The 72,089-nt window shown below is 30.7% G+C and overlaps 4 protein-coding genes across 7 annotated transcripts; 2 read left to right on the forward strand and 2 right to left on the reverse strand.

Moving 5' to 3' along the window:
* Positions 1 to 5,147: 5,147 nt before the first annotated feature.
* LOC111641056 lies at positions 5,148 to 6,365 on the reverse strand. 2 transcript variants are annotated; one of them, XM_023387163.1, is made up of 4 exons: positions 5,763 to 6,365; positions 5,619 to 5,687; positions 5,455 to 5,524; positions 5,148 to 5,391 (listed from the first exon to the last, which is right to left on the reverse strand). In XM_023387163.1, exons 1-4 carry the CDS (start codon positions 6,336 to 6,338, stop codon positions 5,264 to 5,266), a joined length of 843 nt encoding a protein of 280 aa, XP_023242931.1. In that variant the 5' UTR covers positions 6,339 to 6,365; the 3' UTR covers positions 5,148 to 5,263. The 2 variants fall into 2 exon arrangements, with proteins under 2 accessions (XP_023242931.1, XP_023242933.1); XM_023387165.1 differs by having other exon boundaries at positions 5,455 to 5,544.
* Positions 6,366 to 13,169: 6,804 nt separating this feature from the next.
* On the forward strand, positions 13,170 to 17,601 carry LOC111641064 (WASH complex subunit 5-like). Of its 3 annotated transcripts, none has more exons than XM_023387177.1 (7): positions 13,170 to 13,284; positions 14,213 to 14,445; positions 14,528 to 14,634; positions 14,723 to 14,807; positions 16,591 to 16,691; positions 16,777 to 16,887; positions 17,490 to 17,601. In XM_023387177.1, the coding sequence occupies exons 2-7, from the start codon at positions 14,221 to 14,223 to the stop codon at positions 17,584 to 17,586; spliced, it is 726 nt and encodes a 241-aa protein (XP_023242945.1). In that variant the 5' UTR covers positions 13,170 to 13,284; positions 14,213 to 14,220; the 3' UTR covers positions 17,587 to 17,601. The 3 variants fall into 3 exon arrangements, with proteins under 3 accessions (XP_023242945.1, XP_023242946.1, XP_023242947.1); XM_023387178.1 differs by having other exon boundaries at positions 13,176 to 13,314; XM_023387179.1 differs by lacking the exon at positions 13,170 to 13,284 and adding an exon at positions 13,345 to 13,485.
* A 10,743-nt stretch (positions 17,602 to 28,344) lies between these two features.
* On the reverse strand, positions 28,345 to 29,528 carry LOC111641065 (zinc metalloproteinase nas-6-like). The gene is made up of 6 exons (XM_023387180.1): positions 29,441 to 29,528; positions 29,294 to 29,367; positions 29,143 to 29,218; positions 28,946 to 29,066; positions 28,703 to 28,878; positions 28,345 to 28,636 (listed from the first exon to the last, which is right to left on the reverse strand). Exons 1-6 carry the CDS (start codon positions 29,484 to 29,486, stop codon positions 28,413 to 28,415), a joined length of 717 nt encoding a protein of 238 aa, XP_023242948.1. The 5' UTR covers positions 29,487 to 29,528; the 3' UTR covers positions 28,345 to 28,412.
* Positions 29,529 to 36,896: 7,368 nt separating this feature from the next.
* Positions 36,897 to 38,136, forward strand: LOC111641067 (astacin-like metalloprotease toxin 5). Its single transcript, XM_023387181.1, has 6 exons — positions 36,897 to 37,014; positions 37,105 to 37,178; positions 37,240 to 37,315; positions 37,402 to 37,522; positions 37,598 to 37,773; positions 37,837 to 38,136. The coding sequence occupies exons 1-6, from the start codon at positions 36,969 to 36,971 to the stop codon at positions 38,058 to 38,060; spliced, it is 717 nt and encodes a 238-aa protein (XP_023242949.1). The 5' UTR covers positions 36,897 to 36,968; the 3' UTR covers positions 38,061 to 38,136.
* The last annotated feature ends 33,953 nt before the right edge of the window (positions 38,137 to 72,089 follow it).

Raw genomic sequence — 72,089 nt, forward strand, 5'->3', positions numbered from 1 at the left:
AGAAACAAGGATCGAAAAACGTATATCCGTAAACTCTTGCTATAGACGTAAACGAAGATAAAACGCATTTCAAACATATCTCTGTATGTGCGTTTATATTGTCTCTTTTTCTTCTATACTTTCTTTGGGCTTCAATTCTTGCCAATAAATTTTCCATTATTTCGTTACACTTAGCTAATTTCATAGAAAAGTAATTAGAAATTTTAATTCAACGTTCCTTAAATTGTTAAGATCTAACGTATGGTGTTACGTGTCTCTTTAAAAAAAATTATAAAGACACTCACAGCTGAAAATGCAATATTCTCGTGTTACGATCGATTGAACGATTGTATATTCAAAACCTAAATTTTGATTCGTTCGTCGTTACCGTTTATATAATAAAGCGACAATGCAATGAATATATTAATACATAGTATATTGTGTTTTCACACGGAATCTGAGCATCAAAAATTTTAAAATACTGAGGAAAATCTATTTATGTTTAACCACTACAAATGGTATTAAGTTATAATGAAATTTTAATTTAGTAATTGATGTCAATACTGTACAGTACTTGTTATTGATAATTATGTCTCATTTTCGAATTCGTTAGTTTTGTGTTTTAAATATATTTTAATAATAGTCAAGACGTTGAAGTCTTCAGTTTTTTACTGTATGGACCCAGAATAAAATCTGGACAAGTAAATTGTCAGGAAGATATAATACACTATATAGTTTGTTTGGATAATATAATAACGGAATATAATGAAAAAACTTTCTCAGAGAGGATTTTCAATGAAAAACAAGTTTCGGTATTAGACAAGTGAAAAAATACTGGAAAAGTAAATTTGTCAGCCCTTGGTCACACGTCAACATTTTACCAGCTATAGTCAGAGACGGATTTAAGTTGTTCGGGGCCTAAGGCTTATTGAAGTTTAACGGGGCCCTTAATTTTGTTAGATTAAAAATGTTTAAATTGGGGTTTAAAAGTCAATAACATCAATATCAGTATTTATGAAATTAATAGAATTAATAAAAATGTATTAAAATTTTATGATAATAAATCAAGTATCGTGGGCGCTTATATTTGGGGTGTCAGGGCTAAAGCCCTATTAGCCCCTATGTAATTTTGCCCCTGACTACAGTGATCTGTACTTCTACCCAATCAGTCACCGATATATTGGGTGTGGAAAAAGACCTTCTCAGTTTTTCTCATTATTATTAAACATAAGTATTTTAACGGCTTTTTTCTTTTCTTTGTATCGGCTAAATAAAGATGAGAAAATCTGCCAAGTGTCTTAATTTATAGCACTTTATTGTGTTAGAAGCATAAATTTCAAATATTATTAGATTTGTTTGCTTGAATTCGAATTCGGATCGTCGACAGTGTAGTTATATCGCAGTTTAGAATCTTCTTTCGTTATTGAACGTTATTGAAATATAATCGTTATTTCGGAACTTCTTTCGTTATTGAAGTTATATCCGAGAGAGTTCGTCTGTCAGAACGTTTATCTTTAATGTTGTGACCTTTGCTTATTAGATGAAGACAACGACGACCAGAATTCATTTCAATATAAGTATTAGGCTCAAACCTCTTGATTGAAAGATTTATTAAACTGGGCTATCGCATTGCTTATAAATGGATTGTGTCAATTGTGATTATGTTTATAATTAACAGACAATTATCGTTAATGAGATTAATCGGTCAGAGCTGGCATGAGATATAACGACATTATTTCAATAGTACATAATAGTCCGAATTTATCAAGAACAGAAATTTATTAAAATATGATAATCAGAAATCATATAAGTGTAATGTACAAGATTATGTAAAATCGTTAAATATTAAAGAGCAATACGATTAAATTTAAATCTAATTCTTTATTGACTTACGTCAATATATCATGTTTCATGCATTTATCATCTCTGACAAAACCGGTATTGTCATGGAAAACACCATAAGAAAATGTATCCAGTAGAAACATTCGATAAAGGATGAATAAAATGTTGTTACAATTGAGTGAACGTTAACATCATTTTTGTTGTGGCAGAAACAAGGATCGAAAAACGTATATCCGTAAACTCTTGCTATAGACGTAAACGAAGATAAAACGCATTTCAAACATATCTCTGTATGTGCGTTTATATTGTCTCTTTTTCTTCTATACTCTTTTTGGGCTTCAATTCTTGCCAAAAAATTTTCCATTATTTCGTTACACTTAGGTAATTTCATAGAAAAGTAATTAGAAATTTTAATTCAACGTTCCTTAGATTGTTAAGATCTAACGTATGGTGTTACGTGTGTCTTTAAAAAAATTATAAAGACACTCACAGCTGAAAATGCAATATTCTCGTGTTACGATCGATTGAACGATTGTATATTCCAAACTTAAATTTTGATTTGTTCGTCGTTACGTTTATATAATAAAGCGACAATGCAATGAATATATTAATACATAGTATATTGTGTTTTCACACGGAATCTGAGCATCAAAAATTTTAGAATACTGAGCAAAATTTATTTAGTTTTAACCACTACAACTGATATTAAATTATAATGAAATTTTAATTTTGTAGTTGATGTCATTACTGTATTTGTCATTGACGATAATTATGTCTCATTTTCGAATTCGTTAGTTTTGTGTTTTAAATATATTTTAATGATAGTCGAGTGAAGTTTTCAGCCTTTTACTCTATGGACCCAGAATAAGATCTCGACCAGTAATCGTCAGGAAGATATAATATATGGTTTGTTTGGATGATAGAGTAACGGAATATAATGAAATAACTTTTTCGGAGAGGATTTTTAATGAAAAACAAGTTTCGGTATTAGACAAGTGAAAAAATACTAGAAAAGTAAATTTGTTAGCCCTTGGTCAAACGTCAACATTTCACCAGCTATAGTCAGAGACGGATTTAAGTTGTTCGGGGCCTAAGGCTTATTGAAGTCCAACGGAGCCCTTAATTTTGTTAGATTAAAAATGTTTAAATTGGGGTTTAAAATTTAATAACATCAATATCAGTTGATTTGTTTTTTGAAACCGTGTTTTCGTATTTATTAACTATTGAACACAAGACTGTGTTATTATTAAAACACTTGGCAATCTGACTCAATATTGTGTATTGACCCAGTTATGATAAGCTAAGCGAAGTTTATCTGAGTCTGTTGTGTGAAAAAGAGNCATGAGATCATAAAACACAACAAATGCCATTACACAGACTACTTCCCGGAGGCAATCAGAATCACGCTGCCCATTCTGTTAAGCTTATCATGTGTTTTACAAGCAATTGGAGACTATACTTTGCAAAGGGTTACATGTAGACTAGGGGTGTTCAACCTTTTTGTTTCTCTGAGCCACATTGGAAGAAGTCATGGAGTTTTGGGCCACAAGTATATTTTGGCCCAATCCTTAAATATATAAGTATATTTAAGGATTAACACGTTTAGATTATAGTAATAAGTATTAAAAGTTTACCACAAAAAAAAAATATTTTAAAAAATTACTTCTACAGATACTTTCGATTTTTATTTAGAAATAGATAAATTTATTTATTATAAAAGAGACTAAAGAAAATTTATTTGAAAAACACAAATATTTGTTTTATTTGGGTCTGTAATTAATAGAAACGATGAAACACCATTTTAAAGTGCATTTTTATTCACTTTATATATTTATAAATAATATATAGCCTAAAAAGTAACCAATGCGCCAACTGATATTTTTTACATCAAACTAATAAAAGGTAGCCAAATTTGGCGCAAAATAGTAAAATCTTGCAACGCTGGAAGAAATACTAAATAAATCTGGAGTTGAGACTCAAAAGATTATAGATCCAAATGAGCAGAAAGGAGAGAAAGGACAAAAGATAAAGATGTGAAAAAGGTTGAAAAATTAAGGGTCCATATTTGCATAACAGAAGGTCTATTTAACATATCTCATTACTTTTTAATCTTTAGTTCTATCTTTTTTTTTCCTCATTTGGGTCTCCTTTGAGAGCCAACTTTAGCTGTATTTAGTATACCTTTCTAATTCACACATTTTTTTTTGAAAATATTTCTTTTCCACTAAAAAATAAAATATGTATAATGGTTTACAGCTTTGTAAAACTTCTTTTTTGAGTTTATACCGTTGAAATAAATAAATAAATAATAAATAATTGTCAGTTTTGTGTACACGTTTATTGGGCAGCATTCGAACTTGCCTTGGGCCGCGGGATGGACACCCCTGCTCTAGTGCCTACTTTATACGGTTTCAAAATATTCCTGTAATTGGTCAAATTTCAAAATTTCATTCCGGTCTACTAATAATATCTATAAAGTTATCCTGGTCATTCAGATTGTGATAGCCATGCAAGTGATCAAAGTTGCTAACTTTAACGTACGAAAGACTTCGTACGACTTGTTTAAATACAAAAAATCTTGTAATAATAAAAGAACAATTGCTTTTATGTAATAACAAAGTGTTTATGTTTTTGCAACAGATTGTATCAAATATATGGCAATATGTTCTCTCAAATATCGCGTGTATAAAAAATTTACAAATTCTCGCAATATAAAAAACTGTAGCTTATAAATTCCACTGTCTCTTGGCTTTCTATTCTTTTTTAATTTCGAGAAACGAGTTAGAACGATACACGTCGAAACCATGTATCAAAAGCTTATGCGCGTAAGGCCCGGGTTAACTATATATTTCAATTCAAATTTCTCAAAAAGGAATTACGTAGAGTACCTAACCGGCATGAATCTCTTGCTAACAGGAAAAGTACGATGTAGAGGGAAAACACGCAGCTGTAAGAATTGCGGCCATTGTGACGAAAAATTGCAGCCCTGCTTAGTGATGATGTCGGTAGCAATATCCTATAGCTTTTCGAAACGTTTCAGGTGTTGTTAGCAGTATCAAAGTATAAGAAACAGCCGTAATTTATGGACGACATCTCGATCGCTTATTTCGTATGCTTAATATTATCTTTCGGTTGTTATCGCAATAAGTAAATATCTTTACTTTTATAAATTACTACTACATACTTCAAAGAATTTAATATAAAATTTGTTACGTACTTCAATATGCAGTATTGAAATTTTATTTAAAATATTAAAATCGCTACTACATTTACATTTATTTAAGCAATTTATAAAAATTTAAATAAAATATTATTCTAAACATTCATTCTAATTTTAACAATGCAATCTATCACAATTTGACAATAATGTGTCAAGAAACGAAAACAGTGTATCTAAATAATCATATATAGATGAATTAATTTATATTTATTAATTGAAACGTTATGAGATGAAATTAAATTCAAAGAATAGATTCTTAAGTTCAAATCTCAGTAAGAGCAGTATTTCTTCGTGGAAACGGTCCTCAAATTTAACAGATTCGAAAACACAGAATAGAGAGTGCTGGACATCTGCAAATTTAAATTTATATATATAATGCAATAACATATTGAATGACTATATACCTTGCATACCTTGACTGGAAACTTCTTGGTAACATCGAAGAAACCGTTGATAGATAAACATAAAGATGCCTTCCCAAATCTTTTCATAAAATTCACAATCTGTACAAAATTTTTAAACTTATTTTATGCAAAATAAAAAGTAATGCTAACTTATTTTATAACAGAAGTTTTACTTTTAATTTCTGTTCCAATTTCAAATCGCATTCAGCGAATCTTCGAATGTCCTGAAACGATGTTTGCATCTGAAAGAAAGAAGAAAAACGTGTTACAAATGAATAAATCATATAATAACATATTTAATACAATATAGAAATTACAGTAGATGTAAAAGCGGATGGTAAAAATCCTACTGAAATACAAATAAATGATACTGTAAAAATAATTATGCAAATGAAAACTCTCAATGCAAATTCCATTTTCAAAAACATCATAACATAATAAAGTAAACTGGTTCCCGCTATTAGACAACTGTACAAAATTGTCAATACATAATTAAATGGACCATTAAATTGTTTCACATAGTCCCAAAGTGCATTGTGTTGTGTCATAATTACTTCTAATTCCGTTTCCAAATTAGGATGATACATTTTTAGTAGTTGCAGATCTTCCGATAGCTTCTGGAAAATGTTAATTAATATGATTACAAGCAAAAAAAGTAAAAACATTAGATACAATATTCCACCCGTAATTAAATTAAAGTAAATGCCAATTTCTACGCTGCAAAAAAGTGCTTCGTGCTCGTAAGTCTTTCGTTTTTCTACAGCAGGATAAATATAAAAAATGTTGTATGCTAGGCCACAAATAGTAAAATTTACAAGTTGAACAAAAACAAAAATTCTAGTGTAATTAATCACGTCGTACAATTCTTTTCGACCGAAATATTCTGGCTTCATTAATTTAATATTTGTGGTTAATTTTACTTTTTTCATAATACTGAAAGTGAGTGCGAAAGTTAAAGCTAAATTAAGAATAAGCATTTTCGAAAAAATAACGTCATTCTTGACTAGTAAAAACAACGATTGACATGGAATCATCTCTGACAAAACCGGTATTGTCATTAAAAACACAAAAACAAAATGTATCCAGTAGAAACATTCGATAAAGGATGAATAAAATTTTGTTACAATTGGGTGAACGTTAACATCATTTCGGTTGTGGCAGGAACAAGGTATGAAAAAAGTAATTCCGTAAACCTTTGATGTAGACGTAAACGGAGTTAAAACGCATTTCAAACATATTTCTGTATGTGTGTTTATAGTGTTTCTATACTCCTTTTCGGCTTCAATTCTTGCCAAAAAATTTTCCATTATTTCGTAACACTTACGTAATTTTATAAAAATGTAATTAAAAACTTAAATTATGCGTTACTTATATTATTAAAATTTGACGTCAAGGTGTTACGTGTGTCCGTAGAATAAAAGATTATAACGACAACTCACAGGCGAAAATGCAATATATTCATGTTACAATCGATTGAACGATTCCAATCCTGAATTTCAATATGTTCTTCGCCATAGTTACAGTTTATATAATCCAACGACAATGTAATGAATGTATTAATATATAGTATATTGTGTTTTCACACGGAATCTGAGCACTAAAAATTTTTGAATACTCAACACAAACTATTTACGATTAACCACCACAACTNTGTTCTTCGCCATAGTTACAGTTTATATAATCCAACGACAATGTAATGAATGTATTAATATATAGTATATTGTGTTTTCACACGGAATCTGAGCACTAAAAATTTTTGAATACTCAACACAAACTATTTACGATTAACCACCACAACTGATGCTAAATTGTAATGAAATTTTAATTTCGTAATTGATAAATTATATATTTATATCTCATTTACCAATTCGTTACTTTTGTGTTTTAAATATCTTTAAATAATAGCCGAGACGGTGAAGTCTTAAGCGTTTTACTCTATTGACCAAGAATGGAATCCGGATAAGTAAATTTTCAAAAAGATTTAATATGTGGTTTGTTTCGGATACGTTAGATTTTTTCGCCCCTCTCGTAGCCTGTATATTCACAAACTCATTAGATACTTATAGAATAAGGCAATATAATGAAAGGACGATCTGCAAAACGAAACGTTTTCAGATAGGATTTTCAATGAAAAACAAATTTCGGTGTTAGATAAGTGATAAAATACTGGAAAACTAAATTGGCCCGCCTTTGGTCAAATGTCAACCTTCCACCATTACTGTCAGAGACAGATTTAAGTTGTTCGAACTCTAGGTCTTATTGAAGTCCAACGTGTGTTAGATTAAGAATCTTTGAGTTGGAGTTTAAAATTCATTTAAATAAGATCAAAATCAGAGTTGAAATATATTAGCTATATTTATAAAATTAATGGAATTAATAAAAACGCATTAAAATTTTATGATAATAAATCAAGTTTTGTGAGCGCTTGACATTTGGGCTAAAGGGCTATTCCATATTTGGGCTAAAGGGCTATTCCTTATTTGGGCTAAAGGCTGCATAGGGAATCAGGGCTAAAGCCCTATTAATCCCTATGTAGATCCGATTCTGACTACAGTGATCAGTGGTTTTATCCAAACGGTCATAGATATATTGGAAGTGGAAAAAGATCTTCTCAGTTCACAGAACAGAAGAACTGATTGTGTATATATAAATATATCTAATAAAATTTAATTACTTTATTTTATACAGAAACCAGACACATTATTATTAAACATAAGTATTATAACGGCTTTTTTTCTTTTTTTTTTGTCAGTAACTACACAGTCGTTTTTAATTAAGTCGACCATCAGTTTAGCCATGCACACAATAAGTGTAAACATGTTAAGGAGAAATTGAACCCGATAGAGAACGGTACAGATAACATCCCAAATATTGCTAAACTTGTTTGCTTGAATTCGAATCTGAATCGTCGACAGTGTAGGTAAATCGCAGTTTAGAATTTTAGGGACTGTATATTTCATTATTGAACGTTTTTCGGAACGTTTTTTCTTTAATGTTGTGACTATTGCTCATTAGATGAAGACAACGAGGACCAGAATTCATTTCAGTATAAGCATTAGGCTCAAACTTCTTGATTGCTCGATTTTTTAAACTGTGATATCCCATTGCTAATAAATGGATTGTGTCAATTGTGATTATGTTTATAATTAACAGGCAATTATCGTTAATGACATTGATTGTTCAGAGATGGTATGAGATCCAACAACATTATTTGAAAAGTACATAATAGTCCGAATTCATCAAGAACAGACATTTATTAAAATATATGATAATCTGAAATCATTGACATAGAGATACGATAAATTTTAATATATTTTATATTTTAATAGCAATAGTTTATATATTTTAAAAAGGAATAATTTGATCAGTGTTGTCTTCAATCTAAATCTGATTGATATTTCTTTATATTTTTCCCCTTTAAGGCATTAATACCCATTATAAACTAACATATTATTATTATTTACAATTTCAATATATTTATAATTAATTAAGAATACGAAATAATAATTGTTGTGTAACACGTAACGAATAAGATTTTCAAAAATCGTTAAATATTAAACAGCAATACGATTAAATTTAAGTCTAATTCTGCATTGACTTACGTCAATATATCATGTTTCATGCATTTAGCGATTAGTGCAAGAAATAAATTCATATTTAATGACGAAGAATCTGAAGAAATTGATATTTTATTCTGTTTTACTTACCTTTGAATTTAATATATTTATTTTAAAATTTAAATTCTGAATTATACTACTGTAATTAAATTATTGAAAAAATAAGTAAATAAAGTTAACTTTAAGAATCTATAAATAGATATACATAGTTAAATTATGAATTTCAATGCCGTATTTAAACAGTAATATTAATATTTTGGGAAAACATTATACAGAGACAATTTCAATTTTGTGAGTGAGAGCAAAATAATGTGATGATAAATATAAAGTCATAATGCTTTAAATTAAGTTTTTCGTGGAAATTTAATACAGTATATTAAATTTTATCGAACTGCGTATCTTTTCGAATAATATATGTCATAATTTAATATTATGTAAAACGCAAATACTCTTTTCTAATTATAATTTTATACAAATTAAAATTAAATAATTTTTAATTCCTAGATTTCAAATTGAGTTTCCATTATTTCTTGATTAGAAATGTAATAAATGTGATTGTTACATTACCAAATCATGTTTCGTATTCTAATAACGAACAGTTGATTAATTAAAATAAAGTTGTGTTATATACAACAATGGAGAAGACTTAATGTTGCTCTTAGAATGTGCTCAAGCGACTATTTTATATGGCATTAAAATTCTTCTGTATTGGTCAAATTTCAAAATTTCTACAGGTGTATGGGCTCAACTGAAATTAATCATTGAGATATATAAATAAAATTCACACGAAGCTACAAAATTGTCTTCTTTTTTCGTCGTTACAAACCCCAGTGACTTCCAAAACCAATTTTCAGTTAAGGAGACGATCGTTTATTTCAGACTATGGCTCCGCAATAAATGGATAAAGACGTTCTCTGGCGATTATGCCATTAATATTAATGTAGATAAAGCTTAATAATGAAATTAATTAAAACTTTTAGTAATTTTAAACTAAAATTTGAATTATATAATTAATTTTTAAGATATTTTTCAGAGGTGTCAGTTGCCAACGATTAGAATAAATTTCGTATGCATTGTCTATCTTGATTAAGTCGTTAAGCAATTATCGCTTTAGACGTGTTTTGTTAAAACTGCATAAATTTGTGATATAGCTTATTATAATAAAAATTTATCTCCTTGTCATAAAATAGCTACTCTTTTCCATCACATATCTTTAATAGTAATATGATGTTTTACAGAATGTATTTCTAATTGAGTACTTCATTAGCGCTGTCCACAAATGAAGTCCGCACTGAAAGGGAGGGAGGAAGTTGGTTATGACAAATCCCACTAAGTCAGACAGTTCAGGGGGCAAATGAGTGATCGAATTTCAATGGTCGTCCGTTTTATTTGAATAAATTTTATACAGTAGCCGCATTTCACTATTTATATAGTGACAACGCTTTTTTCGTAAAAGTATTTAATGCTCATAATTAAATGTGGACGGCATGACTTTGTTCTGACGACCACAAAACATAATTGACCGGCATTTCCTATGTGGATGGGTTGACGCCATTCAGCTGATCATTGATTGGTGCCATTTGGATATTTAGTCGCACGTTATGGAATACAGAGAATTGCTTCTTGCCTCTCAATCGATATGATCGACAAGAAATTTCTAAAAAAAAATTTTTTTGTTATATTTTTTAATAATAATATACCTAGATATTTTTGTAACAGATATTTTTAAATATAAATTTATATAAAAAATTTATATTTAAAAACAAGCATAAGATAAACATAAAGGAGCCCCAACACTTCAAAATTTATATAAATTTTGATGCATTGGGGGCCCCTTCGAGCGCGGGGCTCGATTGGCGCATATCGCTCTAATCGCCTCAAAACCGGCCCTGATAACAGGCTAAATGTGTGCCATCTTGTAAATTTTAAACTAAAGGCCTTCCTAAATTATTTATTTACCCGTCAATATATTGTAGTGTAAAATTTATTTGTTTGCCTTTAAAAAAACTAAAATATTTATACACTTATTTTTATAGCCTCTGTTTATATTAAACAAAAAATATGCTATGTATAAAGTTACTATTTATGGGGGAAAAATAGAAGAAATGTTACTTCCAATTTGATTCAAAACAATATTCACGTTTAGAATTACAAATGGTGTCACCTTACCTGCACATTCTAATCTGACAAAACGAATTGTTTAGTCTTAGAAACATTTTTCCAAGTACAATATAAAAATCACACTGTAATTTAAATGACTCCTAATAAAATAATAAGCTTTTTATTGATAAAAAGAGAAAACAGTTTTCGTACTTTTATATTGGTATCAAAATGACTCTACGTAACCTCCAGCTGCAATTGCTAATAATCCTGACCCTTTATAAACATATGACAAACTGAAGTTTAAAATATAACAATATTTTTCAGTTATTATAATATAGAATAACAGAAGTGACTTCTATACGATTGCATTTACGATTAAAAATAATAATAATAATAATAATCAGTAATTACAAAAAGTATAATACTAACATGTAATTAACTAAGGTTACCAACTCCAGCTGCATGGGCTCAATACAAACTTCCGAAGCTTTCGTAAAATCTATATATATATATATAAAATTGCTTGTCCTGACTGACTGACTGACTCACTGACTCACTGATTCATCATCGCCCAGAGCAAACCGCTGGACCTAGAGAGGTGAAATTTGGTACACAGTTAGGGTACGTCATGAAAACGCACACTAAGAAGGGATTTTTCGAAATTCCCGAGTAGGGGGGAGAGGGAGAGCATTAAGGCTTAACCGGAAGAACAGTTTCTACTGTACTATTTTAGATGCGATTTTTTGTTTTTATCAGTGGCGTGCCGTCATTAGAAGCGTTGGAAGCGCCGCTTCCCTCGTATTCTCTAATAAATAAATAAATATTAATTTTAATTATATGAAAATAATCGCACAATATTTTATTATAACCGCATTATGTATCTTATTACAAATTTCTATACTACACGTGGAAAAAACGAAGAAAAAATTGCTATTGTATATTAGTGGCGGAGTGTAATCTCCTGTATTTTCAGATTACGAAAAGCCAGATTTGCGCATGCGCTTTACAGAGCACCAACCTCACCCGGTTTAGCCGGTGGAAGCCTACGACCTTGGGTGAAAGCTGCACACATATAAAGATTCCAATTCTATCAAGGACCGGTTCTGGGCTGTTAGCCGCCTGCCCACTAGATATTTCGATTACGTGAATAACGAGTAGATTTATAACTTAACCCAACCGATAAGAATTTACTGGTATGTTTTTACGATAGTTCTGTATAGTTGACAGGAGTTAAAAAAAATCCATTAAAATATTTAATATATTTATTCCGCTTTCCGATTTTATATTACTCACGGATTTCGATGTTAATGTACTGTACAGTACTTAGAAGTGTAATTCCTCACTATCAAATTTACCTATTTAAGCGTTACGGGTTCAGTCACTTATGTAAATAAATATTCGTTGGTCTTAATTTTGAATTTAGTATATTTTGGGAATTTTTGGGAGTTACTATCCTTTGGGCTATTTCTTATGGTAGCGTTTCCTTCTTGTGAGAGTCTCTCCGGATCCTGCACAATTCCTACAATATTATATATGAAAATAGAAAAGTTTCGGTATATTTTTCAAACCATTTTATCTCTTACAGAACAATTTTATTTGGTTAGCAAGCTCTTTTTCGTGCTGTCTTGCATTTCGACCAGGCCTGGAAAGGCATGGAAAAAACGGCCATATTAGTATCCACAAAACAGAAATAATTAAACTTGTAGACTTAAAAGAATTAAAGGAATAAATAAAACAATTTTTCATTCATTTGCTTAATTTACTAGAACGAATTATTTTTCAATTTTATTAAATACGACGTGTCGTGTGATTCAGAAATTACTATTTTCTAATCACGTGACACGAAATTTTAAAAATAGTAAACTTTTTCCGAAACATTAAAATTTTTTATTATTATATATTTTTAAAAATTTTTTCTTAAAATTAGGATTATTTTTATATTTGTTTAAAAGTAATTGAAAGTTATTTTTAATAAAATGATTTTAAAATATTGTAAAGTGTTGCCAGAAAGTCAATTTGTCATATGGTTGCCATATCCTCCCCCTTTGCTTTTCGTCGTTTCTTTCTTAAAATAGACGAATTAATAAGTCATAAGGATGTGAATTAACCTACGAAAACTGTAAGGAAGCGTATCTGTCAAATATAATAAGTATAAATTATCATTTATTTAGATTAAATGCGAAAAAATTACTTATTTGCTGTAATGATGAAATGTGACAACAGTAGCTGTTACGTTTAGTTAAATGTTGTATTTACTAATAGTGGAGCATTTACTTAAAGTTAACAGCTGCATGATACACTTACACTCAATACTTAAAGTGTGTGTAAATTTGTAATTTTAGCCTTTTATAAATATTTTATTCGGTTATAGTGTTTTAAATGAGTAAAAAATCAAATTTTATTGTATATTTATTTCTAAATAGCAATTTTTTTTTCAAGAGTTACAAATGATTGCTTTTCTGGCCAAAAAAAACCTGCTTTTGACTGAAATTTTAGCCTGTAATTAAAATTATTTATTAATAAACAATCAGGTTTTACAAAATGTTTACTTTTATTAAGTAAAAATGCTATATAAGCATGAATTTCCTGTCTCCAACATGTTTTGTATGGGACATATTAAATGTTAAACATTAACCTTAACATATGCATTTAGCCTTAGCATTATTGACATCTTAATGAGGCTACATGTCGATTCTTAAAGTGTGATTTGTGGAGCATCAATGGTTTGTGGCGATACTTTGAGAAGCGAGCAAATGTGCCGCTTCTCATAGTATTAAAATGCAATTATTCTGTTTAATTAGAAGAAAGATTGTTTTAATCATTACTTAATATCTTAACTAGGTCAATAGTTAGATAAAATATGGCATCCATTTAAGGTGACAACGTGATATGGTCAGTATTTTTGTATTATGATACACTACAACCCTATCAGGATGCTTAATGGTTTTTGTCGGAGATAGTTTCGCTATTGAAATCAGGAAATAATAATTTGTAGGATATTTATTTATAAAAAATGTGTTTTTTTTTTTTTCCTCTTTCTTTTACAGAATTAAAGATGGTTGACTTTTTGGCAGACAATAATGTCTGCGGACAGAATCTGTTGAGATTAGTTTCTAGAGGAAATGCCATAATAGCCGAGTTATTACGCCTTTCCGAAGTGGTCCCTTCGGTGTTTAGACTCGAGAGCAAACAGGATCAGGCAAAATACGGAGACGTACTTAGCGATTTCAGTTATTTCAAAACGGCCGATGTTTTCGAGAAAGGAATTGAATCTAATCCTGTTGAGTATTATCGTTATTTAGCAAATTTTATAATTTTAAATGCAATAAATATTAATATTTTGTTTCATTTGATGATTGTAGCAATTGCAAGATCGAGACGAAGAGTTCAGAGAGAATCATATTGAAATTTTGACTAGATTTTACCTTGCATTTGAAAGTATTCATAAATATACAGTCGATCTTAATAGGTGTGTGTTTTTGAGTTGTTAAATTTATAATTTATGGAGGTAGAATTGTTTATATTTTACTTTAATAAACTGAAAAATTAATCTTTAGATTTCTAGAAGATTTAGATGAAGGAATTTATATCCAACAAACACTTGAAAATGTGCTTCTTGATGAAGATGGCAAGCAATTAATGGTAACTAGTTTTTTTTTTAATTGTTGTTGTAACGATACTTATTTATTTATACAGGTATCCCTTGATTAATGAGGTTAATTCATCCCTCGATCCTACCATATTATTCAAAATACAGTATCTATGCTAAGTAAAGACAGCTGATAAAGCTGTGTAAATTAAAACTTCTGCCACACATATGAAGGGATTGCTGCAATTAATTTCACGCATTAATCAAATCCTATGTGAAACAAAACTACATTAAGCAAGGGATATGTGTTTACTGAACTGATTTGTTATGCTTATTGTGCAAAACTGTACAATATATGTAGTGAAAGGATAATTAAATACTTAATTCCTTTCATGTTTCTTATTTGTGTATTTTATCATTATCTGAAAAATTTACAAAACACCAGTTTTTAAATTTACAATTTCTCTATAATATGCAACATATGGGAGAAAAAGTTTTGATATACAGAGAAAACAATTTTGATAACTAAAGTTTGTTGTTTGTACATTAAAGTTATAAGTTAGATGATTTGTAAGCATAACTTTAGCTGTTTTAATGATTAATTGTAATAAAAAAAAATGCAAAACATTAATTTTATAACGGCAGCAGACTTAATTTATATGACAAGCCATATTATAAGCTTACTGTCATGGGAGATTCTTATTTCAACCTACTCCAGATTCCTTATAATCCTGACTCCTTCACATGGGCAGTATGAATCGGGAAAACATTCATCTGTTACTTAACTCCATTATGAATCAGTGGTGCCTATATTAGGGATAATTGTGGTTTGCTATACAGCCTTAATACATTTTTGCTTTGCATTGATCTATCAGTCAAGTACTGTATTATTTAATGCTATATAATCTTATGGTTTATATCAATTATATAACTTTGTCCTTATATTTATTTTAGAGAATACTCAGTAATGAATTTCATATATTGCATACATATTGATTTTGAAGATTTTAGAATTTTTATTTGGTTTACATTTAAATATTCCCAATTTATTCCAATAAATAATACAGCTGCAAGGTGAAATAAGTTATAGATCATGTCCTGTAATAGTAAGCAGAATGTCTATTAGAAGAAGATAAGGTGTATTTTGTACTGCAATTTTTAGTCTATTCAGTGTTATTACTCTTATCATATGTTGAAATAACATTTGAATGTATTGAGTGTTGCATTGTTGCTCAAATAACAGTAATAAAGTGAAAAAAGTTATTGGATTTGTTTCATTAACAGTTTCCCTTGATCAATAGTCACACTCAATTCCAGTGCCCACCAGTGGCCAAGCAGTCTTCGTACCCTGAACACTGGGAGTTCAGTTGTGGGATTGCACCTCGCTCAGACGAGCTGGCCAGTGGAGTTTTCCATCCTCCACGTCTGTAATGCCTAAATAGGGGCCAGTTTCCCTTAAAAAGACCTCCCGGAAGGCACTTCCTAGGCAGATTGACCAAGTGTTGCATTGCCATAACAAACACACTCAATTCCAAAAGAACAGAAATAATAGAAACATTTTTAATAGTATGTACTCTCTAATAAACAGTGTAGTAGTGGGCTGAAAAAATTATAGACAGTGCACTGTGTATTTAAAATAAATATGGTATATTTTTTATTATTATTTTGTTAGAAGTAACAATGTTTAAAAATTAAATGATGATAACTTATTTATTTATAAAATTTATATTGGTTATTTATTTAATAATCAAATACTTTGAATAAAATTTTTTCCATTATTAAATATTTATTACATAATTTATAAAATTAGAATTTATTTATTTTCTTTCTACTTAGTGTGAAGCATTGTTCTTATGTGGTGTGATGCTACTTTTAGTTGATCAAAAAATAGCAGGTGTTGTTAGAGAAAGGATGCTTGTCTCTTATTATAGATACAGGTAAATTTTTTTGTAGATTTTGATGAAAATTTGTCATAAAAACAAGTAACATTTTCAATAACTTGTCTAATTTAAAATTTTTCAGTGCTCAGAGGTCTTCAGATTCAAATGTCGATGATGTTTGCCGATTGTTAAGAAGTACTGGTTATAATTCCATGACAAAAAGACCACAAAATTATCCTGAGGAATATTTCAAGTAAGCATATTTTAAGATATAATCTTTATCAAATAATTTGTTTACGTGAAAGTAAACAAAATTTTAAATGGACCTTTATTGAAGTATAAAAAATTCGCTTTAGGGTTTATATTAAATTAAATAATTATTGCAATTAAATAAAAAATTATTGATGTAATTATTTCTCTTCAAGCTTTGCCCCTAGAAAATTTAATGCTGTTGCTCTTGCACTGAAACATTCTTAATTGGTTGAGGAGTTTTCTAGATTTTCTTCACTTGTCTAACACTTAAATAGGGCCAACTTTCCATGAAAATTGCCCTGGAGGCTTCTTCCCCTGGTAAATTACCCATATGTTGTGTTGCCTTATCCCAATTAATCCGAGCCAATTAACCAGGGTAACATTTTTAAAAAAGAAGAGTACAACTCTGGTATGCTTTCAAGACATGCGTTTGATTGCATCAGTTAAGATGCAAACTGTTATATTCTCTTTTTTCATTTGCGCAAAGTATGAACTGGCCTTTTAGCTTAAAATTATTGTAAATTAATTTAATAAAACTTGCTGTATTATTCATTTTAATACTTAAAATATATTTATATATATTATCATAATTTCTTTTTAAAGGAGAGTTCCTATGAAACCTTTGTTCATTAGCATGGTTATTGGAAGACTTCGTTCTGATGATATTTATAATCAGGTCAGTAGTAGCAGTTCAATATAAATATGCATTTACATGTTATATACTTGATGACCCTTCTCAGCCTCTTTATTTACAAATAAATTAATTAAATAATCAGGTTTTCTAAGTATTTTTAATATTAAAAAATATAAATTTTGTTCACAACAATGAATGACTTAACAAGGATTAAATTGTTATTCACTGAAATAATTTTATTAGTGTATAACTCAGTGTGTAGTTAATAAGATAAAACTAATATTTTTTCTATTGCAAAACATTAAGATTTATTGATTATTACAGTTTGAAATTAATAAACTTCTAGATAAAATAAATTTGTAACAGAATTCTTGGCTTCATTTTCAATTTTTGAAAGCATATTATAAACTGAACTAGCTGTTACCCGCGACTTTACCTGCAGACGTTTTGCAAGTAAACCCCATTTATATTCAGTATTTCAACAACCATAGTAATTGTTATATAACACCTACTGCTGAGAATGATGAGAATTGCTGAGAATCAAATAAACTATTTTCAATTTGATCAATTTTCTGGAACATTTACAATTGTTCTATAATTGAACTGATACGCAATAACAAATTTGAATTTAAAAAGGTTCGAACATTTGGTTAAAAAATCGAAATATATAAAAATATTTATAACAATGTCTGAAATGTTATTAATTTAATACACTTAAGTACTTAATGAAGACTAAACGTAACAAAAAATTGCATGTAAAATAGTACAGTAGAAGCCGTTTTTCCGGTTAAGCCTTAATGCTCTCCCTCTCCTCCCTGCAGAGGAATTTCAAAAAATCCCTTCTTAGTGAGCGTTTTCGTGATGTACCCTAACTTTGTACCAAATTTCACCTCTTTAGGTTCAGCGGTTTACTCTGGGCGATGATGAATCGGTGAGTGAATGAGTCAGTCAGGACAAGCAATTTTATATATATAGATTACATTTAAAATAGCATTGTTATTGCTGTAAGAAGTAACAGTGCTATTTTAAATGAAAATTTCCAAGATTACTACACAATTTTTTTCTAATTAATGGAAATTATCCAAATTATTATTTAGGTTCAGCGGTTTACTCTGGGCGATGATGAATCGGTGAGTGAATGAGTCAGTCAGGACAAGCAATTTTATATATATAGATTACATTTAAAATAGCATTGTTATTGCTGTAAGAAGTAACAGTGCTATTTTAAATGAAAATTTCCAAGATTACTACANTAAATTTTTTCATATTTTTAACTATTTAAAAAACGAACTACAGTAGGCCCTCTATAACACGGTGGTACGTACGTTCCGTTTTATATAAATTAGTGTTTTACGAGTCACTTAAATATATGAGCCAATCACAGCCCTGCACGTGTGCAGTTTAGGGACTACGGCTATTTGAAAAATTTTCTTCCATTAAATTAATCGATTCCAGACTAATTCGACTCAACATTTCCAAAACACATATAATTTTTTGGAGAATAATCCATATAAACTATGCTATAAACAAAAAATTGTAGGATTACTTACCGAGTGTGAACCGTTCGACGACGCCAATGCTTAAGTTTGTTTTCGTCGCAGAGTGGCTCATCGAACAGCGTGCGCGTGTTTCCTAATAGGTTATTTTTCTGCGAAAAATTCGCTGAACTTTGGAAACATCATTAATATAAATATTTTTTCTATGGCCGTTAAATAATAAATGGTTTTAGTAGGTCCGCTGCTCGTTTAAACTCAACGATTTGTTCACTATTTGCTATTGGTCTAGATTCGACCAATCCTGTGGCGACACGAGTCGGCGATGACGTTTTACCGTATTATACGATTTTCTTTTAGCGTGTTTATACCAACACGATCGCAGTTTTTTTTGCCGTGTTATACGAATCCATATTATATGAACCCGTGTTATAGGGGTCTACTGTATTATAAATTATAAACTATTATTTTATAAAAATACGATCGCAGTTTTTTTTTGCCGTGTTATACGAATCCATATTATATGAACCCGTGTTATAGGGGTCTAATGTATTATAAATTATAAACTATTTAAGGAGTTAATAAGTAATTACTACAGTTTCACAGACTAGATAGATTAATCTGAATTAAATAAATTGCAGATTCATTATTTCATTGTTATAATGCATGCATATTTACAAAAACAATTTGTTCTAATCTTCATCTGTTATTAGTATAAATTACAACAGTAGATTGGCACCATTCTATGTTGAATAGATTATAACTACTTATCCTTTCATAAAATACAAAAGATTATGATATATCTTACAATTTTCTACAAATCTCAAGGTTCAGATATGTTTAGAAAATGTCTTAAAATTTGAAACTAATACATTGTAAACATTTTAAAATGTATTAATTTCACTATAAATTTATTCAAGAACTAAAAATTATATATAACTAGCAGGTAGGCCCGGCGTTGCTTGGGCAAAAGTAATGATAGTGAAGATTAAGATTATTACGTTATAGTCAACCTTACCTGTTTTCACAGAATGCAAGAATTGGGTCCTCCTGTTTCTGGACTAATTAGAGAATTTTTAGATGGGTCTAAAAATATGTTCGATTTCCCACAAAAACGAAAAAACTGCATCTGCATCTTGCACGTCGCTNTGATTCTATAACAACGAATTATTTTTCAATTTATAATTCTATGCATGGTTTTAATAAAGAAATTACTCGTAGAAAAACGTAAGTACTTGCCAACGTAGAATGTGCTGCAGATAGACATACCGCTGACAGATTGTCTATGTGTTTAGTTGTCATATAATCAATCTGATAATAGTGTCCTGCCTATTAAAAAAATCCAGCAACGACTTGCTTAACTTCTTCGGCAACGTTAGGTATCACCATCTCTTATGATATTTTATAAAGAATGAAATCTTTTCATATTTTTAAGTATTTAAAAACTATTATATATTAGGCCTGTACACTATTATTTTATAAAATTTGTAAATGGTAATAACCAGTAAAATCATCATTAAGTTTAATTTTCATTATCTTTCCATACGCTGGAACTTCACTCACCAAAATTTATTCGCCTAATATAGAAACTTTCTTGCGAGGTTTCAGAAGTTTACGATAAAAAGAACAGTAGTTATTAAGCTTCAAAGGGGGTGAACAAAATCGTGTCCTACATACACATGCACGCAGAAAAGAAAACCCGAATGATTTTGCATTTGCTGATGTTTACAGGTCCCCTGATTCCAAAAGAGTAAAATTCTGGAATATGCCAGGAAAGTAAAGCAATTTTCTCTAAATAAAGCAAATATTATTTACTTTTACAATGAAATCTCTATTTCATTGTAAAAACACGTATAAAAAGAAAATTGAGTATATTGGAGTAGTAATTTTGTTATCGTACAAAATAAAACAATATATTCTGTGTTTATATTTATTAACTAAAAATTTGTTCTATAGGGTGTTTATGGTTCGGTTGAGTACCGAGGTATCACTTTATTCGATTAACGAGAATACACGATAGCATCGAGGAATTAAATAATAGTGTCAATCAAAGGATACTTGTGTGTGAGTTTTGTATCAATGAATTGTTTTGCAGATTGTAATTCTATTTATTGTTAAAACTATTGTTTTCGCAAAGAAATCATTCGTAAAGTTTTTAAATAGTTTCCAGTTTCTCTATTAAAGTATGTAAGGAAGCATTTTCCTGCGATATTGTCATTGAAGACATGAGCTAAGAAAACGCCTTCTGCCAAGAAAATGCCTTACAAGAGAACTTTTTATAGAAAACTGGTATTTATTTACGTGTTAAATTATATGTATTTCACGAAAACATCTTGTTCCCTTATAATCATGTTATAGAGTTAAAAATAGAGTTAATTTCAAAAATCGTGTCGAGGGTTAGCGCGTTGTTAATGGGCTGGCCACGCGGAGCGTTTCGGGTTTACTTCACAATTGTATCATCTAAACAAGAGCCACTTACTCATAGAAACACCACTCTGTAGGCATTTCCTATTTCGTTTATTGCCATGAGTCGCGTTGACGTATACGAATAAAACTAAACTTACTTTTATCTTTTTCCCACAATTCTTCACGAAAAGGTATACAAATTTAGTAATAGAAAAAATACCTTTTTTTCGAGGAAGTAAGAAACAATAGCTGAGGCGTTTTTCTTACTTAAATATAATTTTACAGATACGAAATTAGACAGCCGTTGCGTGTATCAATTATGACTAATGGATAAATCAATTCTTACATTAAATTATTCATGAGTAATCAATCATCTAGAAAAATATAAAATTAAATTTGTCTTTAGTCATGACTAATATATGCAATCAGCAGGTAACCAACCTTCAGTCGTAAAGACTCGTAAACAACTTGAAATTCTTTTAAAAGTAATAGAATTTTCCCCAAAACGTTAAGCAAATTCCACCTAAATAAATTTGCTCCAGAAGAAATGCATATAAAAAATATGTCTAATGACAATCCAGATAAATAAATTTTCACTTTAGGGTGCAGACAGTGTGGACACATTTGAGCAAAAGCATCATGTAGTGGAGCGACCAACTCTAGATCTCGCGAACAACTATGATTCGTGTGACGTTTGGATGCTCCTATTCGTCACCGAAACTCCACTAACCAATGTGAGCAGACTTTATATTTTCTCTAAACTATTTCTCTTCCAAAATTTCCCCATTTTATTGATTTCTCCCTATATTCAGGGGATGTTCCTAAGTCGGCAACATTAGAAATAATTGATTAAAAATATCTAACACTGCTGCTGTCTTAAGAACTCTTCGCAGCCATTGGATAAATGTGAGTCTGCAGACAGGGTCGGAACTCTCACTGAACGTAATTTAGAATTATATTGTAAAACAGAACAGTTTATAATATAAATATGTCGAGGAGATACGAAAAACAATGTATATCTCGAGAGATCAAAGTTCGCATGACGGAATGAGAAGAGAAACTTTGACTTTGTGCTCATATAGATAGCGAAATGATGAAGAAAATGGGATAAAATGGAATCCATCGTCTATTAAAAATATATCTTGTAAAAATATACTTAAAAAATATAAATGTACAATAAACAGTGTAATAAAGCAATAAAATCGCTCTGTGTAGAATAACAGATCAACGTAAAATGTAATTTAAAATGTTTAAAAAGCTGAGGCCTACCCACATGTATTTAAAAAGAAGACATTTGCTGTATATTCATGTACTAAAAAGTATTTATTGTATTCAATTTATTTATCTACATAATACATAGTGTGTCTAATACACAATAAGCATTATTTAAGGGCAGAATTTCACAAAAAGACATATGAGAAACTGTACACTATATCTCTTCCTGGAAGAGTCGAACACTCAGGCAAGTGTAACTCGTTTTTCCATTCGCTTATTCAATTCAAAGTTTTTAAATACACCTCCACGGAAAATACGCCCTAGGAATGAATGTTCACAAATTTGAAGTTACATTTGGTTATAAACAAGGTGGCCGAGTAGATAAAACGCGTGGTCAGCCCGTTGGCTATGCATGAACCTACGACAAGTGGTAGTTGGTCATGTGTTTGCACCTTCCCGACATGCTGGCCACATGCAGTTTTCTGGGTTATAAGGAATCTGTATTTGTTAATAGAAATTTTTGCAAATTTAAACAATACATTAGATTATTTCCTTATTTCCAGAAAAAAATTTCTTGACTGTTTCTTAAAAATATCGGGAAGAACAACTAGAGTAAAGGTTAGGTTAGGTTAGAATCGCGTTTGCTGTTGCAAAATAGTGAGTGATTAGTGGTCTGTATTCATAATAATCAAAAAATTCACGTGAAAAAATAGCATGAAAAACATATAAAATCGAAATGAAACTAAGTTACATCAATAGATTTAAAATACTTATTTTCTTATAGACCAATAGTTCTTAATTAGTGTTCCGCGTAACACAGGTGTTCCTCAAACTTACGTCGAGTGTTCCACGAAAGAAAAGGTTTGAAAGTTTTTATTGAAATTTATTCTAGTTGCTATATTCGTAGATACAGTAGAGCGTCGATTTTCCGAAAGTCAATCATCCGAAAGAATTCCAGTCGGCAAATTTAAATTTTCGCCAGTGCTGTGGCGCTTCAATCTTTGGCTATGTCTTGGGCTACTCAAATATTTTACGTTTTTGATACTAAATTAACATCTGAAGTATAATTTTTTATTATTTTTATATTTTTCAATATATTTATTTTGTTTGTACAAAATAAAAAAATCATTTTTAACAATACAATAGTCTTTGTTAGGCTTAACATCGACGAAAATTCAACGCGAAGCGACACGCAACGGATAAAAATTTCGACATCGGATACGTTAAACTATTTTTCGTACGTAAATCAGTTATCCGGACAACCCCAGTTCCCAATTGATTCGGAAAATCGACGCTCTACTGTAATTCTACATTTCTATTTTATTCAATACATTAAAAGTTTATTAGTTTATTGCTTCATTATTTCCTGAGAATAGTAAACACGGAATTGGTTATCAATGTTTGAATATATTGATGTTAATACTCCGTGTAAGAAAAAGTATACGAATGCTTTTATTACACGAAGGCCTCAGAAAGGTTGAAAACCATTGTTATAGACCAAGAGCATCTCGCGGCAACACAATGGCAGGAGGCGCTAAGAAGTGGGAAAATTACGACACCTACCACCTGAAGTATAAATAAATAAGGTCTTACTGAAAAAGTAGTCCCTCTACAGAGCTTCGAAGGAGTCTGGAAAACTTTAGATCATCCTTAAAGACTAAGTAAATCAAGTGAACCAGAATGATCATGCAAGCCTTATCTATGCTAGTAAAAGTATGAGATCCTGGAGTAGGGAATGTTTCAATTTAAAAAGAAATGAATAAATTTTTAACATAAATTTAAAGCAATATTTTAATTAATATTTGGGAACATTTGGTGAAACGGAAAAAGAAAGATAAAAATATATCAATCTCTGCATCTCTCCTCGACATCCCCTGCCAAGCGAGTTTTTTTCACATGGCCAGCTAGTTGGGGTTTCGTGCTAACCCCAACTTGAAGGCCATCTGGAGTTTTCTCTGTTTTCTTCACGTACCTAATTCCTAAATAGGGGCCAGTTTTTAGCAGAAAGTTTTATCGGGGGTATTCTTCTCTGGCAAATTGTCCACGTGTTGAGTTACCATATCTTATCAAACCAAACCAAACTAAATTTATCTGATGAAATATTGACGTCTGGGTTACTGATGTATTTTTAAAATAGCTCAAACAAAATATTATCTAAATAAATAATCTAAAGAAGAAAATATAATGGAAATACTTAGAATATACAGTGAAGAACATGATGACAATTTCCATTTCATCTGTTATTTACTTTCTATCATTCTGTCGATCATATCTAAATATATGTTTTATCTATCTTGAAGTTTGTGTTCTTCCTGTAGACTTTGACATCCCACGCAAAACTTTACTTTGCTACTACGTGCAATTGTTTTTGTTTACATTATAGTTGCCGTTGAAAATTCCTATTGTTAGCGCAAATGGATAGTTTATTATTGAACAACCTATATACAAGATATGTATTATAAATTTATATGAAGACAATAAAAAAGAAATAAAAACAACTGACATCGTGTATACGAAATGCTTACACTTATAATAGGATGATAACAGAACAATAATTAATAGTTCTGATTTTATCGTACAAATCGATTACCACAAACTGACAGACATGATTTTAGGTGTGTTTGGTGGCGCGAGAAATGAAGATGAAAGTTATTATTGTATGTGCACTTATCGTTAGTATTGTCCAAATAAGAACTGAGCAATACTTACGATGGGAATGATTCCGCAGTGAATTTGACATTGCCAGTTCAGTTCATTTTTAAATTGTTTGTGGTAGTCATACACTGCCACAAACAACACAAATCGAGTTTGTAAAAAGTTTTATATTTGTTTTTCTTTAATTTTTACTTTTTTCCTCCGTTTCTGATGACTGATGCTTAGGATCCGAGTGCTCTATATCTCCTGCATCTTCGTGGCTGGGTGTACTTCGTATACAGGATTGTTAAAATAATTTTTAAAGTTGACCTGTAAAGAGAGTTTAGAGCATTTAACTAGTGATCGTCGGACTCTAAAAGATCTTATCAATAGTACGCATCATGTACACTGCATCCAAAAACCTTTTCCTCATGTTCTCCTCATCATTCATCGATGTGAGAAATACTATCGTACCCACGTGTCCCCCAAAAGAAGTTCAAGCTAATGAGTTCTAGAGCTCTGTGGGAAAGATATTTTCCAGGAACTCACGAACATCGTGAATGAAATGTGCTGGGCACTGATCATGTTGACAGGAAATACGATGTCTCATTTCCGAAGAAATCTTCCTTCAGTAAAGTCAGAAGATTTCCTGGAAAAATTGGAGGTGGGGTTTTGCCATTTATGACGTGCTGGCTGGAAAATGGAACCAAACATTGTATCCTAGACAATGTTGACTCAGTCATTTATGGAGATGCATTCCTGGTAGTTATACACTGTCGTTGCCCACGAATCCATGCACAGCCCATATATACAAGTTGTTATGATGTTGAAAAACCCTTCCATTGTAAATTTTACTTCTCAAAGAACAAATTAATATGGTGAAAAATTGGGATGACGATGATTTATTAGAAGACCAATAAAGGAATATACAGTGAAAACTGCTTAGGCGACCACCTGCATTCGACGGGCACCTGTCAAAACGGGCAAAAATTTCTGGCACGGAATAGTTTATCCATAGAGTCTTCGTATAAGTTACCTGTATTAAACGACCACCTGTGTAACGCGACCGCGGGCATCGATTTTTGGTCCGAAACAACATACAACACCTGTAATAAGCGACCACTTTCACGAATGTATCTGGTCTAAACTATTGTAAGAACCCATCTCAACAGCGTTTCCACCTCCTAATATAATGAATTAGTCTAAACTCTCGTTCGAACCCATCTAGGGCACTTCTCCCACCCTTGAAATTAGGTGCAGGTGTTAATAAATTAGTCTAGCAACAAAGGAAATTCATTTCAGTTTGTTGGAAAATGCCCGAAATGCAAAGTGCTGTCATTTGAAGATCGTATTAAAGTTATCACAACAGCAATTAGCGGCGAAGTTTAACTGTGGGAAAACAAAATTGATTTTACCGTAGACCTACAGTATTTTCTTTGGGAGTGTAAAATATTGTACACGATACAATTAATTAATCGGCTGATCTCATCGTTTGATAAAATCTATTTTTATTTATTTATTTCGAAGCTCATATACAGTACGTGTGCGATAAATAGTTTCTGTATCAACCTACCTTATTTCCACGATATTTTTAGAAAAATAATATCCAAGTAATTTTCGCAGGCAAAATATTCAAAAAACAATAAACGCATTAATGCAAAAATCAGTTTTACTTCCTTTTTCGATTCCGCGATTGTAATGAAATCGTATAATGAGAAAAAATAATAAAATCGTTTTATTATTAATTAATAATTTTTCTTATTGTACTTAATTAATTAAGAAAATATTAAATATTAAAAAAAACCAGTATTTTTAAAGTTAAAATAAGATTAAACTAACGAAAACCAAAAGCAAAGTGATGGAGAGATAGGACGCGCTTGTATATTGATGACGTAATACACGTAACTGAGGAGCGAACGAAAAGAACCGAGTCGAATTAATTAAGTCGGAAAAAAGAAAGTGTGCATTATAATCGAGAAAATGCGAGTATTGTATTAATCTTTAAAATATTGGTGTTAAATCTGTCTTATAATATCATGACGACTCCTGTAAATCGGGTTATCCGATAAGAATAAAATACAATACCAATATAGCCCTATCGTTGAAAAAATTCGCTTATTTTTGCTCGCCTCGAGTTTTGCTTAGTAGAAATGGCTAAAAAGTGTCCAAAATACGTACGGAAATACGGTATTACAGGACCACCTGTATTGGACGACCACCTGTCTAAAAGACCACTTTTTGAAGGAACCGTGAATGGTCGCCATAGACAGGTTTTACTGTAGTTTATTTTGGGAAGTCATAAAATTGCAGAATCTGCACACTCTGGCATGGAAAGCGTAGCACCAATTGTTGGTCTAAGTGCAATCTAACATATTTATAAATAAATAAAATAGTTATTTAACATCTTGTGAGTTTGAATTTCTCGTAATTCGAAAAATAATAGAGTACAGATTAGAAGCAATTTGTGACTCGCGACCCAGTTGTAAATTTTTCGATTGTTTTCATATAAATTTACTTGTAAGTGGACAATTCAAAATAGGTATGAGCAGTGAATCAATTAAGAAACTAAACGTACAAGAAATTTTAAAAATTTACTGTTTAATTACTTTACTTTAATCTTGTTTCTTTATTTGAAAACAGAGATTACGTTTATGTATTTTGTGTGTAAAGTATGTCTATATGTTAAATTATATATTGGAAAGTTCCATCGTTAAGATGTTCCATTTTTTGAAAAACGTTCGAATTCAGTGTTTTATATCTGATGATCTATTGAATTAGGTTGAAAAAGTTTGTGTTTGTGTAATTAAACATGTTTCAGGAAGCAAAAAATGATTAAAAAACTAAAATTTATTATTTATTTCTTACTGCTGTGTGCTAATTTGAAAACACATCGTAGTTTAGTGCTTTAATTTTGATTTGTTACTTCTTATACTCACATAAATCAATATTAAGATGTAGGTTACTAAAAAATAGAACATAAAAGTAAATAAGAAAAATAGAGCGATATGAAGTTAAAGGGCTATCTAGTAGACGATGCCATCACGCTATTGCATAGGTTATAACTATGAAAATGTAATAAACATTTTGAAGAATTATATTTATTTCGTAACAAATTATGACGCTACAGTTTCTTATGTTTGTGGTTTATTCACATTTGTACAACTTTTTAATTCTGTAAACATCGCTGGGGGATAAACCAATCTTCATCTGTGGATTTCTCAACTTCACTCCAGATTTAGCTTCCATGGTCTTCGACTTACCATCCTTAGACCCAAGATAATTTCCATAAATCATGATAGAGTAGGGATCAAAATCGTTATAAATAGTAGTTGCACTCGGATGAAGAAGTGTAAAATCACGAAGATATCCTAACAATACAGAAACTTGTATATTTTTTATAAACTAAATGAAAATATGGGATAAAGATAACTTACCTTTATCTATGTTATCCCAATAGATAATGAGATGATCGTCTCTATCAGGTCGATTATGTTCGTGATAGAAGCCAAGCGCGTGAAGAATTTCATGCAAAATAACACCTACGTATTCACATCCCTTTCCGAGATTTATGTGTTGTTCACCTTCAGCTCGACCAACATAAGAAGAACATCTAAATTGAGTTTAACGATATTATAATATAAATAAAGTGTTGTATTAATCACAAGAGCAAAATTTACCCATTTCCTTTTGTAAATAAGATATAATCTGGTTCATGTTGTCTTTCTTTGAAAGTGATGCATCCTCCTGTTGCCTTATTTATGTGTTTCATTGCTATTGTAATTAAATGCCGTATATTATCTGTTATAAAATATTTAATTGAATTAATAAGATAATTTTATTGATATTAAGTTAGAAAAAGTTTAAGTTAAAGAACCTAATGATCGGCCTATGGTATAAGGTACTATCCCATCCTTCCAGCGAAGTGATGGATCCGATACGGCATTTCTGATCTAAATTTTAATTTAAAACAAAATTAATTGAATTTAAATTAATTTTAATTAAGCATTCGAAAGAAATAAACTTACATCATTGTCTTCAATTCCGATAATGTCTCCTTGGAAGAGATTAGGATTTTGTAAAGCTTTGGATGGAAGGTCGACTAGAAATGGTAAAATATCACAACTGTAAAATATTTTATTGAAATTTAGAAAGCAAAGAGAGAAATATTTTACCGTGTCTTGCGAAAGTCACTGTAAATAAAGTAAATAAGAGCAACATTTCTAATGGAGTTATCAGTAATGGTGCATGCTGCACACTCGATGCTTCTCTAAGTGCAGTGAATGTCTCTATATATACGGTTGTTTTCTGTAATCTAATCATAAATCATTATAGATAATTATATAGAAAATAAGTTTTATAATCATTTAAGATATTTACATTCATCTTAATCTGTTTAAAATATCTTATAGTTCAATAAATAAGAATAAAATGTCAATATACAGAACAGTAAATATTAACCTATTGATATTTATTTATGTTTATTTTCCTGGCAGTTATATATAACAGAAGTGAAGTATGGCAATCGGTCAAAAAGAACCCATAAGATTTGTATATCATTTGCTTAGAAGCCTTTTAAACCTTAAGAAATGAAAAATAAATTAGTGTTTTTTCTTGTACAGTATGTATGGATGCTTGTGTGGGGGACACGAGTTTTTTTGCTCACTTTTAAGTGAATAACTCTTTTGTGTTTTTTGTAGAAAATTTCTGTAGAAAATTTTTTGTAGAAAATTTTTGTAGAAAACTGTGTCTTTTGTAGAAAATTTCTGGAATTTTATACAAAGACGTTTTTTTCTGTTTGGAGATTGATGCCTTTTAATTTTAGTGATGAAATGTCGAGGAGATAGGGCGATAGAGAAGATCATACATCTTATCTCGTGTAGAGTTATACTTAATATACGCTAATAACATGTAAAAATCTTCTTTTACGGGTTATTAGCATATACAATTATTTATGTAACTCATGGCCCTCAGGAAAGTTATGTAACTCGTTGGTATATTTTTTAAGTTTACAATTATTTATTATATTAATGCTTCTTGTTTTAATTAATGCTGCGCACAGAAGATATCAGAGTCTTATCACATTGTTATTGAAGACATCGAAAATGACACTTCTCTTATTAGAATGTAATTATATTTCTGGTATGCATTGGATTCCATTAGAATACACCTTTCAGCCATACATAAATACATAACTATCTACAATTAATGTAAAGTTATAAAATTATAAAAACTGTTATCAATAGGTAGATCTGAGATTCCATTAGAAATTTTTCAACTGCTTTGCGCCCAACTATTTTAGTGCTTCCTGTTTCAATTCTTCCTGTTTCTCCCACGTGGGTGTAATTGCATGTAATTAGATTTACAACATTGTAATAAAGATTCTTTCTTTATTATAATATTCAATTTATTTAATAAATTTACCTAACGTTAGACAGTGATTGCCGAGTGGATAAAAGTTCCTTAAACATTGGTAGTACGTCTACATGCGCTTCTAAAATGGGGCCATATTCCGTGGAAGTCCTCTCTGTGGCGAATTGTCCATGTGTTGCCTTCCCGTATCTTATCAATCCAAAATCAAATAAATTTATCAGACATCATATTGATGTATTTTTAAAATAGTTTAAACAAAATACTCCAATTTCTAGCTACGTGGTCATGTGAAGGCACTTGTTTACTCTGTGAAGATATGGAATTTGTTCATCTGCAACGATTTGGTTGAAGGCCAGCACATGTATCAAAGAAGTATTGATGCACGTGCTGGCATTCAACCGAATGTTCTGGTGAAAATTCGTCAGGGATGAGATAAAAGGATACCAGATTTGGATAGCACATTTTGTAGACCTTATAGTTAGATTTATTATTTCACATAAAATTATTGTGTTAACATGAAAACGAATAAAAATACATTAAAACAAAGCACACTATTGTTTTTCTCGAAATTTCTTCTACCTGGTTTGATATGTCGAGTGTCTATCTTCCCATTTTAAAATCTAAAGTTTAATATCTAATATATTAAATTTCAGTTTGTGAATAAAATAGAGAAAGTGTTTAGAAGTTAATATATAATAAACCAATATTAATTTGTTTGTTTGTCAAAAAATCGCACAACCCCTCCCCCCATATACACACAAATAAATAACACTTGTTCTAAATTTAAATAGAACCTCTGGAACTAATTTAGATTTGAAATGATTCAAATTATTTAATTCTATTTCCTTTTCAAATTTAGGGGTGATTGAAAGTTTTACTACAGTTAAAATTTCGATTGTTGTTATTAAAGTTTCTTTATATATTATTATTAAATAACTGACGCTCTCTGTTACCATTCAGAATTATTAATAAAACGCATCGAAAAATGGCGCCAGATACGTTCAGTAGGCTGAAAAATAATTTCGTAGAGTACTAGGCTGACACCTAAACTGTCTCGACTATAGGCCGTTTGTATCTCAGAGTAAACACGTATGTTCACGTGTTTACTCTGATTTTACAAATACGTGTGCCGGGCTGTAAACGGCTCACGTATTTGTAAAATTTAAGTGACTCGTACAACATGGAATTCATATAACACGGAATTATCTACAGTGTTATAGGGGGTCTACTATTATATTTAATAAGTTCTCGCTATTTCTTGAGGATTTGATACAACATTATAAGATTGTGAACCTTAAACTTTTGACTTCCACGTTAATTTACACATTGTTACAATTGTTAATTAATTAATTTCTTCAATGGAAACGATATGTACAGAATGTAATATGTATAGTTTTCGTCTACCATGTGATAAGATTGACCTTCTTACTATAGTACATTTAAATCGTAAATTATTGCCGTGTCTGAATTCTTTTAGTGCTGTATACATATATACGTTCCAAATATGTGCCTTTTTCTCTTCGTTTCTATTTGTATTTCTCTTTCTAGTCGTTAATGAGTAATATCTTCTTCATGTTTTCTTACATATGTACTTACGATACTTTTTCTGATATTCAAATTCGATGCAATTTCGAATGCGTTAATACCATTTTCTCACATAACGAGTTTCTTTTACTTTCTGCTACAATTAAAGAAGATGCACTGTCAGAAAATATGGGGTAATTGATTCCCAAAATTGTATACAGAAGTGGACTATATGTCACAGTTTCATCATTAAATAAAGCGCCCACTATTGTCATATATAACAATTGAATTCGTTTTCTATTTCGCAAGCGACTATTACACAGAAAAAACAAATAGGATTACTTTCTGCATATGCTTACCTCCACTTCGTAAAATACTACACTAGTTTAGAAGTGCTTTTATTTTTTAAAAATAACTTCAAAGACTTACAGAAAAGTACAGCGTTTGAAAAATTTTCAAGTCTTGAGTTATTTCCACAACCAGTGTCTGTTTGCAGTACACGCCATTAACGCTCAACAATAGACGTTAGCTGAACTCTCTTCTTATGACAAAATACGTGTCTTATTCTCAAATATATGTCTTATTTTCAAAAAGTATGCTTTGTTTAAAAGAAAAACACTTTTGGAAAGGGGAACTTAATATATTCACAATTAGTTTGTTATTTAGAAAATGTTATCCAACATCTTTTAAAGTGTGGACTGACTATTACTTGCAAAGTCTGTCTGACTCTCTATAATTTGTAAATTAAATAGTGGCAAGGAATGCAAATAAAAAATAACATACACAAAATAAAATAATTTTTTGAAATCATGTTCATTTATTTATTCAATACAGTAAAATAAATTGTTTAGTAAGCAAAATGAAAGATAAGATCGATTGAAATCGATATAACGTCACTTGGAATATGAGTGACAAAAATATGTCTTTTCGGGAAGAGAATATTTAATATAAAATTAACGCAAAGTTAAAAACATTCAAATAAAGAAGCAATCCATTAACGGCGCCATTGTAGAAAAGAAAACACGACACACAACCAATTGCAGATCGTTTAGTTTTCATTAATTTCCAGTTGAGGAAAAGAATCTTTTCATTTTCTCAACACGTTTTTAAGTCTTCAAATCATAAATGAATTTTTACTCGTTATGAAAAATAATTCGTGGTTTCGTTTTATGCTTTGTAATAAGGAACGAAGTCATTAGTTCGATTTCTTTTTCGTCTAAATCTTCGACTATTGGTTGAACTTTTATTAATGACTAACGTGTGCCATTCTGTAATTGAAATGACACAAACTCGTATTCTCTGACTCTGATGACATTTTCTCTTCGGTTTTTATTTCTATGCAATCGATTTTCTGATTGAACGTGCAGACAAATCAGGTTTCTGGCGAAAATCCATTCTACACAGTTGGATAAATATTGCACAAACAATTAAAGTAGAGGTGATTAGAAAGTAATATACAATCATATTAGTTTGGTTTGATGACGTAGTCTCGTCGGTATCTATTCCAATGTTGGGTGCAGTTGATACGAACTTGTCTATGCTTTCATTCTCGATGAGATCTTGTATTTCTTGGAATTTTTTACCTCTCATCGTTTGCAATACGAGTCTCAACCAATCTGTTTGTGTCTCTAATGTCCCCGCTGTTGTCGTTATTTTTGTCGTGGAAAATTCATTTTCGGATGACACGTTGATATCATATTCGGTCGTTGGACGTGATAAGAGTCGATACAGATACGTTAAATAATTGCGATCTTTGGCAAACTTTCGAAATTCTTGTGGATCCCGTTTCATACGAAACATACGGACATAATTGTTGTCTTCTGTTTTGTGTTCTACTGGATCCAATTGTCTTGACGAAACTGGCGAAGCCCTTAAAAAAACTTGCCGAGAGGATATAATAAATATTAAAATATAAATGCAAAACATTGCAGACGAAATCTTTCTTGGAAAAGAATACATTTTAACAAACGAATTTTGTCCGGATCGACGTTAAATCGCGTGTTAATCGCGTGCGAATTCTAACCCCAAAATCGATATTTTACACGCTTTAATGCGGTTGTTTTCCCGTTAATAATGATCAAAATATCGTTTTTTAAAATCTCCGACAATCTTTAATAGGACTATAAAATAGCATTGGGCACGAACGTATTAATTATTTATACAGATATATATCGTTTCCATTAGAATTATTGAAAGAAAATGTTGTAGGCGATAAATTATTTACAATTTATATTTATATATATATTATATAATTTTGTAAAAATTTCTTTCCGTTATAACCGCGTAACTGTTTAGATTGCCCTTTTACAAACACGTGATCTTGAATATTGTAAAGTGTTACGTAAAATGACGTAAAGATATATTTAATTTTATGTATTGTTTTACACGATACTTTTACACGTAAACCGAAAATAAAATATTACACAAAGTGAATTTGGGCATAATTCATAAAACTCCTGTTTTTTTATTCCGGGGTCGATAACGATCGTAGATAAAAGCAGTGGAAATTCATAGAAATTGCGAAATTTCAGCTGGAACCCGCGACCCGGCATACAAAGAATGTGATCGATAATTCTTTGACACGATACGATTTAAATCGAATTAATATTTAATTTACACGCGATCGTATTTATTCGTGTTTATAAAAATTCATTTTTTGAAGGAAATATATCTTAAAAACGTGTGTTTAACCGAATTTTAACGTAAATTATATATAATTTAAATAAATGTGGTATTGTACAATTGTACGTTGGATTGCCAAAAGTAATTCGGTGGCGATCGAAGTTTTATGCTACGCGATACACGGGGGCGATGCTCTTACTTCTGTATATTACTATTGATACTACAGTTACTCCCTCCCGGGAAATACGCGTGTAGAAGTACGACAGTAAACGTGGATACCTTTGAGTCGTATTCAATAAATATCAGCTTTATATATAAATAAGTTCAATTTCGATCGAAATGTTCAGAAAATTGACACCACGAATTGCAAACAGAAGACCGAGAAGACTAAGAAAAATATGGAGTGACCAGACGAGGAGATTAATTAAGAATATGTGATATAGAAGAGTGCTCAATAGAGAAGAACAAAAGGAAATTGGAGAGGCCTTTGTCCCGCTGCGAAGGCCTCTTCAATGCCAATGAATCGATGAAAAAATTTTTCTATTTTCCATATAGGCTACTCTTCTCAAGTAGTAATTCTGTTCATTCTTCTAAATAAAGCTGGAATATTATCTTCAATTAAGAGATGATAAACTAATTAATATTAATTCAACTTAGTTTTATCCCTGTATTTTTGTAGAGTGATTTAAAATGTNCATCATGACGACCGCAGAAAACCATTTAGGAGGGGGTTAAACTTGAAGAGAAATAATTACACCCAGACAAGTATACGTATTATTTCTGTCACGTCACTTAATTCTACTGTTAAATACCAGAACCTTCTGTTAAAACAGTTTTTCCTTATTGGATTTCTACGATACACTCGTTTTAAAAGTATGACATTAATTATTGGACTATGAGCACTTGGGAAAGTTTATAACATATACAAATTAACATACAATAAGAACGTTAAATATAGCTTCGTTAAGATTTTCAAATAAATGTGAAACAGGGCAACAGCCCGTATAATAAACCTATAATATACGAGTAAATTTATTGTGTGTCACAATACCTATTAAAATCAACAGAATTGCGACAAAATTTTCGTCACAATGCTGTTAATTTTAGTAGTGTCTTTCCCCACTTACTTTTTAAATGACAATTCATAACTAGTTAGCTTTTTATTTATTTTATTTCTAAAGCATTTACTTATCTTAATTCAATTTTGTCTATGCATACATTTCTTATCTAAGTCTGAAAACGAAGATATAAATCACTTGAGAAACTAAACTTCTGCTCACATAATATACAAATAAGCTTAATAGAAATAAATAAATGCTGAATATTTAATAATTATATTCTTAGACTTAAAACACGTACTTTCACTTAATTTCAAAGTGCTGTTTTATTTATTAAATAAGAAATTTATCAATAAATACGCCTTAAACAATTAAAGAAGCAAGATTCCAACAAATCGGTACTACTGTATCGTTATTTTCGTTGTTTTCTCGTAATAATTTTTAATAATTTTTAATTGGGCTGCAATTTGAAAACATTGTAGACCTATAAATATCCACCGTCGTCTGTCCGTCTGTCTTTTCTTAATATCGAGATACATGAAAGATCCCGGAGATTTGGAAACAATAGGAGAGGAAGGTCCCAACTAACTATATAAAAGCTACCGATTTAACAGGAATTCACGTTATTTCAATTCAAAACCTTTTCTCTGGAAGGTGTTAGGTAGATGACAGGCACGACTCTATTGTTAAAGGGAAAGTTTGATGTACAGGGGCAAGCCACTACTCATTTAGGATGAAGGGCATGATTGTGTCAATCTCACAATAAATAATTGATCGTTACAGTTTAATTTTTTTCTAACTTAATATAACTTACATTCCTAAAATGTAAAATTTGTTATATTTAAATAAATGTAGAATTTATTTCAATATCACAAAAATATTTCGATATTTCTCTTAAGTTATATAGGCATATTTACTGTTTTACTACGTTGATAATTTATGATAATTTATTAAATAATAATATATTTTATATAGATAAAAGATTAAAAAATTATTAAAATTGTTTTAAAAACAATTATCTTAAAACACCTTTTGATTAGATTATAGAAAGAAATTGTATAAATAGCGATGTTCAATTCACTTAGAAAAGAGTTAACTGTGAAGCTCTATTGATAATTCATTAAAAATGTTGTTCTTATTTGCATTGTTCACGGTGACTTTTGCCAGACACGGTAACAATTTTCTCCTTTTTTCTTGCGGATTTAAAATTTATATTAAAGATTTTACATTCTAACAATTGCGATACTTTTAACAATTTCTAGTCGATCTCCCGTACATTGCTTTACATAATCCTGATCTCTTCCAAGGAGACATTATTGGAATTGAAGATAATGATGTAAGTTTGTTTATTTTAAACGTTTCGGATGTAATTAAATTAATGTAAATTGAAAATTTAGGTCAGAAATGCCATACCGATTGCTTCACGTCGCTGGCCGGGTGGAAAAGTGGCCTTTGTCCTCGATTCAACTATGGGTTAGCTTAAAGTTTTTCTTTTCTTTTTTTAAATTTAATATCAATAAAATAATTTAATTAATTGAGTTAAACAATTTTTATAACAGGAGATAAGAAATCTTTAATTAGCCAAGCAATGAACCACATAAATCAACAAACAGGCGGATGTATTTCTTTCAATGAAAGACAATTTGAAACAGATTTCATTAGATTCATCAATGCAGATGGGTATATATATATATTTACCTTGTGATTAATATAATACATTTTACTTATTTTGTAATAATATTATATTTAATTTAGTTGTTATTCTAATATTGGTCGAGTTGGAGGATCACAACCTCTATCCCTGGGAAAAGGGTGCGAATATGTAGGCACTATTGTACATGAAATTTTGCACGCACTCGGATTCTATCACGAACAGAATCGATCTGATAGAGACGATCACCTTACTATTTATTGGCAGAACATTAAAAAAGGTAAACACGATTTAATACTTTTATTCTGTTTGTTAAAGATTATACAAATTTCGATACTATTAGGAATGGAAGATCAATTTGCACTTCTTCAACCAAGTCAAAATACTATTTATGACAAATTTAATACCGAATCTATCATGATTTATGGAAATTATGCATTTTCCAAGGACGGTGTGTCGAAAACTATGGTAGCTAAATCAGGAGCAAGGCTGCGAGAACCATATGAGAAGAGTGGTTTAACTAATAGCGATGTTTATAGAATTAAGAAGTTGTATGGATGTGCTTAGACCACAAATCTATCAAATTGTAACTTTATTATCTGTCATGAAATAAATATAAATGTTCAGAATGTTCATTCGATTTTTTAAAAATAAATAATAAATTTAACTGTGTTTGCTTACTTTTTAATTATTAAATTAATTAAAATAAAATGCTTGACAATTGCTAGAGTTGGTGTATCTGGTTATGACACGCATGTGATCTGATGAGGGGACCTCTCGAGAGGACTTCTGTTGTAAACTGGTCCCTATATAGTTGATACAAATGTCAAGGAAATCCGGAAACCTCCTGTCGGAGAGGCTCGAATTTACGACAAGACAATTGCTAGGGAACAGCAATATTTGTTTGAAACCTCATAAAGACGAGAATTTCACTTACTCAGAACGATTGCCGATGAAATCTTTTATGCAAACTGTAGGTATATTGCACAGGGGTGTTGTTTTCGGGTCAATTCTAACGATTGTGTTGCAGGCGGTATTTCTTTCGCTGTTTCCTAGCAATTATCAAACAATGTATAATATACATTAAAAGTAATTATGTATAAAATGCTATTAAAAATTCAACATTTTTAGAAGCATTTAATCATCACGTATCCACCACTATGTATAATATAAACTGATAATTTCTATTCATGTCAAACAAATTAGTGTTATGTTGCTGGGAAAAGGCACAGGGGATACTTATCATGAGAATAAAGGAGGATATTACGTTGACTAAAAAACAAATACGTTTATTAATTAAGATACCATTACTACAATTATAACTACAATTATCACAAATTTGACCTGTCTCCCTTTATTTTATTTATCTTCTGGTAATGAAGTTTTTTGTTGTTTTCCGAGGGTTACACAGTTTTATTATTAGTATGATCCTTGTAATTTGTACCTTTGATGTTTTAAAAAGCAAAGTATCAAAAAGATTCCTTTATGCCAAATATAGAAAAAAATTTCCTACAGTTTTTCCAGCTAAAGTACATCGTAAAAAGAGATTAACGTATAAAAACTTCTGATAACCTTACAGTTGAATTTGCATTTTTATTAAATTTAAGTTACTAGGTCTTACGTTATGTTTCTTACTTATTTACTTAGTCGTTGTGTTAATATGTTACTCTTATCTAATTAGTACTTTGAAAATTTGTATTTTCAATATAAGTTTAAACTTAAAATTTATAACAATCTTCATTCGAATGTAATTCTATTTTGTAATTATAAAAACATTGTGTTCCAAGCCTGATGACAGCCTGTAAAATAGGTTGAGAACGTTTCTGTGTATTAAATAAATAATTTCTCAGCAAAACAGCAAGTATTGTATATTTCAAACAAGCACTAAAGTGAAGACAAACAATACCAAAGTGCAACAAAACAGCTATTAATATTAATTTGCTCTTAGTCACCGTCATCTAGGAACACTCAGAGGAACTGGAATCGAAATTAAGAAAAAGACACCATTGTCAGAAACTCTTTAATTATAACATATCAATTACATATTATGAACATATAATAGAACATAGTAAAAACAATACATAACTTTTAATTTGCAAACAAAAGAATTTATTGTTCAACTTATCGACATTGAAATAAATACCCTTTATTCAATTTATTTTCTATTTTAAAGTGCAATACACATTTTTATAAAATTCTAGAGTTATTAAAAACGCGTTATGTGTTATGTGCCTCATTATAGTGTTATATAAAAGTAGCAGATAAGCCCGGCGTGGCTTGGCCAAAAAGTAAGGATTGCGAAGATTAAGATTATTACCTTACAGCCAATCTTGCCCGTTTTCACAGAATGCAAAAATTAGGTTCCTCTGTTTCCAGACTAATTAAAACATTTTTAGATGGGTCTAAAAATATGTTCGATTTCTCGCAAAAACGCAAGAAACAGCATCTGCGACGGTGAATCTTGCACGTTGTTTTCTCTTAACACTTCCATTGTTGAAGCCTTAATCCTGTCTCTTTCATTCCGGAGGGGAATTTCGAAAAATCTGTTCTTAGTGTACGTTCTCGTGATGTACCCTAACTGGGTAAAAAAATTTCAACTTTCAACTCCTAACCGTTTGGGCTCTGCGCTGATTATAATTATCAACACGTCTCGATTATATAGATAGATTTAGCAATACATTTAATTATAGATAAATCTAATTATATGACTATACAAATAAAGATATAAAAAATGTTTTAATTAATCAATAACAAAAACAATTTAACAACTGAGCTTTATCTAATGCACTAACAAATAATGAAAACCGATTATATTAAACGCACTTTCCTCACTTACGTAAAATTACAATAGAACAAAAGTATGATCAGAAAAATCAGGATAAAACTTAAATTGGTTTTTTAAATATATAACAATATACTCATTGTTCCGCTCGAAAGTACCCAATTCGATCTGGTTTAAAATTATTAACAGCTAAAGTTATAAGTTCAAAAAAGATTCCGTATGAGAGAAAATTTCACTATGTTGCGGGATAAAAATCATCACATCTGTTGGTGAGCTACGACATTCATAGTGGCAACATTAGTGCGACATCACTGCTATGTACTGTACTGCAGATGTGTTGTCTGCGATTGTACTTTCCAGATGATCCTGAAGTTTAATGTACTAATTGAATTGCAGAAACTATATTTGTTAAGGTAACCCCACAAAAAAAATCTATGGGGGTCAGATCGGTAGATCTTGGCTGCAACGTGTCGGGCATACCAGACCATAATGTTTGCTTTCTCTTGTGAAAACCCATGACGAAATAATAATGTTCACAACTGCTGCGCCATTATACAATATAAAATACCTATGTAAGACGTAATGAGATATACCATCAAATGCCATTTATTGCTTTCGTATATTTTAAAGCGCTAATTTTGATGACGAATTAAAAGTAGATACTTTCGAGCGGAACACCAGTATTCTATAATCGCTTATATTCTTTACACTACAAAAAACGAAACATAATACATTTATGATGGTTTGTATTTTATTTATACAAATGTGTTAAACAAAATTATTGTTTTAACATATTGAGAAAAAATTAATTAATGGATTTGTATGCTTCTCAATATTTTACTGTGCATGCTATAGAAAAAATTAGTGCAATTATAAAAGTATTTAAGAAAAAGCGCTTTCAATATTCAAGGTAATGTTGCAATGACGTTTCGGTGTCAAAGGCTAAGTTTACTTATAAATGGGAGTGTTAGATAATTGTGTGTGCGATCAGAATATTTCGTTCCGAATATCAAAAGTATAATGCATATTTCTCGATTAATTTAGTAAAACCGTTTGTCTGCCGCTTGAATAAACATTGTTCCTCCACAATAACACGATCATCGTTAAAATGTGGTGGCTGATTAACAAGGCGTTACAGGTACAGATACCGTTTTGCAGCATCTGAATTCATCGTACAACAGTCATCTAACGACAATTATAACAATGAATATAAGCTTTATCGATGCTTCCGAATTCACCAAGATTTCTTTATACGTGTTGGAATTCGCAACTATTCAAGGAGTCAGGAATATTTATATACTTATAATTCAAAAATTATAAAAAAAACAAAAGCAAATACGAAAAAGAATAAAAATATAAAAAATTCCATTTCAATTTCCTTTGAAACGATATGAAATTATAACGCATTTTTCATTTATAAGTAAAACTCGGATAATATGTTAAAAAAAATAAATTTTTAAAATTCAAATTATTTCCCGTTAAAAGCAAACTAAATTACAATAAAATTAGTTCAAACAAACGGAAATTTTAAATGAAAGTAAATTACTGTGTAGGTAAACATATAGCTAATAATATTAATAAAATACATATGAATACAAATTAATAATTACAAAAACAATAAATTTAAGTCTATTTAATAGAAATTCTTGAAACCAAATTATTAATAAAATAAGTTTTTCCTAACAATAACTCATTGTTTGCAATAAATATTGTGAAAAAATAATAAAAACATAACGGTTAATTTCATATCGAAAATTGCTTAAACACTTCGTCGCAAGCATTCACTCCACTTTTAATACTTATTAAGCTGGAAAAATAAGACTTCATCGACTGCAACATCTGAAAGTATCACGACAAATCATTAATTTAGTTTTGTAAATTTTAAATAACTGAATGTGGATAATTAAATTGGCAGTGATATTAGAACAATTTAATTAGATTAAAATTAAGGTATTCAGTCTTACCTTGGGTATACTTTTAGGAGATATTGTAAATATTCCACCTACAGTGATTCCAGGAGGACATTTTCCTAGTCTTTTCCTATAGGAAATAATCTGTAATTGACATACAAAATTAGTTATAAAATTATTATTTTTTGCAGACACGAAAAAATGTAATATCTTTTATGTAAAAGTGTTTATACAAAGTATGATTGATAATTACCATTAATTGATCATGGAAATTTTTCTGCTGAAAAAAAAGAAGTTCAAGTTGAATGCGAAATCGATGCATCTGGAAATAGAAATAATGTTTTTGTTGAATTTATAATAATCAAAAATCAACAACAAAATAAAAAATGGTAAAATTATAGTGAATCCGATTTTGTTTGTCAAGTGAGTTAAATCGGTATCAATAATTTTTTTCTCAACATTCAACTTTTATATAAAGTCAAGTTTTACATATATTTATTAAATTAATATGAAACAAATGCGTAATTGTACAGTATACATCCCCCACGGGTTCCTATAATTACGATTCCTATAAGACGGCGAAAAAATTGCGACGGTATCCATACAAACCTGGTAAAAACTCCTATAATTCGGTAAAATGTCATCACAGAATAAAATTTTAAATAACTTTATTCGGTGTACGATTAAAGGTTTTTTATGTTTTCGTTTAATGTTTTTTTCTAGAATTTATTCTTTTTATTTTGTATTTTCTATTTGACTTTCACTGATATTTATGCATCGAAATTTTTTTGGTGTATAAACAATATATTAGAAAATAATTCTAATATTTAATAAATGGGTCGTTTTTCGAGTCTATTGTAGTAGACAGAAGCTAGTTCATATGGACGAACTAGGCGCGTACCCCTTTACGCAATTTTGTGTACCCCCAGGGGTACGCGTACCACTAATTGGGAACCACTGATCTAAGACATTGTGTAGGCTCGGGTCGGCAGTGGTAGTAGATTTGACAAGAAAGAATCGGCCGAAAAACGTAGGAAAAAAGACGTATCCACGATACACATTAATAGAAATTCATTGAAATGTCTGTCCGGATGACACCCCTTTTTCAAAAATCAGTAAAGTCGGGAAATAGTCTTAACCTCGTTATCCATCCAGTGGAAACAAGATAAATACTATTGACTTATATTACTCTAATTGATAATGAAAATATACAACAAAAGAACAGTGTGTAATTCTAGGAAAAACAAATTGAAAATTATAAACATAAAATTTTTTTCCAAGAAAAAATATAACTTACGATTTTTGGTATCTCTGTTGTTAGAACAGTTGAAAAGATGAAAACGATGTTCGCAAAAATTCCTATATATATCAATGCATATTTTACGATTTTTAAACCTTCCCCATAAATGCCAATATAGAAGAGTGTTACAGTAATTGTCAACTGATAGATATAATAAACTGCTAATATTGGGTTGATCATTTCGTCCAAGACCAGAAGAATGTCACAATACTGAGCATGTTTCTGAATTACAAACCGAAAATCTATCGGTTCGTCATTCTCTGCGGCATCTTCCATGTTCTCACACAACGACGACATATTCCCGTGTAGTGTGATGCCCATGTCTAAAATGCTGACTAAAAATATAATGAAAAATCCAACACCGTAATATAATTCGAACTGCGCTAAAATTAAGTGAAATAAAAGTATACGTACATTATCTTCATTTACAATAGATGCGAACATTGCCGTAGTAACAGCAAATACAGTCAAATAGAAGATTATCAATAACGACACGGCACATTTAATTAATTTGTAATAAATAAAAGCGGAATTATCTTTGTAATTATCCAAGTAAATTATGCCCTTATTTAGAAATAAATTTAAATATATTCTGGTATTTTCACTGTGGATAATTTCAAAAACTATATATACGCACAAAGTAAAACAGAAGATTAAGACACAATAAAGAACGAATTCTGCACCAAAGAAACGATCAATGCCCCCGGTAAATCTATATCTTTCTTCACCTTGTAACCAGGCAAACAAAAAAATATTGATATTACAAAAAATAAATAAAATTTTCACAAAACACTGATATACTTTATATATGAAATTAGCTTTTTCGTCTTTCAGAGGTATATAAACTCCAAAAATCAAAAGAATATTTCTATTCATTGTTAATCGACATAAGAAGCAGTAACAGTCAGGAAGATGATTTACTGGATTACGAATCATTATCAAAATACTTCTTTCTGTATTTAAAACGTCTGCATTAAAATAATATCGTTTTGTTTGAAATTAAATTGTGAAGAGCGAATATGTACGAGTAAACGAGAATTGCGCTGAAATCAATGCTCAATTTACTGGGTTATATAAATCTAAAGTTTAAGTACTCACTAATCTGAAATGTAAAATCTAATTAAAGATATTTTCGAAAAGTAACAGATAATTATTGCAATAATCGAACATGTCAACTTTAACTTATTAGAAAACGAGAACTTTATATATTTCTGCCTAAACTGTGTTCTGCTGATTAATTGACTGAATTTCCTCGTATATATAATTTCTTATATATTGTAATATATAAAATAACATGTAATTTATATTATATTTCCTTATTTTCTTTCTTATTAGTCCGTTATTTATAATCAACGTCATTAAACATTTTATTTTTCTTCCATTTAGAATGATTTCTACCTAAGTACACAGTATTCTGGACGCATTGCGCACTCTGGATTCAAAAACTCTGCAATAGAAAAGCGCTAATTGGATAACTATAAACTTTGTTTTATACCATTTTCACAATTTAAACGATGGAGAATAGAAATTTGTAAAAACGCTGCAATAATATAGTCCACGATTTACAAAAATTAAAAAAATAACTTTCTAAGTAACCGAAAAATTGAAGCAATTATAAGCCACCATTTCGAATGGTTCAACAATGTTGCACTGTTTTTCGGCGGTATCTGGTTAAAGAAAGCGCAGTTTATGAAAGAAACGTTAAACATATACTGAAGTTGCGAAAAAGCAACGGTGAAAGCGGCCAGCGAAACAATTAAACAGTTTCTGCACAGACAACAGGCAAACACGTAATGAGTTTTAAGTCTAGCAGCATCTACTCATAGACATGAAATTGCTGTTAGCATAGTCAAATGAAATCCTTTTACATATTCGATTAAATTTCTAACGTTCTCAGTAAAATACCAACTCGAACTCGAATGCCTGTTACTTGGAATTTTCATTTTCTCGATTATTCGCATATTTCATTAAATACCGTAAACAACGTTTATAGTACCTGTAACAATAGGCTAGTATTCTTTATTAGACGTAATAGAATGTCAACCAATGTCCATATATTATCGTGAAATTAGAGAATTTTTAATGTAATGCAATAACTGTCATAGTTCGAGTGAAACATTATCCCTGCATTCGTAGAAATATTTATATTCGACTTTATTGCAAACATGAAATTGTAGTGGACACATACCAGTATATTGAATTTTTGTATGAATGCTATTCGATTCATGTACTTATATAAAACGTAATTTCCGTTAATTTCGAAAGACTAGTTATAATGGTGAACGCCGAGAGTCAGCAGGCCCCGCTTAACAATATATAAATAGGTATGAAATCGCAATGACGACAACATTGCGTTTGCATACCTATTAGTAACCGCATTCTTGGTGATTTGGGCATGTCAACCGACCACTCTAATGTGTACCCTCGGAAACCATCCTTTTTAATCCTAAAACAATCTACAAAGTTGAGGAAAGCATAAGAGTCCACCTATATGAGTTGGCAATAAAGAAGAGGACAGAACCAATTTGAATGCGATAACTCGGATAACAGGAAATAAGTCGATGCCCTACAAATTTGTCTTTGAAGCAGGGCTGTGGAGTCGGAGTCGTGGAGTTTTGGTATTTTAGCCGAAGTCGGAGTCGTCAAAAAATCCGCCGACTCCGACTCTTTTTTATTCCTAACTTCTTATGTATATAAAACGGAAGAGTATTGGAATTGTGTCAAATTTTACCCTCCAAGTATTTTTTTTTGCAAATCTACACGTTTGGAGACCTTTCGAAACACTCAAAAAGTCAATAAAGGAAAAAAATTCGCGAGCGTGTGTGCCTTGGCGTCTAATTTGTTTAATTTCTTTATTTTCTGTTCTGAGATATTAATTAAACAATAACTCAGAATTGGTAAAGTTTAAGCTTGCGTATAAACAACATTAAAACTACTAAATTTTCGTTTTTAATTAAAGGTCGACGGGTGAAGACATAAAAGTAATCATGTGTCATATCTCTTAATCAATATTTTACTCGTTATTAGCGTTCAAAATTAAGAAAATAAAATAAAATTTGTCTCTTCCCTCAAAGTAAACGTTTTTGTCATTTTATAATAGTACAGTAGAACCCGTTAAGATGTTGTCGCCTAAGATGTCAGAACGTATATGGAAACACGATTTACTTCAACCAATTTGACGCTTAATAATTAACTTTTGTGTTAAATTATCTGACTCCGATTCCAATCCCTCTGACCACAGAAATTATTAGGCTTCAAACAGTGTGAACGAAACGATGTCCCCCACACACAGTCTAGCATCCACACATATAGAAAAAAAACCTCGAATCTTTTGCATATATCGCAATTTCGAGTTGCCTCGAGGCCAAAAATGTAAAACTTATAAAGGGTCGTTATTTGACCGAGCGCTACACTTTTTTTTCTGTTATATATAACAGCGGGAGAAATGAAAGTTATCGAATACATATTTATATATTACTTAGATGAGTCTTTTAGCTTTGGAATAAAAAGTTTCTACGTTCTATCTTTATTAGAATTCTATTTATTGAATCTTTTATTCTAAGGTCACGTGATGACATCAGAATTTCCGGGTTTCTTTCGGTAACAAGTCCACACCAGGTCAAAGTCGGAGTCGGTAGCCCTGCTTTGAAGGGTTTTGTTTTCAGGATAGCATTTTAGTAACATTCAGACTTTTTCATAAAAGAAATGTTTTCTAACACGTTTCTCAAAGATTAGTATCTTGGGTAGTCTTCTTTTTGGAAACCACACACAGTACACAAGAGAAGTATTAATTCAATTGTCTGAAAGTGAAGTCGGTAGAGATATTCTTCCAACAGAATAAACTTTCACAGGCGCCGTACTTAAGAAAAGAAACGGCATAGAAATGTTATAGAGGTACAAGAGATTTTTTCGATGTAACATCTTGTGTTATTAAAAAAACTTTTTAGAAAAACGTTAGATTTGCGAAAGAACAAACCTCGTGTCTGTGGGATACAGGGTCTTATCGATATGGACTTTTTATCGTCAGTCTACATTGGGTTTCTATGTCCGTCTTTGCTTTCTGATTGGTTCGTTATCTGTTTCCTGGTGTGTCGCGAAACAACGTACACCGAAAAAGGACAACGCTGAAGTTTACTTTAACGTTAGATTCAATCACAATTGAACATGGTTGATCTTATAATTGACGTCATTTACATATTCTTATCGTTGTTATTTAGTTAAATATTTTCGTCCATTTCTCTTATTTCTTAAAATAAATTTAATTTTTCACATAAAATAGTTAAAATAAGTCTAAAAATAGTTCAAAGCAAGTTTCGATATTACAAACCACAGACTATCAATTATAGTTAATAAGTGTTAATAAGGAAAAAACCTATTTTTGGTGAATCAAACTAAACAAATACTTGACGTTGAACGTTGAAAGTCTTTGAAGGAAACAAACTTTTTCTCTGCACCCATCGAGATAACCACTGATATTTGATAGCATGAATTCCCTAATGCAGAAAGCTTCCCACGAAAATTGAAAAATTTTCAACAAAAGGCTTCGAGATGGGAGAAAAAAATTTTGTCACGTATACACACTAACACACAGATATAGAGAAGAAAGAAAACAGCAATTCTTTATATCCTTCAATGTTTCAAGGTTCCTTAGATCTAAAAATAAAAGAAAATAATTAGTTATCTTTTGATCAGTCTTTATACTTACCCTCTGTTTATATTGCAGGCAAAAAAGTAAAAATTTAGTCTGGTTTCTGTGAAAGTTACAAATTACTGTAAAAATTAAATAATATGTTACATATCTTCATACATTGAACAGTTTAATTACTACTATCAAATTGTAGCTAAGTGCAGTTAGTTTCGGTATTATCTTTCCTTGTAGTAATGTAAATTAACACAATGAAACACTAAATCAATTTACAGTCTCATATAATAAATTCTGTAACTTGCTATTATCATATTTTGTCTTAAAATGACGATAGCATATTATGCAAGCGAGATACATGTTTCGTTTTAAAAAATTAATATTTATATCGAATTATTGAGTGGTTATCAAAATAGTCATTACATTTTAGACATGAAATGATTTTGTACGACTCGTACTTAGGAGTCGTACTATTATTTCGAATAAGTTAAATGCAATGGTAAAAAACAACTGAACCAAATTATAACAATTAATTACACCGATCACGCATCCATCTTTCTTCTTCGTCTTGAAAACAACTAGTGCCCTCCGCTGTCTTGTTTTTCTTTCTCTCGGGATTTTTCTTTAAAAACTTCTTACACATTTAAAAGTATATTGTAAATAGTTGTGGAGTAATTTAATAAAAAAATTCATCAGATATCATGGTTGATACTTGCAGCACAATTGAATATTTTATAATTTTTATAGATACAGGAAAGTGACTTATCCCAATTATGACAGTAATTACATCACATTACGAGTATTCCTAATTTTAACAATAATTTGAATAGAATGCCCATCTTAAATATATCATTGTATATTAATATTTAAGATATGTAAATATTCGAATGATATTTGAAAATATGAATTCCAATGCATTCCAGTTCGAATTGGTATTTTACTGAGATCTTTATGAATTTAATAGAACTTCTACTGTGATCTGAGTATTTGAAAATTCAGTTTACGATTTAACTAAGACATATTTTAGAAAATACAATGTTGTTTAATACGACATTAGAATGTAAAATATCTGAAATTCTCAAACACGAATCAACTTGGGTTTTGTAATCGGACTTTTCGTAGACGTTAATTTAGGAATGTAAAGAAAATTATTTTAATTTAGAAACATCATTATTAAACTTCGAAATGCTTTTTTAAATATTTTACGCTAATATTAAAATATACGTTAATATTAAAATCAGTGTCATAATTGTCGAAGAGTTTTTTCGTTTAACGAGACGTGTGTTCAGCTTAACACGCACTGAAGCAGGAAGCAAACAGGCAAAAATAAACTAATGTGTTCGTGTTAGTACACTGCACTATAGTGCACTGCAGCGGTAGCGATGTTATAGTAGAGATGAGCGAAAAGTGCAAATAAGCATCATTTTACTACTTTTATTACGCTATACAGACAGAGACAAAAACGGACGCTGATGACTTTAAAAGTAGTGTGGTGGTGAAAACTTCTTTGGGATCAAAAAGATTTTCAATTACATAACTCTTGTTTTAAATAAACAGTGAGATGATGTAGCTTGTCAAATGAGCCCAACGAATCTTGATGAAGACAAAGCGATTTAATTTTCTGCTTGGCTGGACAGGAGTTTGAAGATGGCGAATCTGTAAAAGTAACACCGCCTCTGCTGTGGATTGGTCAGATTTCAGTTTTACAATCCTTTCCAAAGAAAAATTACATGTGAAAGTGGACAGTCTACTTTCAGAATAAAAGTGATCCGTTCTGCTACACTTATCTTTGTATTCTTAATGTATACTTATCTTGATTCTAGTAGATCTTGCTTCAATTAAAACTTTTCACTTGTATACGAGACTGAACGGTTCAGCTCAAGATATTTAACCGTTTGGTTATCTGATTTCATTCTTGCTTTCCTCACTACTTCAAAGTGTATTTAGCCTTATTCGGTCAAAGTGTGCTCTCTTTACTGAACAGCCTGCCAGTTACAATGCAACTGAAAATAAGGATCCTGATACTGATAACAATTCCTTCGGTAAAGTTCGTAGTTACATTGAACAAACCCCATTTAGTATACAAAGGGATACTTGAAATATTTTCTATAAAATCTATAGTACGCTAGGCGATACAGGTACAGATACCGTTTTGCAGCATATAAATTCATTCTACAATAATCATGTAACGACAATTATAACAATGAATATAAACTTTATAAATGCTTTTGACTTCACATAATTTTTTATAAGTGTTTTTTATATGAATAATTAAATTAGAATTTATATTAGAACAATTTAATTAGATTAAAATTAAGGTATTCAGTCTTACCTTGGGTATACTTTTACTAGAAATTGTAAATATCCCTCCTACAGTGATTCCAGGAGGACATTTTCCTAGTATTTTCCTATAGGAAATAATCTGTAATTTACATAAAAAATCAGTTATGGAATTACAGTAGAACCTCGATTATCCGGATATCTATTATCCGGATTGTTCAAAATAAACAAAAATTTTACGAATTTGCTGATTTGCACTTGGCGAATTACGATACTGTTTATGTACGTGATGGAATGCATAACTTTTTTTGTTTCTACAACGTCTCACCCGGCACAGTGGCCGTAAACTCTTAAATACATTTTGCGTCGTAATAAAAATATAACTTGACATACGTATTTATAAATAATTTATATTCAAATTACATCACTTCTATGACCAAGGGCATGGGCAACGTGAGCCACCGCCTATGCCTCGCGGTCCGAAGGGCCTCGCGTTTCGAAGATTTACTCATTACTTAAAAGCCGCGAACGCGACGAAAAAATTTTACTCGTCATAAAACGATAAATAGTTTGTCAAATTTTTATTCATAAAAATGCAGTTTCAACTGCTTTTTTATTTTATAAAATCTGTCTTCTTGAGTCACCAGAGGGCCTTTTAAACAATAGCTAGTCCTTTAGCGCTGGTCAGTAGTAGACCAAATTCAATACGAACGTTTGTTTCTTGAAAATTTGATCACGGTTTAAATACAATATTTACTTTTAATATTGCTGATATGTCATCGAAAAGAAAACGTGTTGTATTATTATTAAAAGACAAATTAAAATATTTATTTCGATTATCCGAATTTTTCCTTATTCGGACTACCTTCATCTCCAATTAGTCCGGATAATTAAGGTTCTACTGTATTATTTGTCGCAGACACGAAAAATGGAATATCTTCATGTAAAAGTGTTTATATGATTGATAATTTTCTTTAATTGATCATGGAGATTTTTCTGCTGGAAAAAAGAAGTTCAAGTTCAAAACGAAATCGATGCATGTGGAAATAAAAATAATGTTTTCGTTGAATTTATAGTAATCAAAAATCAACAACACAAAAATGATAAAATTATAGTGAATTTGTGAAGTGAGTTAAATCGATTTCACTAGTTTATTTCTTAAGATTCGAGCTCTATATAAAGTCAAAATTTACATATATTTATTAAACTAACATGACACAAATGCGAAATTATATTCAAAATATTGCAAATCAACAGTTTTCGTTTGTAAAGAACTCTAATATTGTTCCAATTTAAATGAAAATAACCTATTAAGTTAGGATTTAAGGGTTACACCAAAGTTTAGGAATAAATGCGGACTTCTAAAAATAAGAAAAACTAGTGCAAAAATAACGTTAGGCATGTAACTTCAGTAAAAGTTTTTATTTAAACTGCCTGATAAGAGTACATTTATCACAGGCCATTAGAACGTATTCGGTTATTGCATCAACAACGAATGTGATTTAATATACAGCAGACAGTTCTTCCTAAAGCTTTTTATTCATAAATTTTTAATTGCCCTAACTGCAAAAAAATCATAACTGTCGATATGAAAAACAAATTCGTTAATTTTTGATCCTGAATATTCGTGAAAGATTATTTCCCAAAACATCTCATTATTTAATTTGTTCCTAGTCACACAGTTTGATAGGCTAATACCCTAATACAACTATAATGGATAAGAATAAGAAGAAAAATTAGGTGTAAGAAGTGTGTTTATGAAATTGTGTTTTCACTACTTACACCGCCAAAATTGCTAACATGATGATCTTTGTTTAATGGAAGTGTATTTTATGTGTCCTGAAAAGATTAATAATATCAGATTTGGTAACAATTAGACTATTAAGTATCTTTATACGTATCGTATTTAATTGCTGTCACTCAATGTTTTTAATAACTTTATTCTGTTTGTGATTAAAGGTTCTTATGTTTTAGTTTAATATTTTAATCTAGAATTTTATCCTTTTCTTTTGCATTTTCTATTTGACTTTGATATTTATGCATCGAAATTTTTTTCGGTGTATAAACAATATATTAGAAAGTCATTCTAATTTTCAATAAATGGGGTTTTTTCCGAATCTATTGCAGTAGATTTGACCAGAATGAATCTGCCGAATAACGTAAGAAAAAGACGTAAGAACGATACACATTAATGAAAATTCCATGGAATCTCTCCCCGAATTACACCCCTGTTTCGAAAATCAGTAAAGACGGAAATTTGTCTTAAGCGCGTTAGCTATCCGGGTTAAATAAAATAAATTCTATTGACTTATATTACTCTAATTAATAATGGAAATATATAGCAAAAATATAGTGTGCAATTCTATTGAAAACAAATTGAAAATTACAAACATAAAATTTTTTCCAACAAAAAAATATAACTTACTGTTTTTTGTATCTGTGTTGTTAGAACAGTTCAAAAAATAAAAACGATGTTGCTACAAATTCCCACATATATAAATGCATATTTTCCGATTTTCAAACCTTCGCCGTAAATGCCAATATAGAAGACTGTTACAGTGGCTGCCAACTGATAGAAATAATAATCTGCTAATAATGGGTTGATCATTTCGTTCAAGTCCAGAAGAATGTCACAATATCGAGCATGTTTCTGAATTACAAACCGAAAATTTATTTGTTCGCCATTCTCTGCTGCGGCATTTTCCATGTTATCGCACAAAGAGGAAATATCCTCGTGTAGTGTGATGCCACCATGTCTAAGACACTGACCAAAAATAGGATTAAAAATCCAAAAGCGTAATATATTTGGAACAGCGATAAAATTATTGGAAATAGAAGTTTATGTACATTCTCTTCATTTACAATAGATGCAAATATTATCATAGAAACAGCAAATGCAATCAAATAGCAGCTTATCAGAAACAAAATGATATATTTATATAATTTGTAATGAATGAAAGCGGAATGTTCTTTGTAATTATCCAAGTAAATTTTGCACTTGTTTAAAAATAAATTTAAATACATTCTGGTATTTTTACTGTGGATAATTTCAAACTCTATGTAAACGAACAGAGTAACACAAGATTAAGATGCAACAAAGAACAAAATTTGCACCAAAAAGACGATGAATGCCCTCCGTGAATTTATATCGATCTTGTTAAAGTTGCTGTTAGTATAGTCAAGTGATGGAATTCCCGTACATATTCGATTAAATTCAAAAAGTTCTCAGTAATATACCATCTCGAACTCGAATGTCAATTCCGTCCGAACCTTCATTTTCTGAAAAATTTTAATACTTAATTGAATTCAGTTAAGAATAGACTGGTATACTTTGTTTAACATAATTTTATTTTTAAGACATAAACTCCGTAATACATTTTTATATTGTAACCCATTTTCTCCTTATTAAGGTTAATCGAAGAGAGTATATTGTTGTTAGTCCAAATGAGATTAGCTTTCCTCTATGTTTAAAGTATAAATTTCATAATATATTTTTATATTGTAACCCATTTTCTACTTAAGTATGAACTGTCAATCGATGTACCATAGTATGTCAATCGATATCCATATATTTTCCTGAAATTAGGGAATTTCCGAACGCAATGTAATAAATGTCATAACTCAAATGAAACATTATCCCTGCATTCATAGGAATATTTATTTTTGTTGATTTTTCCGTCCGATGGCGAGATTATTATTAATCATCGAAGGCAAGTCTTTCCAAAAGGGACCACCGTTTATTTTGTATTTCAGACTTTACACATACACATCCATGACGACAGGCCTTCCTTTTTAGGCTTCATGCCGCCAGAGATAAAAAAAGCCCTTTAAAAAACTGGATATGTATGTGTAAAGTCTGGAGTACAAAATAAATGGTGGTCCCTTTTGGACAGACTTGTCTTCGATGCATGTTTTCGTGATGTACGTTAACTGGGTACCAAATTTCAACTTTCAACTCCTAACCGTTTGGGCTCTGCGCTGATTATAATTATCAACCCGTCTCCATTATATACATAGATTTAGCAATACATTTAATTATAGATAAATCTAATTATGTGACTATACAAATAAAGATATAAAAAATGTTTTAATTAATCAATAACAAAAACAATTTAACAACTGAGCTGTATCTAATGCACTAACAAATAATGAAAACCGATTATATTAAATGCACTTTCCTCACTTACGTAAAATTACAATAGTACAAAAGTATGATCAGAAAAATCAGGATATAACTTAAATTGGTTTTTTTAAATATATAACAATATACTCATTGTTCCTCTCGAAAGTACCCAATTCGATCTGGTTTAAAATTATTAATAGCTAAAGTTATGAGTTCAAAAAAGATTCCGTATGAGAGAAAATTTCAGTATGTTGCGAGATAAAAATCATCACATCTGTTGGTGAGCTCCGAAATTCATAGTGGCAACATTAGTGCGATATCACTGCTATGTACTGTACTGCCCATGTGTTGTCTGCGATTGTACTCTCCAGATGATCCTGAAGTTTAATGTTCTAATTGAATCTGCAGAAACGATACTTTTTCAGGTAACCCCATAGAAAAAAAATTTATGGGGGTCAGATCGGTAGATCTTGGCTGCAACGTGTCGGGCATCCCAGACCATAATGTGTGCTTTCTCTTGTGCAAAGCCATGACAAAATAATAATGTTCACGACTGCTGCGACATTGTACAATATAAAATACCTACGTAAGACGTGATGAGATATACCATCAAATGCCATTTATCGCTTTCGTATATTTTAAAGCGCTAATTTTGATGACGAATTAAAAGTAGATACTTTCGAGCGGAACACCAGTATTTTAGAATCGCTTATATTCTTTACACTACATAAAGCTAAACATACTACATTTATGATGGTTTGTATTTTATTTATACAAATATGTTAAACAAAATTATTGTTTTAACATATTGAGAAAAATTTAATCAATAGATTCGTATGTTTCTCAATGTTTTACTGTGTATGCTATAGAAAAAATTAGTGCAATTATGAAAGTGTTTAAGAAAAAGCGCTTTCAATATTCTAGAGTAACGTTGCAATGACATTTTGGTGTCAAAGGCTAAGTTTACTTATAAATGGGAGTGTTAGATAATTGTGTGTGCGATCAGAAGATTTCGTTCCGAACATCAAAAGAGTAATGCACATTTCTCCATTAATTTAGTAAAACCGTTTGTCTGCCACTTGAATAAACATTGTTCCTCCGCAATAACACGATTATCGTTAAAATGTAGTGGCTGGTTACNAACAAAATTATTGTTTCAAGATATTAAGAAAAGTTTAATTAATAGATTTGTATGTTTCTCAATATTTTACTGTGCATGCTATAGAAAAAATTAGTGCAGTTATGAAAGTATTTAAAAAAAAAAGCGCTTTCAATATTCAGAGTAACGTTGCAATGACGTTTCGGTGTCAAAGGCTAAGTTTACTTATAAATGGGAATGTTAGATAATTGTGTGTGCGATCAGAAGATTTCATCGCGAGCATCAAAAGAGTAATGCACATTTCTCCATTAATTTAGTAAAACCGTTTGTCTGCCACTTGAATAAACATTGTTCCTCCGCAATAACACGATTATCGTTAAAATGTAGTGGCTGGTTACAGGATGGACTGATTATAAATATCTTTCTCTTAAAGCAAAAGAAACAGTTGAAGTAATCGAAGCTCTTGACATTGTTTCAGAAACTCAGAACATATCCAGCGCATCAAAGTAATGCGAGTTTTATCGATTTATTAATGTTTTGAATAAATCGAAATATCCAAAAAATAAAAATTATTCCTCCAGTGAAGTTCGTAGTTAAATTGAACAAACCATTTCGTATACAAGAGGCTACTTGAAATATTTTACATAAAAACTTTACTGCACAAGACGTTACAGGTACAGATAACGTTTTGCAGCATCTGAATTCATCGTACAACAATCATGAACGAAAATTATAACAATGAATATAAACCTTATTGATGCTGTTTTTTATAGGTGTTGGAATTCGCAACTATTCACGGAGTCAGAAATATTTATATACTTATAATTCAGAAATTATAAAAAAGACAAAAGCAAATACGAAAAAGAATAAATATTAAAATAAAAATATAAAAAATTCCATTCCAATTTTCTTTGAAACTATATGAAATTATAACATATTTCTCATTTATAAGTAAAACTCGGATACTAAGTTAAAAAAGATAAATTATTAAAATTCAAATTATTTCCAGTTAAACGCAAACTAAATTAAAATAAAATTAGTACAAACAAACAGAATTTTTAAATGAAAGTAAATTAATACAGTATAGGTAAACATATAGCTAATAATATTAATAAAATACATATCAATAGAAATTAATTACAAAAAAAATAAATTTAAGTTTTATTAACCCGTCGGCACGCGCGTGCTCCGTCAAATTTAAATTACGCGCGCTCGGTCAATTAGGCACCAATTTAAAAAATTAATTAATAAAAATTTAGCGTCGAAAAACGGGTACTTTTACTTTAATCCAGTTCTAAGATATGTTTGTAGTCGAGTTTAGTCAAAAAATTTTAATTTTGTTATAATTTTTTGATGATTTTAATTTTTTAATATTAGAAGGTAATTATCATAAATTACAAAGTGTCGTGTTTCATCTTCGCTCCCGTTCAAATATATAGTCCTAGATACGCGCCGATGTTTGTTTTTACTTCTACTGATGTTTTCGCTTTTATTTCACCCTCGGCCGTTTTGGTTATAGACGATGGGGAGACGGGCGTCACGTGATCGCTTACCTCACTTTTTACCACAGAAATTATTTTACCTCGAAAGTTTTATTTTTTTTCTCGATTTTAATTATTATTAACTAACTTTTTTTGATAGATTATAATATATATGTGTTTTCTGAAGTTGCAGATATTTTTTAAATTAAGTTTTACGCATTTATGTTTTTTTATTCGCATTTTATATATAAAATATAAAAAAATTCAAAAATTAATTAATTGTTATCAGAAATGCTAAACTATAAGTACGATGTGTTTTACAGTACTATTGCGAATAGATATAGTCAATTATTTTGTAAACATACTTATTATTTTAATTTTTATAAATTATTTAATTTGATTCAACGCGACGCGCTCAAAATCGATTATTTACCGTCGCGCGTTATTTAAGATGGCGGCGGGACCCGATTTAATTACTTCTTCATTTAAGATGTTAATTAGAGAGTGCTATTTTAATTAAATTTTAGACATAATGTATGTTTATTATAATTAATAAATTCATATAAAAATAATATATATTTCTGACTGTAGTTTAAAGCTTACATGCGCAATGTAACGGCAAAATATATAAACCAAATTAACGCAATTTTTTTATTTTTACTGATATACAGTAAATGCTTAAATACTCGATTTCTCTACTATCTAACAGTATAAAATACTTGTTAAAATATAGAATTTATATTTAAATAATAAAAATTCTATTTTTTTATTTAAATTTATTTAAATAAAAAATTTATATTTTTTAAAATTTGATTTATAAATGCAAAAACTAAACTTATAAAATATCAACTCACTATAAATAACTTCAACTTTCCTTTATTGACATCAGATTTGTTAAATTTCACGGAATTGTGCTATTTTTCAACTCTATTATTTATTCTCTGGAAAATAATAGACTCTAATAAGTCTTACTAGAGTCTATTATATAAACTTACTAGTCTTCCACTGTGAAAAACAACAAACTGCTAAACGCTCTATTACTTTGTTTTCAAAAACTTCCTTCTCTGTCAGCCGAGGGTCAAATGGTTAACAAATTGGTTACTTCCACTCAGGGAAATGTGATGGTGTCATAAAACTTTATAAAATGATTAAAAAATATCAATGAAAGAAATTAAATTATTTTCGGTCAAATTTCAGTTTTTTAGAAGTTATTCGCTTTATAATAACGCGATTATAAGCGAAGAAGCGCGCGCCGTAGCTGCAGCTATTTTTAGTAACAGCGACTGGCGGGAAATTTAAAAATTGAAATCCGAGATCACGCGCGCCATAGTGCCGATTCGGCACCAATAATTAAATAAAAATAATGAGACGCTTTAAGCAAAAACTGAATTGCGCATAGTAAAATTGAAGAAAAATTAGACAGGTAATAATTTTTTCAGATTTTTCACACAATTAGGATTTTTACACGAACTAATTAAAAATCGATTGGTGCCTAATCAGCACTAGGCGCGTGCCGACGGGTTAATAGAAATTCTTGAAACTAAATTATTACTAAAATAAGATTTACTGACAATAACTCGTTGCTTGCAATAAATATTGTGAAAAAAATAATAAAAACAAAACGGTTAATTTCATATCGAAAATTGCTTAAACATTCCGTCGCAAGCATCCATTCCGCTTTTAATACTTATTAAGCTGGAAAAATAAGACTTCATCGACTGCAAGATCTGAAAGTATCACGACAAATCATTAATTTAGTTTTGTAAGTTTTAAATAACTGAATATAAATAATTAAATCGGCAGTGATATTAAAACAATTTAATTAGATTAAAATTAACATATTGGTCTTACCTTGGGTATACTTTTACGAGAAATTGTAAATATCCCTCCTACAGTGATTCCAGGAGGACATTTTCCTAGTCTTTTCCTATAGGAAATAATCTGTAATTGACACACAAAATCAGTTATAAAATTACTATTTTTCGCAGACACGAAGAAATGGAATATCTTCCATGTAAAAGTGTTTATACGAGGTTGATTGATAATTACCATTAATTGATCATGGAGATTTTTCTGCTTAAAAAAGAGAAGTTCAAGCTGATAGCGAAATCGATGCATCTGGAAATACAAGTAATGTTTTCGTTGATTTATAATAATCAAAAATCAACAACAAAATAAAAAATGGTAAAATTATAGTGAATACGATTTTGTTTGTGAAGTGAGTTAAATCGTTCTCAATAGTTTTCTTCTCAACATTCAACTTTTATATTTATATAAAGTCAAGTTTTACATATATTTATTAAATTAATATGACACAAATGCGTAATTGTACACGGGTTCCTATAATTACGATTCCTCAAAGACGGCGAAAAAATTGCGACGGTATCCGTACAAACCTGGTAAAAAAACTCTTATAATTCGGTAAAATATCATCGGGCAGTTGAACTACTTTCCGCCGTCCAGCGCCACGCTACAGAGAATTTAGGCGGGTAAATTAAGTTTACTATCGTCTATACAGTATTATATATAAATTAGGTACTGTACATATAATTATATATTAATTATATGTAAATTAAGTACTGTATATATAATTATATATTAACTTAATTTATTGTAACTTTATTATAATTAAATATATACTTTCCGCCATCCAGCGCCACGCTACGCAAAGTTTAGGCGAGTAAGTTGTTTACTATCATCTGTACAATATGTAAATTAGGTACCGTAAGTCTAATACAGTACTGTAATTATATACATTTCTTGTGAAAGAAACATTTCTTATTCAACGGCCATAAAAATTATTTATATTAATGATGTCTCCAAAGTTCAAGGAAGTTTTCCCAGAAAAATAACTTATCAGAAATCGCGGCCGCCGTTTGGTGCGCTGCTCCGCGACGAAAACAAGCTTGAGCTATGGCGACGTCGAACGGTGCACACTCGGTAAGTAATCCTACAATTTTTTGTTTATAGCTTAGTTTATACGGATTATTCCCAAAGAAATATACGTATTTTGGAAATGTTGAGTCGAATTAATCTAGAATAGATTAATTTTATGGAAAAAAACCTTTCAAACAGCCGTAGTCCGTAAACTTCACACGTGTCGAGCTGTGATTGGCAAGGACTCGTACAAAATTGATTCATAAAGAACGGAACGTATCGACCGTGTTATAGGGGGGTCGACTGTATTCCAAAAATATTGTAAATCTGCAGTTTTCGTGTGTAAAGAATTTTGATTTGCTCCAAATTAATTGCATCCAAATGAGGACGTAGGATTTTAGAGTTATACAGAAGTTTAGAAATGGGAATGCAGACTTCTAAAATTAGCATAACTAATGCAAACAATTGTGTAAAAAAAGTTAGGCGTGTAACTGCAGTAAAAATTTTATTTAAACTGCAAGATAAGAGAACATTTATCACAGACCATTAGTTCGTATTCGGTTTTTGTATCAATAACGAATGTGATTTAATATACAGCAGACAGTTCCTTATAAACTCTCTTCTCCTTAAATATTTAATTTGACTTACTGCAAAAAACTTTAAACTACTACATCGCCGACTGTATACATGGGCCTCGAATGCCGACAGAAATGTAAGGAATCAAATAGATTACATCATCATTAACACGCGCTTTCGCAACAGCATGAAAGCTGCGAAATCATACCCAGGAGCTGATAAATCTACTGACCATAACTTTCTATTAGCCTCAGTGGTTTTAAAAATCAAGAAGTGTTCAAAAAGAATGCCCACGCCAAGAATCGACATTAGAAAACTGCAAGATCCAACTACAGCAAATAATGTCCGAGTAACGTTGAACGAAAAATTAAATAATGCAATTAATGGCATGAGCATAGAGAAAACGTGAAATATCATTAAAAAAAGTCAACGAAGTTTCAGCCGAAAAATTAACAACAAATAGAACCAAGAAAAAGACGTAGATGACGGATGAAATACTAGACTTGATAGAGCAAAGAAAAACGTTCAAAAATAATAATGTAAAAAGATATAGATACAGTAATACCGCGACTTACGCTACTCCGACTTACGCGAACCCGGAGTTACGCGATTTATAAATCTCGTCGATTCGTCTTTTGTTTGAGCGCCACGCAACCCTCGATTACTCACCCCCCACACTATTGTTCAGCTTACATGTTCGGATGTGTCGCGCGGAATCCACACATGGCTACAATTTATTTTGCGTTATTTATTTCTGTGTTTGTTATATCTACGGAGACTCGAGAGACTCTACTATGTCATCCAAACGAAGTAAAAGTAATCCTTTCGCATGAAACAAAAAAGAAAAACTTTATCTTTGGAATGTAAAGTTAACATTGGGTATGTTCGTAAAGTCGAACGAGTTAAACGAGAATGACGTCATCGTTATTCCTATTTCGTTAGACTTTACGAACGTACCCATTATTAAAGACTTCGATACAAAAATGAAAATTTGTGAATTGGCTAAGAAGTTTGATCTACCGGAACTATCGGTCAGAACAATTATAAAAGGCAAAGAAAAAATTCTCGAAGCTGCGAAAAATGCTCACACGATAATACATCTCAGCTATTATCGCTCAGTATTATCGCTGAAATGGAAACAATTTTAAAATTATGGCGTAATAATCAAGTAAATGTGAAAAATTGTAAAATAATATAGGCTTAATTTGTTATACATATGTATTATCTAAGATTTTATTAAACATTTTTTTCTAAATTATTGTTTTCTTTACTCTCCGGCCCCAATTAAAAATTATTTGTATGTATTTATATGGAAATTATACCCCGACTTACGCGAATTCGACTTACGCGGTTACCGCTCGGTCCCACCTATCGCGTAAGTTCTGGGTATTACTGTTTATGCAACTCAATATTCGTAAAAAAATAGACAAGCAAAAGAAGAATGGTGTTCAGAAGAATGTAGAGAAATTGAAGCGCTAGACGCAAGATATGATTCATTCAATATGCATAAAAAAGTCAAACATGCGGCAGGATTGTACAGGAGGAAAACGAGTGGAATCTTGACCGACAATAGTGGAAGAATTCTAACATAGCAAAAACTTATAGAATAAAAGAATTATATTGAAACCTTATTTAAAGACAAGAGGAGTCCAGGTCACTATATTGACTCTTGCGATGGACTACATTTCACGAGAAAAGAAGTGAAACACGCTTTGAGAACAGCTAAAAACGGTAAAGCCCCGACCCAGACGGTATACATGTACAGGTAGTGAAACTTCTTTCTAGTAAGCGTGTTCTCTCCGTAATGGTGAAACTATTCAATTGTATCTATCGTACGGAGAATATACAAATGGAAAAACTTAAGTCAACTTTCATAGCAATACCGAAGAAACTAAATGCGAAAAAATGTAATGAATACCGGCTAATAATTTTAATGAGTCATGCGCTGAAACTTTTTTTAAAAATCATACGCACAGGCATTTATAAAAAGTGCGAAGGGAGATTAAGCAATACACAATTTTGATTCAGAAATGGGTTCGGCACACGAGAAGCAATCTTTAGCTTCCAAGTATTGATTCAAACATGTCGAGATGTCAATATAGATGTATTCGCCTGTTTCTTGGATTACGAAAAGGCGTTCGACACGATAAAGCACGACAGGTTGATGAAAATGTTAATGAACTTAAAACTCGATGACAGAGATATTCATCACATCGCAAACCTTTACTGGTATCAAAGGGCCTCAGTTCGTGTGGAGAATTGTATGACAAACGAAATCCAAATTTTGAAGGAAGTACAGTAAGAGAAGGCTCTTTCACCATTGTTCTTCAACCTATACTCAGAGGACATAATACGTGAGGCCCTTGAAGGTTACAACAATGGAGTAATAGTTAATTGTGTTCCAATTAATAACCTAAGATACGCAGATGATACCGTATTATTAGCCACCATTTTAGACGAACTGCAAGTGTTAGCAAATGTGATTGCGTCCAAGAGTCTTGACTATGAATAGCGACTGAATATCAAAAAACGAAATAGATGGTGATAAACAAAAACTAGTGCAACCAGAGCCAAGGCACACTTGTAATTGATGGCGCTGTTATCGATGAAGTAACAAGTTACAAATATCTGAACTGTTGCGTTAATAAAAATTGTGACAATACAAAACAAATTAAATGCAAAATTGAGCAAGCAAGATGCGCTATCATAAAATTACAGAGTATCTTTACCACAAGAGATATGCAAATACAGCTTTGACTGCGACTGCTTAGATGCTACGTCTTTAGTGTTCTGTTGTACTGCGCAGAGACTTGGACTCTAAGGAAAACAATGTGTAGTAAGCTCGAGACTTTCGAAATGTAGACGTACAGGAGAATGCTAAGGATCCCATGGACAGCCAAGGAAACCTACACAGAAATATTAAGGCTAGTGAACAAGCAAACGGAAATAATAGACGCCATCAAGAAAAGGAAACTGGAATATTTTGGCCACATTATGAGAAACGAAAAATATCATCTATTACAAATAGTAATTCAACGTAAATTCAAAGGTAAACGTGACCCAGGCAGAAGAAGGACAATGGTATGGAATTACCACCAGATCACTATTCAAAGCAGCTAACGACAAATTCAAAATCACGTGACTGGTTGCCAACGTTCGTGGAGGACAGAGCACATAAAGAATAAAAGAATTGCAAAATATCGTAATTCTCGATATTAAAAGCAAATTCGTTAAAATTTTCGGTTTTACGTATTTGGGAAAGACCACCTTCAAATATCTCTTGATGGATTTAGTGTTGCATTTGTTTCTAGTCACGTAGAGTGATAGGCAAACACCCTAATGCAACCATAGTGGATAAGAATGAGAAAAAAAATTGGATGTCAGAGGTTTGTTTATAAAAATTGCATTTGATTTACTTACATCGCCAAAACTACTAACACGCCGAGCTTTGTATTATGGAAATGTATTTCTGAAAAGTAATGGAAATCTGTAAAAGTAAAGTTCTGAAATCTAATTGTAACCAAATCTGGTTACAATTAGATTTCTGAAATTTACTTTTACAGATTATTAAATATTTTTACACATAACGTATTTAATTGCTGTCTATCGAAGTTTTCAATAACTTTATTCTGTGTGCGATTAAGGTTTTTTATGTTTTCGTTTAATGTTTTTCTCTAGAAATTATTCTTTTTATTATGTATTTTCTATTTGACTTTCACTGATATTTAAGCATCGAAATTTTTTTGGTGTATAAACAATATATTAGAAACTCATTCTAATATTCAATAAATGGGTCCTTTTTCGAGTCTATTGTAGTAAACAAAACCTAGTTCATATAGTCGAACTAGGCGCGTACCCTTAACGCAATTTTGCGTACCCCCAGGGGCACGCGTACCACTAATTGGGAACCACTGATCTAAGGAAATGAGTTTGCTCGGGTCGGCAGTGGTAGTAGATTTCAGAAGAAAGAATCGACCGAAAAACGTAGGAAAAAGACGAATCCACGATACACATTAATAGAAATTCATTGCAATGGCTGTCCGGATGACACCCCTTTTTCAAAAATCGGTAAAGTTGGAAAATAGTCTTAACCTCGTTATCCATCCAGTGGAAACAAGATAAATTCTATTGACTTATATTACTCTAATTGATAATGAAAATATACAACAAAAGAACAGTGTGTACTTCTAGAAAAAACAAATTGAAAATTATAAACATAAAATTTTTTCCAAGAAAAAATATAACTTACGATTTTTGGTATCTTTGTTGTTAGAACAGTTGAAAAGATGAAAATGATGTTCGCAAAAATCCCTATATATATCAATGCATATTTTACGATTTTCAAACCTTCCCCATAAATGCCAATATAGAAGAATGTTACAGTCATTGTCAACTGAAATAAATAATAAACTGCTAATATTGGGTTGATCATTTCGTCCAAGTCCATAAGAATGTCACAATACTGAGCATGTTTCTGAATTACAAACCGAAAATCTACATGTTTGTCATTCTCTGTGGCATCTTCCATGTTCTCACACAAAGAGGACAGATTCTCGTGTAGTGTGATGCCCATGTCTAAAATGCTGACTAAAAATATAACGAAAAATCCAACACCGTAATATATTTCGAACTGCGTTAAAATTAAATGAAATAAAAGTATATGTACATTTGCTTCATTTACAATAGATGCGAACATTGTCGTAGTAACAGCAAATACAATCAAATAGAAGATTATCAATAACGACACGGCACATTTAATTAATTTGTAATAAATAAAAGCGGAATTTTCTTTGTAATTATCCAAGTAAATTATGCACTTATTTAGAAATAAATTTAAATACATTCTGGTATTTTCACTGTGGATAATTTCAAACTGTATATATACGCACAGAGTAACACAGAAGATTAAGACGCAATAAATAACAAAATCTGCACCAAAGAGGCGGTCAATGCCCCCTGTGAATCTATATCGTTCTTCACCTTGTAACCAGGCAAACAAAAAAATATTGATATTTGAATAAATGAATAAAATTTTCACAAAACACTGATATACTCTGTATATGAAATTAACTTTTTCGTATTTCAGAGGTACATAAACTCCATAAATCAAAAGAATATTTCTATTCATTGTTAATCGACATAAGAAGCAGTAACAGTCAGGAAGATGATTCACTGCATTACGAATCATTATCGAAATACTTCTTTCTGTATTTAAAACGTCTGCATTAAAATAATATCTTTCTGTTTGAAATTAAATTGTGAAGAACGTATATGCACAAGTAAACGAGAATTGCGCTGAAATCAATGCTCAATTTACTGGGTTATATAAATCTAAAGTTTGAGTACTAAGTGAATGCTCACTAATCTAAAATGTAAAATATAATTAAAGATATTTTCGAAAAGTATCAGATAATTATTGCAATAATCGAACATGTGAAATTAAACTTATTAGAAATCGAGAACTTTATATATTTCTGCCTTAAGTGTGTTCTGCTGATTAATTGACTGAATTCCCTCGTATATAAAATAATTTATATATTGTAATATATAAAATAACATGTACTTTATATTATATATTTCCTTATTTTCTTTCGTATTTGTCCATTATTTATACTTAACGTGATTAAACATTTCATTTTTCTTCCATTTAGAATGATTTCTACGTAAGTACACAGTGTTCTGGACCCACTCTGGATTTCAAAAACTCTGCAATAGAAATGCGCTAATTAGATAACTTTAAACTTTGTTTTAATACCTTTTTCACAATTTTAACGATGGAGAGTAAAAATTTGTGAAAACGCTGCAATAACGTAGTCCACAATGTACAAAATTTAAAAAAATAAATTTCTAAGTAACAGAAAAATTGAAGCAACTTTAATCCACCATTTTGAATGGTTCGACAACGTTGCACAATTTATCGCAGGTTTCTGGTAAATGAAAGCGCAGTTTATTAAAGTAACGTTAAAGATATACTGAAATTTCAAAAAAAGCAACGGTGAAAGCGTCCAGCGAAACAATTAAACAGTTTCTGCACAGACAACTGGCAAACACGTAATGAGTTTTAAGTCTAGCAGCATCTACTCATAGACATGAAGTTGCTGTTAGCATAGTCAAATGAAATTCTTGTACGTATTCGATTAAATTTCTAACGTTTTTAGTAAAATACCAACACGAACTCGAATGCCTGTTACTTGGAATTTTCATTTTTTCGAAAATTCGAATATTTCTTTAAATACCGTAAACAACGTTTATAGTACCTTTAACAATAGGTTTGTATTCTTTGTTAAACGTAATGGAATGTCAATCAATGTCCATATATTTTCGTAAAATTAGAGAATTTTTAATGTAATGTAATAACTGTCATAATTCGAGTGAAACATTATCCCTGCATTCGTAGAAATATTTATATTCGACTTTATTGTAAACATGAAATTGTAGTGTACACATACCAGTATATTGAATCTTTGTATGAATGCTATTCGATTCATGTACTTATATAAAACGCAATTTCCGTTAATTTCGAAAGAATAGTTATAATGGTGAACGCCGAGAGTCATCAGGCCCCGCTTAACAATATATTAATATAAATAGGTATAAAATCGCAATGACGACGACATTGCGATTTCACACCTATTAGTAATCGCATTCTTGGCGATTTGAGAATGTCAAGCGATCACTCTAATGCGTACCCTCGGAAACCATCCTCCATATTCCTAGAACAATCTACAAGGTTGAAAAAAGCATTCACCACCAATATGACTTGGCAATAAAGAGTTGGCAATAAAGCATTTACCACCTATATTAGTTGGCAATAAAAAAAGGGGACAGAACCAATTTGAATGCGATAACTCAGATAACAGGAAATAAGTCGATGCCTTACAAACTTGTCCTTGAAGCAGGGCTGTGGAGTCAAAGTCGTGGAGTTTTGGTATTTTATCCAGAGTCGGGTTCTTTTTACTTTACAACTTCTTATGTATATAAAACGGAAAAGTACTAGAATTGTTTCAAATTTGACTCTCCAGGGTTTTTTTTGCAAATATACACGTTTGGAGATATCTCGAACCCCTTAAAAAGTCCATAAAAATTCAGAGGAAAAATTCGCGTGCGTGTATGTGTTGGCGTCTAATTTGTTTAATTTCTTTATTTTCTGTTCTGAGTTATTAATTAAACAATATCCCAGAATGGGTAAAGTTTAAGAAACGAAGTGTGGCGCTGTAGGTTTCGTATAAACGGCATTAAAACTATTAAATTTTGGTTTTTAATTAAAGGTCGACAGGGTAAAGACATAAAAGTAATCATGTGTCATATCTCTTAATCAATATTTTACTCGTTATTAGCGTTCAAAATTAAGAAAATAAAATAAAATTTGTCTCTACCCTCAAAGTAAACGTTTTGTCATTTTATAATAGTACAGTAGAACCCGTTAAGGTATTCTCGCCTAAGGTGTTAGAACGTACAGTACATGGAGACACGATTTAGTTCAACCACTTTGACGCTTAATAATTAACTCCTATGTTAAACCATTTGACTCCGATTCCAACCACTCTGACCACAGAAATTATTAAGCTTCAAACAGGGTGAACAAAATTATGCCCCACCTACACACAGTCTGGCATTCACACATATAGAAAAAACCTTGAATCTTTTTCATATCTCGAAATTTCAAGGTGTCCCGAGTCGAAAAATCTAAAACTTGGAAAGGGTCATTTTTTGACCGAGTGTTACACTTTTCCTTTGTTATAGGCCATATAACAGCCGGAAAAATTAAAGTTATCGAATACATATTTATGTATTACTTAGAGGAGTGTTTTAGCTTTGGAATAAAAAGTTTTTACGTTCTATCTTTATTAGAATTCTATTTATTGAATTTTTTATTCTGAGGTTACTTGATGACATCAGAATTTCCTGCTCTCTTTCGGTAACAAGTCTGCCCCTAGTCGGAGTCGGAGTCGGTGAATTTTTACGCGACTCCACAGCCCTGCTTTGAAGGGTTTTGTTTTCAGGATAGCATTTTAGTAACATTCAGACTTTTTTCATAAAAGAAATGTTTTTTAACACGTTTCTCAAAGATTAGTATCTTGGGTAGTTTTCTTTTTGGGAAACACACACAGTACAGAAGAGAAGTATTAATTCGATTGTTTAATTAAAAGTGAAGTCGGTAGAGATATTCTTCCAACAAAATAAAGTTTCACAGGCGCCGAACTTAAGAAAAGAGACGGCATACAAATGTCATAGAGGAACAAGAGATTTTTTCGATGTATCATCTTGTGTTATAAAAAAAACTTGTTAGAAAAACGTTAGATTCGCGAAAGAACAAACCTCGTGTCCTACGGATGCAGGGTTTTATCGATATGGACTTTTCATCGTCAGTCTACATTGGGTTTCTATCTCCGTCTTCGCTTTCTGATCGGTTTGTTATCTGTTTGCAGGTATGTCACAAAACAACGTACACCGAAAAAGGTCAACGTTGATGTTTACTTTAACGTTAGATTCAATGAGAATTGAATATGTTTGATCTTATAATCTACGTTGTTTACATATTGTTATCGTTGTTATTTTGTTAAATATTTTCGCCCATTTCTCTTATTTCTTAAAATAAATTGAACTTTTAACGTAAAATAGTTAAAATAAGTCTAAAATAGTTTAAAGCAAGTTTCGATATTACAAACCACAGACTATCAATTATAGTTAATAAGTGTTAATCGGGAGAAAACATATTTTTAGTTCGTCAAACTAAACAAATACTTGACGTTGAACGTTGAAACTCTTTGAAGGAAACATAAACTTTCCCTCTACACCCATCCAGTTAACTACTGATATTTGATAGAATCAATTCCCTAATGCAGAAAGCTTCCCACAAAAATTGAGAAATTTTCAACAAAAGGCTTCGAGATAGGAGAAAAAAATTTTGTCACGTATACACACTAACACACAGATATACGGAAAAAACCCCACCAGTTTTTTACATTCTTTAACGTTTCAAGATTCCTTATGTCTAAAAATAAAAAAAATATTTAGTTATTTTATGATCAGTCGTTATACCTTCCCTCTGTTTATATTGCAGGCGAAAAAGTAAAAACTTAGTCTAAGTTTTCTGTGAAATTTACAAAACATTGTAAAAGTAAAATAATATGTTTCATATCTTTATACATTGAACAGCTTAATTACTACAATCAAATCGTAGCTAAGTGAAATTAGTTTCGCTATTATCTTTCTTTCTAGTAATGTAAATTAGCACAATAAAACACTAAATCAATTTACAGTCACATATAATAAATTTTATAATTTGCTATTATCATATTTTGTCTTAAAATGACGGTAGCATATTATGCAGTCGACATACATGTTTCGTTCTAAAAAATTAATATTTATGTTGAAATAATGCGTGGTTATTAAAATGGACTTATATTTTAAACATGAACTCATTTTGTACGACTCGTACTTATACAGCGTACTATTATTTCGAATAAATTAAAGACAATGGTAATAAACAACTGAAGCAAATTTAATTATAACAAATAATTACACCGATCACGCATCCATCTTTCTTCTTCGTCTTGAAAACAACTAGATCCTTCCGCTCTCTTGTTTTTCTTTTTCTCGGGATTTTTCTTTAAAAACTTCTTACACGTTTAAAAGTATATTGGAAATAGTTCTGGGATAGTTTAAGAAGCAAATTCATCAAATATCATGATTGATACTTGCAGTACAACTGAATACTATAATTTTTATAGATACAGGAAAGTGCCTTACCGAATTATGACACTAATTACATTACATTACGAACATTTTTCATTTTGACAATAGTTTGGAAAGAATGTCTATCTTAAATATATGATTGCATAATAATATTTAAGATATGTAAATATTCGAATAATATCTGAAAATACGGATTCCAATGCATTCCACTTCGAATTGGTATTTTTCGGAGAATTTTATGAATTTAATAGAACTTGTACTGTGATCTGAGTATTTGAACATGCAGTTTACTATTTACTTAAAACATATTTTAGAAAATACCATGTTGTTGTATAATACAACATTAGAATGTAAAATATCCGAAATTCTCAAACACGAATCAACTTGGGTTTTGTAATCGGACTTTTTGTAGACGTTAATTTAGGAATGTAAAGAAAATTATTTTAATTTAGAAACATCATTATTAAACTTCGAAATGTTTTTTTAAATATTTGCCGAAATAAACGTTAATATTAAAATCAGTGTCATAATTGTCGAAAAGTTTTTTTCGTTTAACGAGACGTGTCTTCAGCTTAACACACACTGAAGTAGGAAGCAAACAGACGAAAATAAACTAATGTATTCGTGTTAGTACACTGCACTGTAGTTCACTGCAGCGGTAGCGATGTTATAGTAGAGCCGAGCGAAAAGTGCGAATAAGCATCATTTTACTACTTTTATTATGCTATACAGACAGAGACAAAAATGGGCGCTTTGAAAGAAGTGTGGTGGTAAAAACCTCTTTAAGATCAAAAAGATTTTCAACTACACAATCGTTTTGTATTAGATAAACAGTGAGAAGATGTAGCTTGTCAAGTAAGCCCAATGAATCTGGAGGAAAACAAACCGATTTATTCTTCTGCTTGGCTGGACAGATGTTTGAAGATGGCGGATTTGAAAAAGTAACAGCACCTCTGCTGTGGATTGGTCAGATTTCAGTTTTACAATCCTTTCAAGAAAAAAAAAATTAGATGTGAAAGTGACATTCTACTTCCAGAATAAAAGTGATCAGTGCTGCTACACATTAAGAATACAAAATTCTTAGTGTGTACTTAGCATGATCCTAGTAGCTCTTGCTTCAATTAAAACTATTCAGTTCTATAAGAGACTGAACGGTTCAGCTCAAGCTATTTTATCGTTTGGTTTTCTGCTCTCATTCTCGCTTTCCTCACTTCTCCAGAATGTGTTTAGCCTTATTCGGTCAAAGTGTGCTCTTTTTACTGAACAGTCTGCCAGTTACTGTGCAACTGAAAATCAAAATAATGATTCGCCACTTCGTCACATTCGCTAACGCACTTTTAAACGCGCTAACGTCACATTCGCTAACGCACTGTTGCTACGAAAGATCTCCGAGCAAAGTCTAGCAGTGCGAGATTTGCGCATGCATCACTCGTTGGGAAGTTGGAAATGCCACGGGGGTACGCTAATGAAAAAAGGTTGGGAACCGCTGTTCTAACACATTGAAAAAAATTTACTTAATAGATTTGTACGTTTCTAAATATTTTACTGTGTATGCTATAGAAAATGTTACTGCAATTATGAAAGTTTCTAAATAAAAAATTTTTGAATATTCAGATTAACCTTACAATGACGTTTGTCTGTCAAAGGCAAATTTTACTTATAAATGGGAGTATTAGGAACTTGTGAATGCAATCAGAAAATTTCGTTTTCAGGAGTGAACAACAGGTACAATAAGCACCCTATCCATCCTGCACAGATGCCTTATTTCCTGTGCGAATTCTGTGTACTTGCTAATTTTTTAGTGCATGTGTTTTGTACATTGTGAGT

Source organism: Centruroides sculpturatus, unplaced genomic scaffold, assembly GCF_000671375.1.
Source record: "Centruroides sculpturatus isolate CEXI.00-Female unplaced genomic scaffold, Cexi_2.0 scaffold1301, whole genome shotgun sequence".
Lineage (NCBI taxonomy): Eukaryota > Metazoa > Arthropoda > Arachnida > Scorpiones > Buthidae > Centruroides > Centruroides sculpturatus.

Coding starts and splice junctions, on each gene's coding strand:
- LOC111641056 (XM_023387163.1), bottom strand. CDS start 6,338: ATGAAGCCAGAATATTTCGGTCGAAAAGAATTGTACGACGTGATTAAT. Junction 5,688..5,762: donor CATCCGCTTTTACATCTACT/GTAATTTCTATA, acceptor TCTTTCTTTCAG/ATGCAAACATCGTTTCAGGA. Junction 5,392..5,454: donor CCAAGAAGTTTCCAGTCAAG/GTATGCAAGGTA, acceptor TTAAATTTGCAG/ATGTCCAGCACTCTCTATTC.
- LOC111641064 (XM_023387177.1), top strand. CDS start 14,221: ATGGTTGACTTTTTGGCAGACAATAATGTCTGCGGACAGAATCTGTTG. Junction 14,635..14,722: donor TATACAGTCGATCTTAATAG/GTGTGTGTTTTT, acceptor ATTAATCTTTAG/ATTTCTAGAAGATTTAGATG. Junction 16,888..17,489: donor TATCCTGAGGAATATTTCAA/GTAAGCATATTT, acceptor TTCTTTTTAAAG/GAGAGTTCCTATGAAACCTT.
- LOC111641065 (XM_023387180.1), bottom strand. CDS start 29,486: ATGTTGCTCTTATTTACTTTATTTACAGTGACTTTCGCAAGACACG. Junction 29,067..29,142: donor TACCATAGGCCGATCATTAG/GTTCTTTAACTT, acceptor ATTTTATAACAG/ATAATATACGGCATTTAATT. Junction 28,879..28,945: donor TTATTTACAAAAGGAAATGG/GTAAATTTTGCT, acceptor AACTCAATTTAG/ATGTTCTTCTTATGTTGGTC.
- LOC111641067 (XM_023387181.1), top strand. CDS start 36,969: ATGTTGTTCTTATTTGCATTGTTCACGGTGACTTTTGCCAGACACG. Junction 37,179..37,239: donor TTGGAATTGAAGATAATGAT/GTAAGTTTGTTT, acceptor TTGAAAATTTAG/GTCAGAAATGCCATACCGAT. Junction 37,774..37,836: donor TTGGCAGAACATTAAAAAAG/GTAAACACGATT, acceptor CGATACTATTAG/GAATGGAAGATCAATTTGCA.